This window comes from Corvus moneduloides, chromosome Z (assembly GCF_009650955.1).
Source record: "Corvus moneduloides isolate bCorMon1 chromosome Z, bCorMon1.pri, whole genome shotgun sequence".
Taxonomy (NCBI): domain Eukaryota; kingdom Metazoa; phylum Chordata; class Aves; order Passeriformes; family Corvidae; genus Corvus; species Corvus moneduloides.
The window spans coordinates 53524093-53596181 of NC_045511.1; the positions used below are offsets into that span (position 1 = coordinate 53524093).

At 39.3% G+C, this 72089-nt stretch overlaps 2 protein-coding genes across 3 annotated transcripts; one reads left to right on the forward strand and one right to left on the reverse strand.

The window, feature by feature from the left end:
- Window positions 1-228: 228 nt before the first annotated feature.
- On the reverse strand, window positions 229-9161 carry NMRK1 (nicotinamide riboside kinase 1). 2 transcript variants are annotated; one of them, XM_032097597.1, is made up of 9 exons: window positions 9079-9161; window positions 6936-6995; window positions 6420-6510; window positions 5731-5779; window positions 4139-4301; window positions 3989-4060; window positions 2905-3014; window positions 1862-1951; window positions 229-911 (listed from the first exon to the last, which is right to left on the reverse strand). In XM_032097597.1, exons 2-9 carry the CDS (start codon window positions 6962-6964, stop codon window positions 883-885), a joined length of 633 nt encoding a protein of 210 aa, XP_031953488.1. In that variant the 5' UTR covers window positions 6965-6995; window positions 9079-9161; the 3' UTR covers window positions 229-882. The 2 variants fall into 2 exon arrangements, with proteins under 2 accessions (XP_031953488.1, XP_031953490.1); XM_032097599.1 differs by having other exon boundaries at window positions 229-1497.
- A 402-nt stretch (window positions 9162-9563) lies between these two features.
- Window positions 9564-30113, forward strand: OSTF1 (osteoclast stimulating factor 1). The gene is made up of 10 exons (XM_032097596.1): window positions 9564-9771; window positions 21191-21237; window positions 21858-21908; window positions 21992-22055; window positions 23248-23301; window positions 23728-23835; window positions 24287-24336; window positions 24452-24530; window positions 25002-25100; window positions 27216-30113. Exons 1-10 carry the CDS (start codon window positions 9738-9740, stop codon window positions 27272-27274), a joined length of 645 nt encoding a protein of 214 aa, XP_031953487.1. The 5' UTR covers window positions 9564-9737; the 3' UTR covers window positions 27275-30113.
- The last annotated feature ends 41976 nt before the right edge of the window (window positions 30114-72089 follow it).

The window sequence follows — 72089 nt, forward strand, 5'->3', positions numbered from 1 at the left end:
ATAACCGCTGAGTGATTTCCCTGTCCTTATCTTGATGCATGAGTCATTCATCGTATTTTTCCCCTTCCCAGAGAAGGGCGAAGCAATAGAGCAGTTTTGGTGGCTAGCCAAGGTCAGCCCACCACAACCAGCCCATGCATTAGCTAATCTCTTGCAGTTGTACTCTTTCCAAAGGATAATGAAAACAAAAATACAGTTTGAAGTCAGACGGTCCATCATAGCAAATGATCAAATGAAACATGAAATCTTTTTAGTGCAAAATAATAATACAAAATTATATTTGGAAGCACTTTGTTTTAAGCACAGCTAAACACAGCTGTAACCTGATAACATCTTTTTTCTTACATATAGATTTAGTACTTTTACAATGAAGTATTACATTTCAATCACTGACCAGCTCAGCTGTCACCTATCAAGTAATATAATCCATCCTTTGCTTTCCATGTCTGTAGCCTTATTTTTATTCTGGCTGATAAAAATGTAACCTGTTGTCTAGAAAATATAAAGAGTTTAGACATTACTTATTCAGCAACAAAATCTATCCAATTTCCCAATTTCCTAGTTTGTGTAAATATATATACACTAATTCTATAACAAAGCTTTCACATTTGTGTAGCATTCCTGCTTTCTGAACATTTTCATTGACAACATTTCATTCACGTTTCATTTTCATTTCACTTTCAGCTTGAGCTATGAATATTAACAACAATTACTTCTTCCTTCCTCCTGCTTGAAGCATGGATTTATTGTCTAGTAGTCTATGTCATCCCAGTCAACCTCTGAACAATATAGGTACTGTATCTTGTTAATGATGCATCTCCATTCTCTACATCTTATTTCCCCATCTTTTTCCAACAATCGGAGTTCTCTTCGGGTTTGTTTTCATTTTTTAGCATCTATTCCCAACTGCTCTAAACAATAAACAACATAAAAATTACTGTGCAAACACCAAAAATGTATTTAGCAAGTCTAAATAAGTTTAGCTGTGACATATTAATTCAGTTACTGAATAAGCAGCATAACAACTTACATAAATTTACACAGATAGTTCCTCTAAGCAGGTTTATCAGTGATAATAAGCTCCTAAAAATATTAGATTGTCATTTCTAGATGGTCATTTCAAATTGCAATCATCCATGTTCAGACATGCTTATTAATCCAACAGAACCGCATTTTTATAGTTTAGTTTTGTACACAAAAATCTTCATGCTCTTTAAAATGCACACATTCAATCAGATTTAAAGCTCAGCCAAAGCAGGACTGATTAAAGGAATTTTAAAGAACGCACTGTTCATAGTCCTAAACAGTCTCTGTCTCCATACCTGAGACAGAATTAATAATTACTACAAAATTTCTTCTGTTATATGAAGTAGCATCATGGTCACACACAGAGCATTTGCTCAGTTGGTTGGCTTGCCATGTATGACAGTCTTGGTGTTTTCAACTCATAACAAATGAACCTAGGCTTTCTACGTTATCATGCTGTGACCTGCTGATCTAAAATAAAAAGTACATATCTAATCTGTAGTGTTTGCAAGTGACATCACTGTATATTAGAAATTAATTCCACCAACACATTTGTTTTCACTGATGTTTTATCCCATATTCCTTCTGTTTCCCCTTTATTATAATTATTTTATCATTAAGTAACAGTGGATGCAACTATGATCTTAGAACATCCAATTTCAAGGAACTCACAGTTTTAACTTAGATTGACTCAGAGTAATGAGCAAACATGGTACGGTAGCTCATAAAGAAATATAGATCTATATAATTCTTGTAGTATTTTCAAATTGAAGTATTAGCTTCTTGTTAACATAAAATGGGATACATAGATTCGATTTCCAGTAACATTACTTACTTTCTTCCCTCAACTTGTTTAATTCCTGTATTATATCACTATACACATAGGATAAAAGCTCCTCTTGGGATTTTGTTCCATCCAAATAATCTGAGGAAGAAAAAGGAAAAGGTGTTAATGAGTTCTATGCCAGCTGTCTGTAACAGCAACTGGCAAAGTTTTCAGTATTCCTATAGATGCCATCAGAAGAGATGAAAAAAATTAAAACCAAGAACAGCAACTCCCTTTTTCTTCTTCCCCAAACTCGTTTTACATGTTAAAAACCAATGTAATGGCAAAGTATTCTAGTTAATAATTAATTTACAATTTTTTGTGGTATAAAAATCTTCATAAGGGTAATGGTAATTATGTGAGGACAGTGGAGCAATGGAATAATTTGGCAAAAATGTTTCTGTGCAGTAGAACATTTCAGATTCCTCAGTTTCAGCCTTTGAGCAAGTCACAGAAGAGCACTGCACTTCTTATTCTTACTGCACAGCAACAAGCAGTGTGCTAACGATGAAGGAGCCACCCTTCCCTCTGGCCCCCACTCCAGAAGCAGGTAGTCCAAGAGCCGTACAGCTTCGAACATCACACAAACTTGTGGCAGTGCCCCAACAGCTGGCCCAGCTTTGACACTTCTCATGCAAAACTGATGACCTAGTGTGGACAGCCAGCACCTAGAGCATCTTCAGCTTATTACAAGACTTAACCAGGATTTCAGTTTTGTTCTGAAGAACTCTGCCAGTCCATCAGCTATCGTCTCAGAAGCTTCCTATTTAGACATACGCACATTATCTTACGAAGTTATCTTGTTAAGTGGACTTAATTAGTGATCAGAACATTTCTATTTTTTAACTTCCTAATTTTCATTTTTAAATAACAAAACCAAAACCCTATAGGCTTGAAGTATAAACCAATAGCAAGGTCAAAACCTACTGTCTAAGAGCTACAAAAACATTTGAAGAAGATTTTGTCCCATTTAAAAAAACACCCAATTTAACAAAAGCTGCACAAGTGCCACAGTTATAAATTTTTTAAGTTTAAAATTAAAAATACCATACCAACTTGCATACTTGCATTCTCTTCCAATTCATTTTTATATTTCAGATACATAGGCCACACGTGTCCATCGAAGTATCCCGGTGTATCTGCTGGCTGATAGACTCTGGTCCTACACAAAAATACATACATCTCCCCATGTATGTTTTATATTTTCCCCTAGTGTCAGCTGGTTAAATAACAGCTTTTATCCAAAATAAAAAAAGTAAGGCTGGCTGTATTTTTGCTGGAGCAAAGGAGGCTCCTTTGCTCTAATTCAATCTGTGATATGAGCTTTTGCTGTCTTTTGCTATCTTACCTAGTTCTGCCAATCAAATCACATTTAAGACTAGGTAAAAGTTTGGGGGATTTTAATTATAAAAGGTATTACAGATAAATTAAACTGTATTGACACTATTATCAAAATAAGCTACTTTTTCCTCTTGGGTATACAGATTTCTCAAGCTTTAAATGATTAGTTGTTTAGTCTAGTCTCTTCCATTCAGGACACTAAAGTCTCAGCTGAGTTTACTGAGAAACCAAGAAAGTGGTATCAACCAAAGCCAACTGAATATAGGATTTCTTCACTCAGCTAGCAGATTCTGACTTTGTGTACATATATATTACTCCAATCACACAGTATTGCTCCAAATTTGGAGGCAAGTCAGACACCAGCTCAATAATCTAGATCAGATCCACAGTAAAATTAATGGACAGTCTGAACAAAACTGTACTAAACCCACACATGAACATCATTACTCTAAGAATAATCATCGATTAACTGTATTTAACCAAGAATAAGACTGCTTAGTATTTTTTTAACCATTTCTCATTTTAAACATGGTTTTACTCAAATATGCAATCAGTAATCTAAATAATTTATCAGGACAACAAATTCTCCTTTTAGTGTTTGTAAAGCACTTAATACTTCAATAACCATGCGCTCTAAAATAAAAACCAAATCCAACAAACCTAAAACAAACAAAGAGAGAAGAGATGATCTTAAAAGCTTACATTCTGCAAACACTGAAGAAAAGCTAGTACAAAAGAACCGCTTCAGTTTAGGGGCTAGTGACTTTTTTTTAAGCAATAAGTCAATAATCTTACCTCCTTCTCCTTTTGCACTCTTCATAAGGAAGGGTCAAAAAATATCTTCTATTCCATAGTTCATTAAGTGGCCTAAGATAATAACATATTTAGTTCCCTCTTCCATTTTAGGGTAGCTTTTAATTTACCAGGTTACATATTACTGCTTACTCATAATTGTAAAGGAGAAAGCCTTCAACAATCAAAATATAAACATTTTTCACATTGTCACATGTATTCTGTGGCTCTTCTGTCACAACACCTGAGCTTGCTGGGCTTTTAATCCAATTGCGAATACTGGTCACCATTTCATCCATATAGAGGGCATCAAGTACTAGATGAAAATAGAAAGTTAAACATCCCTTAAAACCAAAGAATAAAAGAAAAAAAAAAGAACCCTTAAGTACCCCTATGTTAATCAGTAAGAATCAAATAATCTACATACAAATTTAAATGAAGGGGAACAGGATTATCCCCAAGATTTTATCAGTAGTTCTGTGTCTGCAACTGATGATTTCCTGAAACCAAAGTTTGCACCAGTATTGGGGTATTTCTATCGGGTGTAGTCTCTCTGGACTTTATGGCACCTAAAATTGCCTAAATTCACAGCTTTTAACTTCTTGACAGAAACTGCTCTCCGCTTCCACAAAACTTGTAAAAACTTACTAATCCTGCTCTCCGCTTCCACAAAACTTGTAAAAATTTACTAATCCTGAGACCTACACCCTTCTGTCAACTGTCAAAGGTGGGGAGTGGATGCTCAACATTTTTTGCTTTGGGTTTTTATAAGGTTCAGTGGGTGGGCATAGAGAGGGTTAAAGGAGCATGCCATACAAAGCAAAACAGCACAATGTAACACCTGGTTTTGTCTGTAGACACACAAGAATATACTGAGGAAGTACTGAAAGGTAGAAAGAAGGCGGCTTTTGGATACCGTAACAGCAAACACATTTTTAAAGAGCTTTTAAGAGCAGCATTAAATCCAGGTATTTGAATAGGGATGTCCAGTTTATCCCTCCAGTTTCACATTCCATTTACATGAAGTCTGGAAGTTGAGCCAAAGACTGCATAGCTGGTAATCACACGTTTTCAGGTACAACTGAATGGTCTGACCAATCTTCTCAGTAATACATTTTGTGATCAGAAAGTATCAACAGATATTAGCTACTAACTAAGCAACTGTTTACCAGTAGGTATGACCTGACACAAAACACTGGCCTAAAGTGGACCTGGATCTAGACATCTCTAAGAATAAACTGAACCAGCATTAATCATTAACTTAAAAACAGATGTCCTTTATATGAGAACTGACATGAAATAAAGGTGTCAGGATAGACCCAAGTCTTGACTGATTTAGAAAACTCAGTAGTGACATCCCATGAGTTCACTAGCCAAAGTGAAATAAAAAAGGCCACCATTACATAGGAAGCGATGAGGTTAAGCTTATGCCAGTACTGCAAGCCAAGACTTTTAACTGAACATTACCATTTGCTACCAGGCCAGACACAAGTGAAGAAAAAGAGAAAAAGATTCAAAAGAGAAAAGGAAAGGTCAAGCATTAGCTTGAGGTATTTAGTAGTTAGGCGAGTTTTCTTATGTATCTCAGTGAACTGAAAGAAACTGAGCAAAGGATTGCTCTCAACCACTTGTTTACTGCCTTGCTCAGAAGGGAAGAGAGCAAGGGGATGGGGTAGAAGAAGTGCTGAAGCTGAGCACAACAATTTCAGTACAATGTTCAAAAACAGTGCATCAGAGTTACTGACCATCATACAGCTTAAATCCACGTTCATCTGTTTCTACTTCAGACTCTGGCTGAAGGGGAAAAAAATTTAATTTTTTCAAGGTTGCTTTTATGACCATGCTGAGAGATACATATTCTTTGGTTATAAACGTAAGGGTTATACAACTTTGTATCAAATTAATTAAATTTATCTTCAACATTAAACTGATGTAAACAACTGTTAAAACATGCCACAAAAACTTTATTTAATCTACAAACAAACACTCGATGTGAATTAAGTTCATTATAGCTTTACCTAAGAAATAAGAGCTCCTTCACCCTCCTTAACAAACACCCCCAACATCAACACATGTTTTGACTTGGGAGACAAAGAACTACTTATTGCTGTATGGGTGTAGGCTTAAGACAGTATCATTAAACTCATTAGCACAAAGGATCTTGAAAAATGCATCCATCATACACCCATTCCTTATTTTAAAAGGGTTTAAAAGGGTGGCAAAGAAGACAGTAAATTTCTTTTTGCTGAGTATATTCAGTGGTTTGGCCACTTAAATTTCAATTACTCCAGTGGTCATTTCATAGTTCTTATGAAATTAACAATATTTTAAGCAGCACCAATTTTAAAAGTTCATCAATAGGAAAACTGAAAAAAGACTTGAAATCTACTCAGGCCTACTTTTACCTATCAGGTTTTTCCATTAAAACTGTTACCTTAAAGAAGTCATCTTGAGAGATTATATCACAGTTGGGAAGCATATTCTTAAGTTTTTCTGCTAGTGTTGTTTTCCCTCCATTTGTTACACTGTTAGAAAACATTGTAAAAAGTTCACCAAGGCAAAAACTAATCTTTTAAACATATGTACATGCTCACACATACATTTCCATATAGTTATATGCAAAGAAACAATAAAACTCCTCCCCAAATTTTAGTCACATCAAATACTTTCTACCTCTAGAAATTTTCTGGCACATTCCAACAGTTTTCAACAATCAGTACAGCAGATTAAGCAATGCCAAGAAAGATGCTAGAGATACCTGCTCCTGAGGTCTCCAACAGACATAGAACAATTTCTTAAGAGTTACAAGCAATAAAATTATACAATTATATGTTGCATTTGTAATCCAGTTTCCAAAAAATATGTATTCAGAAATAGAAATTATATCACTTCATTCTAAGAAGAAGACTAGTCTTAAGCTGCAGAGGAAATTTAATTTTCTATAACTTACCCTCCAAGGCCAATAACCAGTACTTTCATAGCTTGTTTTCCCCTCAGTTCTTCCTTTTTACTGTCAAAAACAATAGCCAGTGAAAAATCTTAATCCAGCAACAAGAAATGAACCATTGCATTAAGAAATACCAATTATAAAGATGATTTTTTTTTCTCTCCTGTTGTCCATAATTTTTCTTTTTGCAAAGGTACAGTCAGAACCTCAGCTGCTTGTTCTAATGCTAACAAAAAAACTGCAATACATATGCCCCATCATAAATTCCAATGTACTTTATTTTTGACAGTATTTAATCATTTGAAAGGAACTCTTATTCAGTTCTAACGATATTAATACACAAGTTCCTAAAGAAAAGCACAATCACTAGCTCAAGCATTAACAATATAAAATAGACTAGGTAAACAGAAGCTGTGGTGGCAAAACAAACAAAATCATTAAGAAAGAAACAAGTGGCATGCTAAGGAGAAAGATGTTTTAAAATTTCATGAAAACTTGTAACCAAGAGTACGTTCAAAAACTGTTTTATGGCCCTGGTCTTGGCAGCGGAATATGCACTGTGTAATTCACCACTCCCTTTCTGAGGGCATTAACAGCACAGACCATACAAATCCTCCTCCTCTGCTCCACCAACATTAATTAATCTGGAAGCATTAGAACTACTGTAAGGGCAGTTTAAGCCATCCTAGCTGACTTAGTACTGAGGACTAGGTAGCACTTGATTTGCTTCAGAAAAGATCGAAGAGTAAACTCTAAAGGTTAATTTGTCCACCATATCCCTGTTGCTGCCACCATATCCCACCAACCCTAAGTGCTTGAACACCTTCAGTAGTCAGAACTGCCAGGAAACACACTTCTGTCTTGCCCCAGCTCCTTCCCCTGAACTTTCTTCTGGAACAGGTGTTTGCAGAGTACATAGTGAACTATCCTGGAAAAATATTGCAGCTGAAAAACTGTTCTGCAAAGACAGAGGGGAAACAATGTTTGTTTTCAGCTGAACAAGCTCCCTCCAGTTCACTATCCGGTTACCCGTGCCTGCAAAGGTCTGATGTAGCAGGACAGGTTGTAATAAGGCTGCTTCTGTTGGCAGCAGCCCTGATCTAGTTTTTTAAGCCAGTCTGTTTGTCAAACATCGTTTTCCATGAGCACACATCAATTTATAACTATTTAACCACATGCAAACACCTTTTTTTTCACCTGCTCCGTCCTTCTAGGTCACCCTTATGGAGGGGTAAGGCCTATGACACCTAAGACCTGAAAGGACTGAGCAGGCAAAACTCGCCCTGCCTCCAACAAACATGCATCTGTACTATACTTGTAGGAAGACTTACAGGGCATCAGTAAGAAAGCAAAACCACACCGTTTCTGTGAAAGTAAGCTTTAGACACATGTGGAGTCTCAAATAATAATATCATTTTGTATTTAGTGCCATGACTGGAAGTTCAGTTGTTTCACAGGTCTGTAATATGATCTTTGCATACTTTCCAATGCATGGTTATGTTAAAAAAAAAAAAAAAAAACCAAAAAACAAACCAACAGCAACAAAAGACATACCAACTAGCTCAAGTCATCACCCATATGATAGCCATCGCTTTCTAGTGGTGCTGCTTATCTACAGTAGTCAGCATTCGCGAGTTTTTTAAGTTAGTACACATTAGTTTTCTAAGAAAATTAAAATTTGCAAGTTCAATGATGCATTGCATGCTTATAGTACGGGTATCAACGCAGAGAGAAGACAGATGATCTGTTCTTAGGAAGTGATGATACTCAGGCTACTTAAAATAAGAAAAAGCTCTTTTCCAAAAATCATTAGTTAGGTTTGTGCTGCAGAGGATTACCCTTTGTCCCACAAAAGATGTTATGCAACAAACCGGGCAAACACGTTCAGCTTTGGATTTTAATATTATGTCACTGTCTATATGAAAATTACTCCCAGTCTACGGCAAAAAACAGCATTATAAAAAACCACACCAACTCTTCTGCCCCGCTGAATAATGTTTAAAACAAATTTCAAAAGCAAATTTGTCATAAATGCTTCAACACAGAAATCCTAAACCATCTTGGGTCAATTTGGCTCTTCAAACAGAGCACAAACCCATAACACCGCTAGCACAGCATTCCTGCCACCCCATGTTTAAGGGCATACCGCGGCAAGGCTCCCACGCGCGGGGACACCCGCAGGTGCACCACACCCGGACCGGGAATGTCTCTCACGGGTATCGAGCCCACACAGCAGGGCTGGCCGAGGTTCCCGGCGATGCGCGCCGCTCGCCACAGACGGCCGCACTTCCACCAGTTGCAGCTGCAGCACTTCACCGCCTCCGGAGTTCGCACTTAATTTCAACCACGCCGAGAGGGTGCTCAGAGCGCATCCGTCCGGCAGCAGGGCTCCGCACAGGCGGAGCGCCCGCCTCCCACGTCCTGTGACGGGGCTGTCCGGGTCGCGCCCACCTCCGAGCCGGGGAGGACCCGCGCACAGAACACCCGAGCGGCGCTCCCGGCAGCCCCGGCCCCGCGGCCTCGGCGGCTCCCCCACCCCGCCGACAGGGAAGCGGCGGGGCCTCATCCCACGGCTCGCGCGCTGATTGGCCGCGTGCCGCCCGGGGCCGGGGCCGCGGCCGCGGCCGCTGGGGGCGGGAGAGACCCGCCCTTCGTCCCGGCCCCTGCGCCTCGGCTCTTCCGCCGCCGCCGCGCCGTCCCTGGGCCTACCGGGGGCTCGCACCACCGCGTCTCACCGCGGGCCTGCGCCAGGCAGCCGATCGCCGTCGCGCCGCTCCCTCGTCCGTGCTTAGATCGGCTCCAGCCATGTCCAAGCCGCCACCTAAACCGGCCAAGCCAGGTGAGGGAAGGACGGAGCGGCCTGGCCCGTCGTCCCCGTGCGGGGCGCCACGCAGCCCGCTGCCCGCTGACACGTGAATGGCTTGGGTTTCGGGTCTGCGCTCCCGGGCAGAGCCTGGGCGAGGGTGGGAGTGGCGCACAGCCGTCTTTCCTTTCCGGACCGCACCCTGCCGCCATGAACCTCAACACCGCAAGCTTGGTGCCGGCAAGGAGGGCTGTCCTTCCCGTGGCTGGAAAGCACCGTGGGGCTGTGCTCGGGCATCGTGTCTGGGCCGGACCCCGCGCCCGATCTAGCTCGGGGGCAGGTTGGCGAGTGCACCCAAATCGGAGCCATCGCCTGGGGACAAGGTCCCTGTCGCTGGGCTTGTGCGGAGCCCTCTCGCCCGGCCTTCCTCGTCTGCAGCAGGGAGCCGCAGTGCCCAGGGATGGCACTGGCGTCGTGGCGCGCCCGGCCGGCAGCAGCCGTAGAGGAGCGGCTTGCGTAGCCTGAAACGCACAGGAAGCTGTTCACCCTTTTAAGAAACAACACTGAAATACTCTGAGGTTTGCCTCGTGATTGCACGGATTAGCAATGTATTAACGCATAAAAATTAGTTTTATAGTATAGTCGCGTGCAACATTCTTCATCTTCAAGGATGGCATCTACTGTTTTCCCTTATAGGACTCCTGACAGCCAAACTCTTTGTGCTCTTTGAAATTCAGGCGTCAATGTGCACATCGCCCTTTCTAGTGCATTTAGTCATCGATGTGTACGGTTTTGCTCCTGTGGTTTTTTTCAGAAAAATTTACTGCAAAGCTGATTTTTAAAAGAAATTAGTAGCAACCAGTTAATAGTTTTTTCGAAAAATATATTGCGAAGCCATTGGAAGTTGCACAGTTTTAAATCTTAGAATAGAAGTGGCATCTTTCAGGTAAATATACATTCTTCTGTAAAAAATTTAACCATTAGCTTTAGAGCTTTGCGTTCTTTAAAGTAAAGAATTGATCTGGAAAATTTAATGGCTATTTATCATGTTTGTGTGTCATCTCTCAGTGTAATAATTTAAATTGTTACTTAAAAATTAAAAATTCACTGTGATTCTAATTAAATAGGTAAGACTAGTTGGTGTCTCCCAAAACAGGATTATCTGATCCCTAAATACATCTGAATTTCAATTTTCTTTTGCACTTGGAATACTATTTGAAATGCTGATGTAAAAAAATAATTAAATTCATAACCTAATTGAGTATTTTAACTAGAGAGCTTACAAAACAAGCTTTTAATTTGAAGTCAAGTAAGTGTAGAAGTTTGGACCATTTAAACCATCAGTCTCAACCTGCCTGCAGAAGCAAAATCTCTCTGGATGTAGTTCCATCCTCAGAAGTTCCTCTGCCCTGCAATTTGCTCAGCTTCTTTGAAAACAGCTTACTTTAAATGAAAAAGACAGTAATAAAAGCAGTGCTGTTGTGGAGCCTTATTGAAATAATCAGTACTGGGGAAATCTGCAGGCTTCTGAAAGGATGTGGTGTTTCACAGCTAAATATATGCGTGAAGAGTGGGATTTTCCCATGAAGTTGATAACTCAGTTTTCTGTTTTTCAATACGATGAGTTAAATTTAATGTAAGATTCTTAAGGAGTTAAAGACTTGCCCTGCCTAACTTGCAGGAGCTCTCAGATTGACTCAGACAAGTTCCGTCTAATACTAGGTGTCTCTCCCTAGTTTGATGGAGTCCAGTTTGCGGTGTGCTTGATCTGATAAAATGCGGACTGTCATCAAAAGGACAGCTTCCCTACCCCCACCATCCCTTTCCGTTCCGTTCAGTTACGTGACAAGCTGGTGGTGCTCTGACTTTTTTATGTAAGGTTATTTTTATGTCTAGTGAACTTGCTGAGCTGGTTTACCAGCAGGAGTGCTTGACACAGCAAAAGGAAATTTGTAGGAGAAGGAAGACAAAGAAAACAAGATTGTCTTGCTGATGACTTTCAGAGCTGATTAAGGGTAATAGAATTAATTTTTCCAAATCCCTAATTTTTGAAGAGAGAAAATTTTATGGCATCTGTTGTGTCAGCTTTTTCGAAGTAATTTTCTGAAAGAGATTGTCTTCTAGCATACTTCAAAATATCTCTGTAGTTGCATGTCTGACTGACTTCTGTATGATAACAGTTATGCCTTTGATACTTCAATTGAATTTCTTAGGGTTATAGATAGTTGTTATTTAAAGACATAAATATAGGAACTGCATGTGGTGAAATAGTTTCTACAGCAGTGGAAGGCTGTCTCTTTTGGTGGCATTTAGACTGCATTTGCTAGAATGTCTTGGTGCCTTTGGTCAAGCTGTGTTAATTTTTCTTCACTGATCATTATTAGGTATCAAGTCTATAAGCTCTGTCAGGAATAGCAAGCCTGCTTGCATTGCTGGTGGATCACTACAGTTCAGGACAAAGAGAAGAGAAAACAAGACATTGGTTGCTGTAGTCCAATCTTATGTATTTGGGAAATAAGAAGTGCAGATTGGACAGAGAAGGAAGGAAATATTTTGATGGTGGGGAAGTGAAAATACATCTTGAAATAAATATCCTTTTTAAAGCAGTGAGTCTTCACTGCTCAACTCAGGGATTTTGGACATTGCAGTTGGACAGTGCTTTAAAAATGTGGGAAAAAAGATGTGAAGGGGGAAAAACCAACTAGCTGTGGCACTGTCATCTTCTTCAGTACATGAGAGCATTTTTTCTGACAGATTGCTTTTCTGTAAATCCTGTTGCATGCACAGCACATAAAGATTTCAGTTACAAAGAGATGGTTTTGACATCGACATATGTGAGACAACTGTGTTTGTCAACACTTGAGCTACTGTTTTGGGTGTGTAGCCAGCCCTTGGGTAAGGGGACAAGATTGTTTATAGAGGCTTTATAAGTGTTTTAAGTTCTAGTGTTTTGAGGCTTTTTTTTTTTTGAAAGAAGTGCTTTGCTTTCCTCTTGTAACTCTGTATTGTTACTATTTTCTAGCTGTATTTTTTTATTTAGACTCTCTATCAAAAATAAAAGGGAATGGAGTGGATGTTGAAAATAGCAGAAACATACTTTTCTGTCAGCATTATGCAAGAGTAGGGTTTCCCCTCCATCTTTTAAGAAATGTATTGTTGTCTCAAACTACATTATTCTTTGCAGAGTTCATATCATGTTGGATATTAATGCTATTTACAAAAGTTACTTATTAAGTCCTTTGAATTTGACGATTAATGGCTTCTGCTTAGTTGTCTGCTAGTTAAGCACTCTCTCCTTGAAGAGTGCTAAGTGATGACATCTTTTTGATTAGAGCCTTATATAGTGTGCAGCAAAAGCTTTTCAGGAGATGAAAAGGGTATATTGATATTTTTAAAAAGCCTTACTTACTTTCATGTTCACCAGATGCAGTAAGGTTTGTTGATCCTGGCCTAGAGTTGACACAACATTTATATTTTATAGAGAAAGACCAGTCTTTGTACCAAGGAAATTAATTGCACCATTTTAAATTGCACCATTTGAGAGGGAGGCCGGAGGAAACATAAGGATGTAGCATAAAGGGTTGCTACCTCAAAGCAGGTTTGTTGACTTTGCTCCCACTAGTAGCTGTCAGAGTTAAAAGTAGGATTCTGGACATAAATATTTAGTTTGAATCACAAACAAGTTCACCTCAATTCTAAGGTAAAGTAGGAGCTGTGACAGCATTCACAGGAGCAGAACACTTGCATTGAGTCACATGCCTAAGGCCTTGGCAGTAGGCTTAAATTTGATGTAAGTGGTGGTGGTTTGGATTTCTTCTGTACTTACAGAAAGGTTTCTGTCAGCTAGGAAGATGTGAGCATGTGAATGTGGGGCGTTACACTGTAGTCATCAGGTCTGAGGGGAGAAAAACATCAGAGAAACAATTAAACAGTTCCCAGTCTGCTTTCAGTATGAATTATAAACTTTCATTTCTGACCTCAAACCCTCTCATTACTGCAAGTTGCTGGGACCTCAGACAAGCTTTCTACAAGTGAAGGCATGCTGGTATTCACAAAAAAAAGTCAATAAGAAATAGAAGATTTCAGCATCAAGCTGTGCCAGTGACATTGTGTTCACTTATATCTTCTGTGAGAACATTTTTACTTCTGATTTTCTGTAAGAAAATGACGCTTGTTCCTTCCATTCCAGATACTGGTTAGTGCAGTCCATGATTGTTCCTGGATACCCCAGTTTGTCATCTATGCTGGCACCAGTCTGTACTTTGCATTCTTTTTAATGTGTTCCTAAACAAATTACTAGGCTTGCTTGCTTGTTTGTTTAATAGAGTCTTCCTCCCTCCCCCCCAACATGTATTCTCTGTGTTCACTTCCCCTTTCTAGTAAGCATTACTTAGAAGTTGAAGATGGTTCTCTAAACACTGGAGACTCCACCTTTTTTTTGTCTCAGTTGTCACAATCCTTAAATGCTATGTTGAACTCTGCTGGGTCTGTGAGCAGAATGCCAAAGTACAAACTATACTCCTGTAAAAAGTATTTCTAATACTTCTATACCTGTTTGGAGGCCTGTGTGCAAAGCACCTCGTTTTCTAATTCCCAGTGCTACGGGCTTGGGACAGAGTGGCTGGAAAGCTTCATGGAGGTGACCTGGGAGTGCTGGTTGACAGCTAACTGAACATGACCCAGCCCAGGTAGCCAAGAAGGCCAGTGGCATCCTGGTCTGCATGAAAAGTAGTGTAGCCAGCAGACAGTGACTGTCCCCCTGTACTGGGTACTGGTGAGGCTGCACCTCAAGTCTTATGTCCAGTTCTGGGCCCCTCACTACAAAAAAGACATTGAGGTGCTGGAGAGAGTCCAGAGAAGGGCAACAGAGCTGGTGAAGGGTCTAGAGAGTAGTTGGTGTGAGGAGTAGCTGAGGCAGCTGGGGATGTTTAGCCTGGAGAAAAGGAGGCTCAGGGAGATCTTACTGCTTTGTACAACTATCTGAAAGGAGCTTGTAGCAAGTTGGGTGCTTGTTTCTTGTCCCAAGTGACAAGTGATAGGACAAGAGAAAATGGCCTCAAGTTGTGCCAGGGAAGTTTAGGTTGGCTATTATGGAAAATTGCTTCACTGAGGGTGTTTGTCAGGTATTGGAACAGGCTTTCCAGGGAAAGGAATGAGTCCCTGCAGGTATGTAAAGGGACATGTGGATGTGGCACTTAGGGACACAGTTCAGTGGATTGGCAGTGGTAGGTTAATGGTTGGGCTTGATGATCTCAGAGATGTTTTGCAACCTAAGTGATTCTGTGAGAAACCAGGAAAAAAGTTTCAGTTTGGCCATAATGTCCTACTAATAAAATTGCACATCTCCTCAGAAACATGGAGATCATAAGATAAACATGTTTTCTCTTACTAAAACAAACTGCAAGTGTATCACAGATTATTCTAATCTGCATCTTACCTTTGGTATTTCCCCCTTGGCCAAAAGGTTGTGACTTAATGTGCTGGTATACATTACCAGATCATGTAATTCCTTTGTAGGTTCTTAGGCCAACACTGAGAAAACAAAGACTGCTCCATTACTACCACACTTTTTCTGTAAGATGCCTTTCACTTCCTTGAAAGAAATTAATCTGAATATATATCAAAATTCCTATTCCCAGTTATAAATGTTCTGGAAGGAGATCAAAACTAGCATATGCCCTGGAGCATGCAAGCTGTCCTTCTTCTTGCCCACATACCATATCCTTTGCGTATTTTCTCCTTTTGGGCCATCTGTTACAGGTAGGGGTTCAAATTAGTTGTTTTCAATCAAGTTGGTGCTAGAGTACCTGATTCTGAACTGTTTCTGTGCAGCATTATGGGAGCAAAGAGAAAGATGGCTGATGACAACCCAGGATTAGCTTGAACCCTTGAAGACATTGATAGACTTGCAGTTTTTTAACTAACTGTTGATTACCATAGTCTGTTCTGATTTTCTACAGCATAGAGATTATCCTTCTCTGTACTGTAGGCACTGACAGTGCTTTGTGACACACAGTGAGTCGGTTCATCTTAAGTTAGTTATTCTGATTTTTATGGTAGTCTTGAGCTGCTTAGTCTTAATAGCAGTAATGAAAAGATGCTGCATCAGGATTAATATCTGATTTGTAGCATCTTGCTTGAGTCAATGAGATGTGATTATGGTTCTCTATGGCAGATGCTAACAAAAGACTCCTGTCAGTGGGGCCAAGCCTTGGTAGCTCCTGTGAACACTGACTTACTGCCATCATTATTTTGTTTACAATATGCATGTTTTGAACCAAGGACTGTGTTAGGGTGTTTTTTCGTTTGAGGAAGTAATATTAATTGACGGCTAATGAAATTGCATTTTCTCCCTGTTGGTGCTGAAATTTCAGCCTAACACAAATACCTGAGTAGGTAGTGCCATGCAGTTACAGGTTGTTTTTTTGGGTTTTTTCTTTTTTAGAATTTCATTGGGGGGGGTTGAAAGCAAGTGAGAGAAAGTGGAGAATGTTTTGGTAATAGTGAGGATTTTAATGCTAATGGCTGTGGTAGTTTAGAGAAGCTGGAGTGAAAGAGCAGAAAGGAAGTAGGGGAAAAAAAGTCACTGTGAGAGAAACAGTAGCTCCTTGTTGCTGTACTCCTTACTTAGCACTTCTTTGGAAGCAATCATCTGTTAATGGTACTGCAATTGATGAAAAATAAATCTCGAAGTTGTAAGAAGAAAACAAAAATCTTACAGTCTTTTTAGAAAATGGTGGTTTTATCTTTTTATTACTTAGCATTATGAAGCACAGCAGCTATCTCTCTTCAGTTCAGTGCCTATCGGAAGCTGCATTTTTAAGCTTTTGCTACTGTTCAGTTTCTCCATTTCCTTGCTTTTATGTGCTTAGTGGGGAAAGGATCATCTTAGAATTATGAGTTGCATGTTTCCCTCCCTCAAAAAAGCTGGAGAAGTTTATAGGTAAGTTATTCAAAATAAATTAAAGGTTGTGGGGTCAGTCCAACCTGACAAAGTCATTAGTTTTGTGTTGCTGGTTACAGAGAATGGTTAGTTTGACTCCTTTACCATGTTGTGTTTCTGCAGGAGGGTTTGACAAGTTGTGTGACTTGGGAGGTTTGTATGCTAAGAGTAATTGTATCTATTAAGTATGTATAATAAGTTAGCTTTTTTATTTGTCAGGTAGTTGTTTTGCAGATGTTTAATGCAAATTCTGCAAGAAGGGAGAAGACAGTCTTATGACTAAAGTGTGGGATTTTTGAGACTGAAGTATTACTGGTTTACGTCTCAAATTTGCAAAAGCAGAGTGTGCTTTGCTGATGATGTGCAAGATAACAGCCCAAGTGGAGAGCGTGTGAGCACCAGAGGATGACCACAACAAACCAGCCTGTGTTTAGCAAGAAGCTGGGGTTTGAGCCAGATAAGAAAAGAGGCCTATAAGTAGTGTTTTCTCATGTCTTCCCTTACTCAACTGGCTCAGGTGTGAAAGCTCCCCTCCACGGGGAAGGTGGTGGGACATTCACACTAAGCCTGAAGGTATTCATCCCTTCTGGTGGGGTATAACTTGCTCAACTATGCTGACTTGAGAGGCAACTATCATGTCTTAGAATGTGCCATAAACCATCCAAAACCCCAACCCCAGACCAATTTCTGAGGCCTTCCACCAGAGGACTGCAGGTGATCCACAGTGGTATATCAGTGAGTGTTAATTTCCCCCTGCCGCTGCACCCTGCTACTCCCTAGGAGGTACCTAGGTATTCCCACCTGAGCATATGTTAATACATTTAACTTCATGCTTCATGGGTTTTTCACTATGGATCAAGGTTGGGACCATCATTTTGACTGTGATTGTCAAAGTTGCAACAGTCTTGTCACTGGGTCAATGGGTGGTGATATCTTTCTACTCTTATCCTTTCTTTCTTTCTTCTCCTAACTACTTCTTCTTAAAATATATTGTAAACCAGACAAAAAAATTCCAGTCAATGCCTTAGTAAGTGCCCTGTGTCTGGTTAAGTTAAAGTTGGCTAAGTTATTGTTTGTGAGGTGCCTTAGTTTGTCTGGATTTTGCTTTAAAATTTGCCAAGTACCTAATTCTACCTTAATGTTCTAAAAGTGTGCAATTAAGAGTTTGTTATTGAAGATTTTTGTTGTTTCTCTGTGCTAAATGAATCAAACAACCTTCCCTAAACCCACCAAGCAGGGCATAACAGGATTGAAAAGAAGAACCCTTTAAATCCCTGTGCTTAGAAGAAGGTCTGTTGTGGGACTTATCACTGCCCTGTGCCTCCATGTACTTTGCTTTTGAAAGGGATACTCCTCTCATTAAATCATGTTGAGAATAAACTCATTTATGTGTGCCCGGTGCCTTGAAATCTTAAAAAGGTACATATGTGTTCTGTATTCTCATTACTTTGTCCTCTAAAAGCATGTGGTGGGCAGGTGCAGTCAGTCAACTTTCATAAATTCAAATGAGTGCTAATTACTGGTTCACCATCCCACAGGAATCTAGAAACATGTAGTAGTAAGTGGGGGCAGAGGAAGACTTCGGGTGCTTTCTATCTTTTTGCATATTCCAAAGCAAGCTCTAAGTCTGTCTGCATGCCTAGGGATAGGTACTGCTAGATAAAAGTATTTCCAGTGATTATAGATACCCATGCACCTAATAAAATATGATTTCTCTGTGTCTGCAGAACTGGGATTCAAGTCTAATGTCCACTTTGTGTGCTAACATTTTTTTATTTTAGTCTCCTAGACTGAATTTTTGTGTTAGAATTTGGTACAAAAAAATCTATTACAAATGCTAAAGTCCCCTTGTTCTAAGATCTTAAATGCAGCAAACAGCCTTAATGTCTCTTTATAAAAAAATTTTTTAAAGATTGGTGCCACTAATGGGTAGTGTTTAACTTCAATATAAAGTACTGTGAAATTAACATTAACCAGACCTGTAGTTCTATACATGCAAATTTGTACTTTGTATTTCATCACAGGAGAATGTTTTAGCATGTGTTGGTCTGTGACATGACAGTTGGACGTTTGGGGAAGTAACTCTGAGGCTTATAGAATTAAAAAAAACCGCCACAAACGAACAATGAATTGCCTTTTGTTTAAACAGTGTGTCAGCTGTACTGTAATCAGCTGACACACTGTATCAGTGTTTCCAGTCTTCTTTGTCTCCACAGGTGTGATAACTTTAGAAAATCTGTTGGCACATATGCAGTACGTTATTACGAAAGACATGCAACACGCAAATGCGTATTTCCTCCTTTTCCCTGTCTTCTGCCATCTTCTCATTTCCCCTTTTAATATTTCTTATTCTTCCCTTTTGTTGTCCGTTTCTTCCCCTTACTTAAATTAAATGCTGAAAATTGGTGGATGATGGTTGTAGTCTCCATAGTTGTCAGTGTGCAGTTTTGTGTTGTGTTTTTGTGTCTTCTGTGGGAGAAAGCCAAGGAGAAGGGGCAGTACTCCTGTCTTCCATCCTGTTTTGTCATCTCATTCTTTTTTGTTTTCTTTTTTTCTTCATTTATTTTTCATTGTTGTGGCTTGACTTCTCCCCAGCTGCAGTTCACATGCTTCATGCTGAAGCACTTTGGTCCAGGATGCATTACTGTCTACTGTCCTTGTTCATCACTTCTATATAGGTAGTAAACATAACTCAGGTTTCATTCTTTTTAGCAGTTGCCACAGTTGGAAGTATTTAGTTTCTGGGGTGAAGGTTTGAGAAGTTTTGGACCTTTTGTGTCTAGGAGATGGGTGCTGTGTGAGAAAGAACCAACCAATAAAGCCAAATTGAACTTCTGTTGTGTTACTAAAAATTAAGTACTGTGAGGAGCAGTTACAGATTATAAAAAAAAGATATGTACATTATCTGTATGCACTTGACAATGTGTTTATACAGATTCATTTTATGTTTATAGTTTTACATACACTTAGTCACACGAAAGCCTGAGAATAGAGGGCTACGGAAATGTTTTGCTTAGTAGTTATGCCTTTACAAGTATGCCTTGGCATTGCTCTTGCTAGGGAATATCCAGAGGCACTTGAAAATACAATTTAAGAACCACCCCAAGGGGTTCTGCAAAATGGCAGTTGGGTACCATCCTCCTTTCTCAAGGTGGTCAGCATATTCACCTTCAGAATGTTATTTTTAAAGCTCTTAAGTTAACTTCCTAAACTGATCACTGTTGTGAGTAGGATTTTAGATACTGGGGTAATAAAGACTACATCTAGCAAAAAAAAGGAGACAAAAACAATTCCAGAGATGATGGTTCTTAATAAAAAAGGTAAAGGCTTTTTCTTGAAACCTACTCTGTCTGTACTTGCTTAGCTCCATTTAATAAACTATGCAAAACATTGCATGTGTACACTTTATTGTAGAGTACAGCCTTTGGCAGTAGGTTCATCAGTTTCTCTGAGTACACAAAATAGCCTGGACCTGTTGTCCTGATGGATCAGACACTGCTTCAGTCACAAGATAATCTGTATAAACATATATAGTGTAAGAACCTGTGTGTAACCTACACCTCCAAGTTCAACACATTTAAAAGTAAATAAACCTACATGCTTAAGACTTAAGATAGCTAAAAGTAAACAATACAGAACAGTCTGCATAATATATTTCTCCATTGAGTCCAATGGACTCCAGCAGTTAGCTAATTATATAATATGCATGTTTCTTCTGTACTTGTACATTCTGTTCATGGTATTGAAATGTACTTTTTGAATTTTTTTAAAAACATTTGTCGGGAAGCTTCTTTTGCAGTTTATGCAATTAAATTTGTACCTCTCTGCATTAAGGTTATCTTTTCTTGGCTTGAATGCTGCTGACAGTCTCTTCCAAATTGGCCTTTTAAAATAAATGTTTCCCATTTACTGGAATTGCACACCCTATAGCTTATTTTAAGCATCTAAATAGAACAGCACATCAGTACATTAAATAGGACTGTGTGACCATTTGTCATTTTTCTTTAATGAGTTCTGTGCTACTGCATTATTTTCCTAATAATGACTGCAAGTAAGTATAAGAACATGTTGCTGACATTGGTCATTGGTTTGTTTCTTTCTTCTTTGTTTGTCATGTGACAGATTTGATGTTAGTAATACTAGTATGTACAGCATGTATGAGTGTGTGAGGGTATATATGAATGAAACTACACTTTTCCTCAGAAATCAATGACAACACTTTTGTTGTGCAGTGAGCTATAAAAGAGCATGTTAGGTGTGCAGAAGAGGGTACTTACACGTAACTGATCAGTCCAGTTTCCTTCATAACCCATGTTCCTGGATTTTTTAACTCAGGCTGCTGAGCCTTTTCATCATGATTTTCTTTGATAGAAGTGTAGCACAAATTCATTCAGCAACTGGCATTAAGCTTGAAGGAAAGGAATGTATTTGGATTTAAGGGCTGCATTTAAAGGCATGATACTGGTACTGATTTTTTTTTTTAATTGGGGTTTTTCTGGGTTTTTTTTTTAGGGCAGGTGAAAGTATTCAGGGCCCTGTATACATTTGAGCCCAGAACGGTAAGTACATCTAGACTTCAGTGGTTTGAAAATATTAGTTTTAGCCTTGTCTATAATATTTCTTTAGTTCTGCTAGTACTGGCATGTTAGACTTAACTGTACCAAAATTTTAATGATAAAGCTTGTTGATGGATAGTCATTCTTAATGTGAATAAAACTGTCTGATTCATCATCAGTCTCTTTTAAGAACAGCTCTTTTTAAAAGTAGCATGCTTTCTTCTGTAGTATCAGTTACCAACAATCAAAGATCAGAAATGTTAAATAATTTGTTTTTTCTTCTAAAGGCAACAATGATAGTTGAGACTAAGAGATCTGGTGAACTGGGACCAACCAAAAAGGGGATGAAGTTAACAAACAAAAGATGTATTTCACTGCTTCTGTTGCACAGCTCTTCATTGGAAAGGCCACAGTCTTTGTGTTGTTAGGAAAGTTACAGATCCAGAAACTTAGCTGTAAGCAAGCCAAGCTAGAGACTGTCAGGCTGTTGTGTAGGTGATAGAGAAATTGAGTCATCATTGTTTTGAATGAAGAGGTGAATGTATTCTGACTTATCCAGGTATTTGTTTTTCTTGCATACACATATTAAGCTACTGTTTACTCTTCTTAATTTTTTTTTAAAGCCAGATGAACTGTACTTTGAAGAAGGAGATATCATTTACATCTCTGACATGGTGAGTCTAAGGCATCCCACACAGACTGAATACTTCTGAGATGCAAATTATCCCATCTAAAATATTTTCCCTTTTCTCCGCAGAGTGATACAAATTGGTGGAAAGGAACTTGCAAAGGGAGAACTGGACTAATTCCAAGCAACTATGGTAAAGTCTAGAATATTTTTATTTGGTAAGATCATTCGCAATCAAAGGAAATAGCTGTCTTTTCAAAATCAGATCACAGTATTGGTACTTAACAGTACTCTACCATGTGTTTCAGAATACATCCATCTGCAGTATCAGTTACCACTGTACATCAGCAGTGGACAGGTTGTCTTGTGTTTTTATAACCTAGAGGCAGCTTGAGTTTGCTGAGTGTTCATGTTTCTGGTTATGCAGGTAACAGATACTGAGATACTCTCAGTTTTGAGGGGAAGAACACTTGTATCTGAAGGATGGGGTCTTGTTTGCCTTTTGTTGTTTTTTTAGTGAATATATTCAGCCACAGAAAACATTGGTTTTTTTGGGGATTGCACCGCGTTAAATATCCCATATGTGTCTGGGCTGAATAGAAACTGCTTTTTCAGATTCAACTAAAATCACTTTTAAAAGCAACGAATACACAATTCTTCCAAGTCCTGCCAGGAATTGTAGGCAGAGTAGCAGTGTCTCATGACAGGTTGCGTCACAGTTGCCAATATGACCGAAGTTGCTTCCTGCAGTAGGAAACATTACGGTAGCAATGCTGTTTTCCCTGCCCTGTAGTTAGTAGAAATACATTAATAGAAATCTATGGCGTAGTCATTGAGACCACCATGGCATCAAATTTCACTTTAGTTTGTGATTTCCAAACTGATTCTACTCATGCTATCTGCCAGAGATCAGAGGTCATGCACTGTTAATATGCAAGACTAGTTGATACATGCAACATATCTGCATTCAAATTTCTTTTGAATATTGAAGTGTGTTATATTTAAAATAACCCAAACAACCTGTTAATTCATGTTCCCACTGAGATTATCTGTAAAGCTTCAATTTTAGACCAGGGTAGGGGTGGTGTCTCTGCACATTTGCAAAATTTGCATGCATAAGCAGAACAGAAGCTTTTGCAGACCGTAAGAACAGAGTACTAGGATCATGTCTTCTGATTTAGATAGATTGTGCAATTTGATGCTGTTGTTTGAAGTTTTCACAAGCTTTTCTCTGTATTAGCTTCCCATACACAGGAAATCAAAGTGCATCTCATTAGTCTGTCACTCACAAATCTCTTTTCATGTTAGAATCAAATATGTTTTATTTCCACACAGGTGTCAAGTACATGTTTCAGAAGTAGTTAGAATTTACTCTTTCATTTCAGTGGCAGAGCAAGCAGAGTCTATTGATAATCCGCTGCATGAAGCTGCCAAACGAGGTATGTTTGGTGTTTTAGTTGTGTAATGCTAAAGGATTATTTACTTGTTTTCTGCTATAGTAATAATAATATATTTAGAATATGTTCTGCCTGTTTTGGTTGTCTTATTTCTTGAGCAAGTTATCTGCTAAGTTTTACAGCTTTGAAAAAGTGAGATACAGCCTGGTAGAATTGCCACTCTGTGTATACACAGAAAAAGTGTGGTACCATCCATTTAACTACATAGGGATATAAAGGTCTTCTGGGAATGGAAGAAAAGACATTTGGTATGACTTGGTATGATTTTTGGTATGGCTGGTTGTTCAATGAATTATAAATGTTGCTGCTAGTCACTTTCAGAAAGGACTATTTCCTTTAAAGAACCTTTAATGGTTTTTTAACTTTTCAAAGGAAAAAAAGGTAATCAAAACTGATTTTGTCTTTCAGGCAACCTAAGCTGGTTGAGAGAGTGTTTGGATAATCGAGTTGGTGTCAATGGCTTAGACAAAGCTGGAAACACAGCTCTGTATTGGGCATGCCATGGAGGACATAAAGGTATCAGAGAATTAATTTGAAATTACTGTTCTCTGGTTTTCTTGATATGCTTGTTAGGCTGACTGATAAAATTGCAGCACTAAATAATGAAGCTGGGTTTTTTTCAATGTTACTCTATTTTTTTGTAAATAAAAATCAGGCTAGAAGGGAGGTTCAGCTCCATCAAATGCTGTGTTTTGGTTTTGCTGTTGAAGCAGGCATGCTAATTAGTGTAACTTATAAGCAGAGTGGAAGAAGGACAGATCAAAAAGAACTCTGGTATTATTTTGGGTATTGTATGCAGTAGCATGTTTTGTGACTAATGGTTGGTTGCCCAATGCAGTCTGACTTACAGATTTTCATTAGCTGATTTGATTGGTCTTTCATTGAATCTTAACTACAACGAATGCAAAAAAAAGCATATATGTTTCCACTACATTTTTCTCTTAACATCTCTCCCTGTTTTCTGCAGATGTAGTAGATGTTCTGCTTACCCAGGCAAACTTGGAGTTAAACCAACAGGTAGGTTAAACCAATAGACGCTTACAGTAGAGGCGTGGTGTTACTCACCCGTGGTAGAAGCTGAAAGTTTTTTTGCTGCATTTTAATCCTGTTGTTTTTCCCTCTAACTCCACAGAACAAATTGGGAGACACAGCTTTGCATGCTGCTGCATGGAAAGGTTATGCAGATATTGTAGAGATGCTGCTGGAAAAGGGTAAAGATCTTCACCAAGGTTTCAACAATCTGTGTGCAGACTAGATTCCTGAAGGTTTTTTAATTTATATTTCTTAAGTGTTTCCATATAACTCAGGTACAGTCATTAGCCATCAGTCACCTGCCTGACTTGCAGGAAAAGTCTTGCAGAAAAATCTGGCAGCTGTTTGGAAGGTAGACATCTCACTTGCTCAAGATAATTTCATCCTGCTTTACAGACAAAATTAGGCACTTAAACCCCAGAACAGCAATGACATCTGCTTCTTAAAAAGGAAGAGCAGCCAGCAAGTTCCCTAATGAACTGTAGCTTATGGAAGAGCATCCATAGCTTTTGGTCTGCTTCAGAGCAGTCAGTAGGTCAGATTCCCTTGTCCTTTATTGTTCTACCCACATTAGTGAAATTCATATCATAATGACATTGGTTGATAAATAACTGGGATAGTGATTCATGATGAAAATTTTCTTCACGAAGGGGCAAGAACAGATCTGAAAAACAATGAGAAGAAACTGGCTTTAGATATGGCAACAAACGCAGCTTGTGCTTCCTTGCTTAAGAAGAAACAGAGTGCAGGTATTTCTGATTTTGTTTGATAATTTTACTTTTGGAGGACACTTAATATTTTAACCAAATACCGATATATTGATAGCCATAAAAACCATTTGGGAATTACATGGGCTAAGAGTTGTGTTTGGAAGGGCTCACTTGAGAGGGTTAGTTTAGAGCTATGATATGAACATGGTTTATCTTATGCAGTGCTGCTGACTCCACACAAAATGCCACCTTGTGTCAGCAAGAGGCAACAGAGTTCAGAATATGTGAAAATGGTAAAGAAAGGGAAGGAAATAGAAGACAGGCCCTTCAGGCAGAATGAAAGCAAGGATGGAAACTATTTTAGAAGTAGCATACCATAAGGGACAGGTTACAAGAATAAAACAGTGTGCTGTCTTGCCGCATATGCTTGTTTGTTCCTCCAAACTTAAGCCAAACAAGCACCAACAGACGATCCTCTTTTTCTTACTGCTAGATTTTTTACTTTATAATTTCTATGTGTCTCTGAGTGACTTTTCTAAGGAAAGAATGCTTTCAGGTGTTGATCAAAATAGTCTCACTGCCTCCCATTGTGTTCATCTGTCCCAATAGCATAGTGTCCAAGTCCAAAAGAGTTAAAGAAGCTATTTTAAAAAGCTGAAAAAAGACTGAATTGTTCAGTATTGTGTAACTGCTATTACCTATACCTTTCAGGAGGCTGAAGTTAGGGTGGAAACTCTAAGTGAAACAAGAAATTACTTAAAAACACATGCAGAGTTACAGTTGGTTTTGATGGGGTATTGCAGTATAGCAATTGCATCATCACAGGACTAGTGAGAACAGAGGAAATGCTAACCTGTAGGAGCCTAGAGGTTATGGTAATTAAAATGGAGGAATAGCTGACTGCAACTTGAGAAGGCCAGGAAGAGCAGTTGCAGGAAAGATATTGTCCTGCTCTTTGGTAGAGGTAAAATCAAAATTTCCCGGAAAACTGGCAAATTATTTCTCCCAATCTTGGTTCTTAAGAAAGCAGTTGTAAAAAATGGCAGAAGTCTTTCTCTATGTGTGTTTGTGTGTGTACATACATACATATATATGCATACATACATATATGTGTGTATATATATATAATACATAATTTTTTCCTAAACTTAGTTACTCCCTATTAAAAGCACTTTGTTCATCTTTGCATGTCTATTGTAGGCACCTGGTACAGGTGTTTTCTCTGTTCTGATGTCCCAGTAATTATACTAATGTTCTATTTCCTGGTGCTAAGTAACTAATGTACTTCTTCACTCCCTTTAAATTAATTTTGGTTCAATGACTGACAGATTTTTCATCCTTGGTCACCTCATCTATCACCAGTCTCTGGTAATTTCACACCCTGTCTTTTTTTGCTTGCCTTGATATAACAGCCGATAATCTCAGTTTTTTGGTTTTTTGTCTCAGCCTCGCCTTTTGTAATATCTCTGACACCACTGATCTGTATACTTTCCTTGTATTTTGTATTTTCTTGGTTATTTTCACTAATTTCATTTTTCTGTCTCTTGAGTCTGCATTTAAGTACTTCCAGTGTCTGGAAGTGAAACATTGTTCTTTTTCAGAGATTCAGTTCTGTATAATCAGTCTTCCTCTCCCTTGTTCCTAATTACATATGGCTTCTATCATAGTCCATATCTAAAACTGTTTCATTGGAGGAAGCTTACTTTGTCTCCCTCTCTTTGTTCAGATTTATGTTTCACATGTACAGACAGATATTCAAAATCAGTTGCTGAAGTATATTCTAAAAAATTTAAATTATTAAAATCATGTCATAGAAACAAAAAGGTTGTGTTAATTGTGCTGCTAAACACAGCAGAAGGAGTAGAAGAACTGTAATTTGTACTTTTCTTAAAGTATGGCCCCTTGAGCACAGGGCCCTGCAATTTCTTTTCTTCCCATTCTCCCTTTGCTGCTTCTCCTAAAATAGAGAAACATGATTTTTTTCCCTTAGATTTCTTTTCACAAAACAGTTGAGCAGGTTAGGTTTAAACTTAATCATTTTCTTCTTCCAGAAATCTAGGATAACAATGGTTGTCGCTTTTGTGAATTATGTCAGTCTTGTTGCCTCTGTGCCTGGTATTTTTAGTACTTTGATTTAATTTTGTTTCTTTCCAGGTACAGTCCGAACATTGAGTAATGCAGAGGAATACCTTGATGATGAAGATTCCGATTAGCTTTTTTAACTTGTATGAAAAACTATAACTTGCATTGTCTATGTCATTTTCAAAACATATCTTTTCAACTGTAGAAGCATCTCACTTAGACTATTGCAGTACAGCATATAAATGAGAGGGTGAAATCAGGCTTTGCAAAGGAATAATCTTCACATACCCAGAAGATGTCACATTTTAAATCAGAGCTCCTTTTTGGAATTATCACAGGGGAAGTATGGCACACCTTCATCACTGAATGGGCAGAGGACCATCTTCTAAACTCACAGGTTTCATCTCAGGCCTTCCCAGCAAGTGCCTTGTATCTCTGGAATACTGAAAGGTCCTTCTGGGACAGCAGGACACCACTGCTAACATTTCCCCAAATTTCCCTGGGTGTATGTTCCTTCATGCAGTTAATACTGAGAGTCAGTACTGGCTGACAGGCATAAATGGAGATGCTGCTGTAGAGAGGGACCATTATTTGCCCATATGGAGCCAGCATGACAAGGTTTGATTTTTAATTTTGGTAAAATTTTGACCCTTCCTTCCTCTGTTCCTCTATGTAAGGTGCAGAATGACCTGAGACAACCCGCCTCAGGAAAGCTTTGTCTTCTCTATTGCTGTGGGGCCCAATCCCTGACATGTTAGCACAGGTGAAATGCTTGCTTAAATAAGGTTTGCTTTGGAAATTCACTTGGACTTTGTGCCCTGATTATTTTGCTTTTTCAAGTGTATTATGCTGAAACTATTTGTAGTGAAAGGAAGACAGAATATTTTTCTATTTATCCTGCCTAAAATTTTTAATACTGATCTCTTGCTTTTATTTTTTGAAAGTGCTCTTACGTTTTGTCCTAAATTACCTCAAAGGTTAAGTGTGTTCGATGTAATGAGGGAAGATGTGCATCAAATATACCACAGGTATCTTTAGAAGACATACCTGAAGCTGAATAAACAGTTTTAAAATATATTGCTGCTTCCTGTGAATTAAAGAAAAAGAAAGTAAATTCAGCCACTTTCAAGCTTCCCTGCAGGGTTAAAAAATAGTACTTCTGATGCCTTGAAGTGGCTACCTGAAAACAGAGGCCAGACAAGAATAAGAGAATAAAAGTAGGTATTTATTTGAAAGGCCTTCAAACATAGACCTTGGGAGTGTAAAGCCTACAAAGGATTGCACCCAGGATGGACGCTGGGTCATGGGTTCTTCACATTTTTATAAGTTTGGTCCATTTGCATATCAGGGTTAATTCTCCAATTATAATTTCAGTTAATGATGTAATTACCCCAAGTTTGCCCCTCCTCTCAAAGGCTTTTATTTTACACGTTTTGGGGCCAGGGACAGCAAGGTGTCCTTGAAGTGCAAACCTAGAGAGGCTTTGTTATGTCTAACCGGCATGAGAGAGCAGTAGTTAACAGGCCACACGAAACTTCAGAATTACACATTAGGCAGTACAGGATTTGAGAAATAGACAAGTTAAAACCTAAGGCATCACTTCCTTCAGATCGCTCAAATAGCTGCGGCCGAATATTGCACATTATTGAGAGATACTTTCTTACTGTGATGGTAAGTAAATGTTACAAGTATTTGAGATACAATCTCATTTTTAATTTTTTGTTGCTAACTTCTGTAAGAGAGACTTCTAACAAATCCATTCTAACACAGCAGTCTATGAAACTAAAAAAAAAACAAAACAAAAAAAAAAGGAAAAAAAGCTCTTGTGAAAGACTGGGGATAAATGAAAAGCTCTTGCGAAACTCTGGGGATAAATGAAAATCACACTAAGTATTTAAGAGATTTTTAAAAGTTTGGAGCACTCTTAATTTCCCATTTTTAAAAATACATTGAGCCAGATTTTTATTTTTATCATCCTTGAAAGAACTAGATGCCAGTAAAGCTTGTTAAGCTCTTACCAAAGAAGGCAGTGTTTGATTGACCAGAACTGTTTAAGATGGGGACATTGCACAAGTAGTTATCTGCAGATGTAATTCTAGACTGTTCAAATGTTAAAACCATAGAACAAATGTTTTAGCATTGTGCTAAATACAATTGTGCAATACTGTGGTTAAATGAACAGTGATGTTTTATTTTGTGTGAACTCAAAGATCCTAGAGGGGAAGAAAAAAAACCAAAACCACCAATTTTTTCTCTCTAGCATTCATTCAACAGTTGTTGAACATAACTCATAATATTTAAGATTGTTCTGCTTCACATTTAATCAACCAGCTTTTTTACTAGCTCAGCCTTTTACCATAGTCAGCCATATGTTATGCCGCATACTGCTGATCAAAATGATTCAGTTTCAAAGTGCAAGCTTCAAAGTCCTGTAATGAGAGGCGAGAAGGCTCAGGTATCTGTTACATGAGTCTTTCTCATGCATAAACAAAGCTCACAGGCTTAAAATTCTTCAGTGTCAGAGGACATGGAGAGAATGGCTCAAGTCACTGTTTTTTCAGTCGAGCTTTGGAGGCAGAGTTTGTATTCATAAATAACTCTTAATGTAATGTCTTCTGCTGCCATGGGTTCAGCAGCCTACAAGGAAGATGTTGTGTTCATGTCTGTGGAATTAACAGCTGCCAGAAGAGACCCTGTGTTCTTCTGCAGACAGATCTAAGTGCTGCACAGGAATGATGACAGAAGCACGAGTTGAGCCTAAGGATTGCATCCAAAGTTCTCGTTGGAGTGTCCTGAAGGAAGCACATTTACGTAGGAAGGCACCTAGAAGTGCTGTCATTTGTTTCTAGGACAGAAATTACTGGTTTTGGGTTTTTTTCCACAACTTTGTTTTTCTTTATGAAACTGTTCTAATCATCTTGTGAAATATAAATCACTGTGAAGGCTTTCAGGCAATAAACTACTTTTTGTCTAACTCCAGCAGTGAAGTTTTGATTAAAAAAAACCAAAAAACAAAATAACACAACAGAATAAACAAACAAAAATAACACCCGCCAACAAACAAAAAACTCCAAAACAAATGTCCTACAGCTAGGAGAAAATACAGCTGGAGTAAGCTGATCCAGCATCTTACTAGTTATGCAAACCCACTTGCTCTCCCTACTTTTCTTCAGTGTTTGTGCCTCTACAGACTCATTTAAATTTAAGACTTTTTCCAAGGACAGCTACATTCAGGTGTGTAACAAGAAGAAAAATAGGGTTTTTAAGTGCAGCAACAGGAACGTTTTCAAGCTCAAGGTGTCTTAGAACTCAGCATTGAAGGATATTCTGTCTTGCATACTTCTGGTTGAATTAATGTGTGTGCCTTTCTATTGAAAATCAGCTGTGTTCCAGTAAGAAATTTTGTGCTGTTAGGGAATAGAAATTGTTTTGATTGCTTTGAGGCTCTTTCAAACTAAATTAGTAAATTTTCTGTTGGCTTCACCAAAGGAATCAAATGCTTGATCCCTGTTTTGTAGAAAGAAAAATGGGACATTTCTTGCACTTTGTTTAGTATAGTTCTTGGATTCTTGATAATTTTCAAGTTAGTATACTGTTTTACTGAAACAAAGCCCATCTTACTGAATTTCACTCTTACTTATCCCATCACCTGAAATGTAATATTCCTAAAACAGTTAGAAGTCACACACTAAATGTTTAGACTGAGTGGCCCATTTTCTAACAAAATCTCCCACTTTAGAACCCTGACTTCTAATTTCTGAAGATGCTATTGTGTTTCTTGTGTTTGTGTTTTATGTCAAGCGCCAAAGATTGCTGAAAGTAAATTAGTCTGACCTTGTGGTCATTTCAGTTACATGCTAGAAAGTCAGATGTTTGAGCATGCAGCACACATCAAAATCAAAAATTTGTTTGCAACCATTGCCACCTTCTAATGAAACCATTGAAACACACCACTGAGCTGAGTAACAAATAATGGGCCATCAGTCATTTGCTTCATGAGACAGATAAAAGCTGAAGTTACTAAAAGTGTTTTAGGACAATATTAGTCAACTGTATTTTGATCTTATCAGGAGACAGAAAAGAAGCAGAAATGGTGTTGAAGAACTTGGAACAGAAATCTTCATAAGAAATTAATTTGATATCCTAATTTGCTAAATAAATAAGGCAACAGCTGGGTTTGGTTTGGGGTTTTTTTTTTTGTTGTTGTTTTTTGGGGATTTTTTTGAAGCTACACATCAAAAAACCAACAAAAGCTAAAAATAAGACAATACTACAAAAGCAATTCAGAATAAAAGTGACTTTACGTCACAATTTCTGGAACAGAATTTGGACTGGTGGTAGTGTCTGCCTATGGCAGAAAAAGTCTACCAAGTACCTATTTACCTGATGCCTGTTGTTTCCCAGCTGAAAGTTGAAGCTGAAGATGATGTGTCCCATCTGCAGCCTTTTCTAAAAAGCCACGTCATTATTTAATCCTTCTACCAAGCTTAGTGGTCTTCCTTTGGGGTCTGTAGAGCAGTCCATAGAACACCAGAGAATTCTCGTGGAAGAGATTCTTCTCTGACATTGTGATATTGCTAACCTATGAGCAATGTCACTGGGAAAAATAGTGTGGTCCAGCTAATGTTCACCCTCCCAGTTACAAAAGCAGGGTTGTTCCCTGTGGTTAGGAGCAACTCCTAAGATCAGAGGCTGAAGGAATCCCTTGCAGAGAGAATGGTAATTTAGGGGAGCTTTTTTAAGTAAATGTGGAGCAGCACAGAACTTGGCAGGGTACCAGCACTCAGCTGTTACATGTGTCAGGTTTATGCATCCAGGAAAGCGTCTGCAACTTGCGCTGTTCCTTTGTGAGTTACTCCTTTCCCCAAAATTCTGAAGCACACATTAGAGCAACTCTCTGTTCCATTCCTTTGTCCTTTCTATCCAGAGACAGGCTCCTAACTCTAAGAAAATTTAGTGAGTTTAAATGTAAAACCAGTGTGAAGACACAAAGTGCCACATGCAAAGTGGACATACGGAAGTTTGTTATAGTCATATTTCTGGTGTGAAATCTCAAGCAAGGCTCTGGAATCCAGTGAAGATCCATGGGCAGTGGAAGACCTCTGTTTTTAAGCTCTGCACAAACCTGTATTTGTTTTCTTGATTTGTGTTGCTTAATAGAGTATATTTTTGCTCACAGCTTTGCTGCAGTCACATTGCCAATTGACTTCATGTCTACAGGGACATAGTGAAATTAATCCTTAACCATCTTAAGACATGCTCAACATAAAATTAGAGTTAAATCCTCAAAATTTATATTCAATTTTAATGTTCCTTTCCTGTTCAGCTGACTTGTACAGCACAAGTAGTTTCATAGTGTTAGTAAATTACTGAGACTTTCTTAATTGAAGGCTCTAATTTTATCTTTCCATATAATTTCCCTTTTATGATAAGACACAGTACATTTCATATAATCTGAAGTTCATTAAAAAGTAGTATATATTCTTCTCAGTCTATCAATTTTTACTTCTCTTTTATGCTTTTCCCTAACATTTCTGGTTTAGCCATTTTGCTAGAAAATTCCAGCTGCATAGTTATGAGTTTGAAATGGAAGAAGAATGAAGAAATAAAAAATACACCTGGCCTACATGCATTTACACTGAAAAGCAAGAGCAATAAACATTTTGTTGACCGAAGAGTTGTGGTAGAGGTAGACTGAGTAGCAGGCATTGTAATTAAGAGAAATAGATTGATTAGAGCCCTGAGCTAGCATTTACTGAAGCTTTAAAAACTCCCATCTAATCAGAGAATGGGGCCAATTCAGTTACAATTCTCTGAGTACTTTTCAAAAAAACAGTTTCCACATGGAGTTACAGCAGTGGAAAGTCATGGTGTTGTACAGTTTTGACCAAATTTTATTCTGCTAAAATATAGAGTGCTCTCTAGTCAGACAAGAATAATTCAAAAGTTCAAATCACTTCAGAGGCTTAACCACTGCAAATATTTTCTCATCAGTAGGACAGTGCAGAAGATTAAGAGTTTGCTTAGGCTTCTTCCAACTAGTGCTGAAAGTGTTTGAGTTACTTTCAGTAGGTGTGACAAGATCATTCAAACTAAATGAGTTTGAAATGAAAAGCCATTATTACACAGGAGAAAATAGGTTGAAAGGGTCTGGTGGTGCTCATGTTTAACTAGGAGTCGTTTCCACTCAGTTTTAACCAAAGCCAGCCTACACCAGACACAGCTTCAGCAGTTTTCTAACCACTTAAAGATTCCGGGTTTGTTCATGTTATTTTAGGAAAACTCCAGTTTAGTTGTATGTTTCCATTTTATGGGCTGTTTGCTGTTAATTAACTGAGCTCTGGCTTTGCACTTTTCCTGGTTACACCAGTTGCTGCAGCTTATAAGCTATTATTCTTTCCATTTCAGGCTAGTACTTAGAAAGTTTAAATGAAATTTAATATACTTGTGCCAGGCTTAGCTTTCCATTTGTTCAAAATGGGTGGCTGACTGAAGTGCACTGTAGCCATATCCTTACCTTAGTTAAAGAAAAGGGAAAATAAATTAAAAACTTAAGCCTAAAGCATGGAGACTTGCGTGTCAGATGTGAAAAGGAGAAAGTACAATATGGAATCTCTTTGGAAATACAATAGAAAGGTCAACTATTTAAGTATCTATGCACCAACATAATAGCATTATTTTTGTGTAAATCCATACGTACAGCCTGAAATTTTTCTTACCCAATTGTGTAATTAAAGTACGCACATATCTATTTTGGCTTTCTTAAATTTAGTTGCATTTAGTTTCTTAAATTACCATTTGTCTGAAGTTACTTTGTGATTTTCAGGATGCATTTGCCTTGGCCTTAAGTTAGAAGAAACTATTTCAGTCTCACATGAGATAAGTAAAAAATATTTTTCACATATCTGTGGTTTTGCATGCCTGTAACTTAATGCTTGGAGACATGAGTTGAAAAAAAATCTGCTTTGTACTTCATGTATTAAGACACAAGTTGAAAAATTCTGCTTCTTACAAAGTAACTAAGAGCTGTTGAGCATTAATTGAGTCTAATGTGCTTCCTGCTTGTGTGAAAAGTTTGATCCAAACTCTTGTATGTTAATATATTACTGATTTTTGTTCCTAAATATCAGAGCTTTATTATTTAATCAATCATTTTCATTTTATTTTAAGTAAAGTTATGTAAACTAGTGACTTCTTGCATGCTGTGGTCTGAAAATTGATCACACATCTGAACTTGATCCATCCAAATGTGTCACTTCCACTACCTTTTGAAGTGGACTTTGCTAATAAGCTAAGTGATTCTCCTATTTGGGTTTAAAGAGCAAAGCCGAATTCTTTTGCTTTCCGTATCAAGTCTGCAGACCTCATTACATCCTCTATGCAATTCTGTTTTCTGTGTTGACCAGGCCCTAATCACTGTGCTGTACAGACAAACTTATGTCTGTGCACAGTGGCTGCACAGAAAGGCTTTGCAAAGGACACTGAAGCTAAACAACAGTGCCCAGTCTCTCAATTTCTGGTTAGGGCCGACATAGCTTTCTTCATGTAAAAATAGGTACATACTAGACAGCAAAGCCTGATTTGTAGAACAATGTCCTGATTGGTTCTCCTAATAAAAATATATGTATCATTTTCCTGTACTGAGCAGTTCTAATAAATATAAACACTTCAGTTTACATGAATGTTCACCCTGTGATTACAGTAAAATGTGTTAATTTTGATTTAAAAAAAGACCCAGGCACTTTGTAAAGATCTGTTAAACATCCTTCAGTAGTTTACTTTCATTTCACTAGATAAATATGTCTTTGCCTAGTTAAATGGTATTCTCTTGATCTAAACTTGTGAATGCAGAGCAGGATGTGTAATTAAGTGTAACCAGTAACAAGATTTCCAGACTCAAAGCAGAAGCCCAGACAAGATCTGAAGTCAATCATATTGTTTCTACTACTCTTCCAAAACAGCTTTTTTTCTTTGAAGTATATAATGTTATATGTAAATACCCTTCTGTTTAGCCTAGGGAATGAAGAAGGAAATAGAAAAGAGAGGTAAGAACCATGACTTGCTTAGGTTTGTGGTTAATCCTTTTCCTGCTCCTCTATGCCTTAAGTTACCTTTCTCCTTAAAACAAGATAAAAACATTTTTTCTACTAATGTAGTTTCCAAGCTGAATACCAATTACTTAGGAAGATGACTTGGTTCTTAATTTTAAAGGCAGAACAGACACAGTTTGGAGGCAAGACAAGTCACTGCCTTCTCAATTAGCTTGATCTTATTGACATACCAAACCATTTGACACAGTCCTAATGCAGCAGACAGTTACTGTGTTGAGTTCTGCACTAGAGTGGGTGATTCTAATGGGACTAAGAAGGAGGGTTTGGCTGGTTTTTGTGAAGCATCAAAAATCTGATAAGATTTAACATGGTCTTCTGCTCACCCACCGCCAGGACCATGCACACACGCATCCCCTTTGCATGATGTAATGTGCAGCTTGGCTTTACTACACGTCTAGAAAAAACACTGTTTTCTGCTGCACTTACCTTAAGTCCATGTTAATATTTGTGTTCTCATCCAGAGGCCTTTTGAGAAAGACAGTAGACTATGACCAATATGAATTGTTGTAAGGAATCATGTCAAGGTTGGCTGTCTTAAGAGTTAAGCACAACACAAGATGCTGAAGAACCAAGAGAGCTACTCAAGGAAAAATTGTAATATGAACACTCTAATTCATTAATTTTAGAAGCCATTATGAAGTATTTTCCAGTTCCTTAATGTGAAAGGCTATAAACTCTCTTAAGGGTGAGTATTTGAAGCTTGAACATAATCCTGAACACTAGAAAATCCCAGGCAGATAGAAGTAAACTAATGTGTCCATACATAGGAAACAAAAGCAGCACAGCTGCAGTAGGGCGGCAGAAATTTGACATGGTGGAATTTTCCAGTAAAGGTCTGGATGTCTCATCAAATTGATGGTACTATTTGTGAAGAGGACCCATTTTCAGAAACAGCATATCTATTTTCATACTACATATAACTTAATGTTGCATGATACTCAAATATAATTACAGTGCAAGGTATGTCTCACATCTCAGAAAAAGGTCTATTTCGGCGAACATCTTTTAAATCCTGATAACTTCATGAAAATAGCGTTCTTGGAATTTACAATCGCTGTTGACCAGATCAGTGGCTGTAATAGCAAACTTGTGAAGTAGTAATAATGATGCCATTTCTTATTAATAAAGATATGTTCAAATGAAGCGTTTTTTAAGAAAGCAGGATGCAAAGTTATGGACCTAGGAAGGAGGAACAAAGAGAATACCACAAGAGAACAGCAAACTGTGATTTTGCTCAGTCTCCCTTATCCTCTGAGGAAGAATCTCTGTTCTTTTCCCAGTTGTAACCAATCCTTGCTGTATTTGAAAGTCAGTCATCCCAGGTATCTTTGAGCACACAGCAACTGAGCATGACAAATTTGTTGTGGATTTGGGTGTTTTGTGGTTTTTTGGTTTGGGGGAGAGGTTTTGTGCCAGCGTGGATGAGATTTTATTCTGTTTTCACTGAATTATTGATTTGTAGCAGAAAAAAAACCAAGTATGTAATATCACTGCAAAGCCAGCACTCACTTTATACAGTCTTTCCCCACAAATCCTAGAGAATCTGTAGCAATCCAAGCAATCAGACTGTGGTAGCATTTGGCTGATCTGCTGCAGAAGAATTCAGAAGTGAAATGAAAAAGATGTGGATGTCCGATTTAAAAACAAACAAACAAACAAAAATATCCCCAAGCTTTCTGATTCCCTTTTACTGGTATGTAATTCTGCAAGACTGTCATACTTTATACATGGCTGTAGTCACATTTCATAGACTACATTCTTACATGTGAGTGTATTGTACCAGTTCAATGAAACATTTTCATGCTAATGTAAAAATAAATTGTAAGGGTCAAAACTGCTGTTTCTAGTACCATTTTACTATGAGACGGCATTTTTCTATGATTGCGTATTACTGCTCTTGCAAGCCCATTTTTCTGCTAATTTTTAACTGGGTGTTTTTGCCCTCCTACACTCTGACTGCATATTTCCACTGCATATTTCCACTGCAGTAATTTTTTTAAAGCTGAAACCAGTTCCAAGCTAAGAACCTTCTTGAAGATATAAAAGCCCACTTAAATACACTGTAGGAGTTCTCTTTATCTTTTTTTATTTTTTCTTGATCACATCTTTCCTCTGTAAAAGATTGAAAGCTTCTACACTCTTGAAAAAATTCAGATCAATTTCCTTCCCTCTGTAGATGCCCATGGGACACCATCCTCAAGCAAGCTAGTTCACACCTGGAGGTTAATAGTTGAGATAGTTTTTTATGTCTCACCATACAGAAACTCCTAAATGACTCAACAAACTTTCTGTAGCCCTCTAGAGGAATACCATCATGGCAGCTTGCTGTCTATTTTTGATGTGAGCAGCAGATCCCCAAAGCCAATGGATTTGAAAACAGATGCCTCCAACAGCTCTTTTGTGAAACCCAGCAACACAAAGTGTTATTTTTGTACCATTTAGTGTATTTGCAACACACATCCTTGGGCCTTTAGACAGCATACTCTGAAATCACCTAGATTTTCTAGAATCCTGGACCAAATTTCCCCATTCCATTTTCAGATGACACCTACAGCTGCCACACAGAATATTACATGGCTGTGTGACTTCCAGTATCAACTTTGTTTTTATCTGTTGCTCTACTTTGGGGTTCAGCTGTTCTGCTAAGCAGCATCAGTAACATGATGGGTGATACCAGTCCTTCCTGACTTAGCCTCCAATCTTTAACAGCACTTTTCGCAACTTTGCATGAAAGATATTTTTCCATTTATCTGACAGATCAATGTCATCACTCGTTGACCTGACTTGCCTAACAATATAAATGTTATTTACCATTTTGTAAAAGATGACAGAAACCACACAAACTCGCCCAATGTGTTGCAAGGCTCATTTCTCTGCTGAATCACCTAATTTACCTCACATCTAGATTCTCTGTAGTGAAGTGAGGTAGGAAATATCTGCAGGCTTTCCCCTCCTCTTAATCCATGATGTTGAAAGAATCTAAAGTTTGTTCCTCTTGGGTTGTGTTAGTGATCTAGTGGAAGGTGTCCCTGACCATGGCAGGTAAGTTAGAGCTAGATGATCATTAAGCTCCGTTCCTAACCAAACTATCCTGTGTTTCTATGATTTGAAACCTGGCTTTCAAATTCCCGAGGAAGTTTTCATCCTTGCTGGTAGGAGACCTCTGGCCATCAGAAGACTTCCTTTTTCTAAGGCGGCTGGTATATATAAGAGTGACATGAAAACCTTAGAAAACAAAATAGTTTTATTTCCAAACTTGGCCTGGACAATTAAAAGTCCTTTCGCGCTCCTGGCCTCACAGTTCCTTCTTCCTCGTTCTCCCCCCTACACTGCTCCATCCCCTGAAAAGCAAATACTGATCCATGGGGAAGCTGTTTACTGTCTGATTTGAGAGACTCTCTTGCCTTACTATGCTTTCATTTTCCTGTATCACGCTGTTCCTCTACCTCCGAAAGGTTCTATCAATGTATAGCTTTATTAAGAAGAAACTAAGAAAAAGTTAAAAATACAATCTGGCTAAGTACACTTCAAGTCTAGACCAGTTCAAGTCTGGCTAATGGCAATGCAGAAAGAACAGTGCCCTGTGAACTTCACTGTCTACTGTCTTTGCCCTCAAGTCCACACATGAAATGGTGTTATGACTTTGATTGTAGAGATAACTTCCCATCCAAGAAGAAAACACAGTTGTTGGGTTGCGCGCTAGCTCAAAGAGAAGCCCAGAGGTCTAGCTACACACCGACTGATTTACAGTGGCACACACAAAAGGCAGAAGGGGTGAGCTCTTCACCTGAAGGAGCTGCCTCTGAGCAGGGTGTGAAGGCACCCAGGTGGAGGCAAAGAAGCAGAGAGAAGGGACTCCTCGTATAAAATCCATGCACAGGTTTATTCACATGAAGGGATAGTGACAAAGAGCCCCAAATGTGATGGTTTCCAGGGGTCTTATAGTGGGGATGGGAAAGGCAGGGATAAGGGATACAGCCAATAGGATATGGGCTCGGAGACGCGGTTGAGAGCAAGGAAACCGATGGAAATAACACATAGGAGGGATTTAGGGCAGGAATCAATGGGGTGTCGAGTAACATAGAACTTTCCAGAACTAATACATATTAACTTAAGGGAAATGAACATACATGACATTATACATAAAATAGGGAGGGGATAACATTAACCAAGCATACTAAAGTATGCAAACCACTTAACTGGGGAATTGTGGGTTCTCACCCTAACTGCAGAGTGAGACTCTAAACTCTGTGTGCCTGACCACCACAGCTTGGGGGTTGTTGAATCCTCAGGGGTCAGGGTGGCTGCAGGCACGTGCTCTGCCACACACAGTCTAGAAATGGTTATTTTACTGGAGCAAGAACTCGTGGTAATAGTTGTTATTGAGTTTGCTGTATATTCCTTGAAGAGATTTTTTGGGAATTTGTCATGAAGAAGAGCTTGCCAAAGAGACGCAGTTCTATTGTGATCCTTTGGATCATATTTCCTGAAACTTCTTTGTAAAGAAATTTGAAAGGAAAAGCACAGGAAAGCACAAGGTGCTTTGAATAGCTACAGCAGAGTGCCACTGAATTTTCGAAAAGCCTGAACACAGTTGAAAGATTGAAAATTGGTGAGCGACAGGGTATGAAAGATTTGCTAACTGTGCAAATGCTTCACAACCCTTATGTTAGGAAAATAGTCTGTTTTAAAAAATTGAAAAAGAAACAATTTAAAGATAAGGTGTGTGGAAACTATTACATCATTCTTCTGTCACTGCAGAAGAGGAAATAGTATTTCCCTTCTGTAAACCAGACCTGAACAGAGCATGGAGACTAGCACATATGGATTATGCTAAGGCTGAGCTTCAAAATGTAAGTCAGTCTCTATTGGCCATTATGGAATCACATAGGGAATCTGAAGAAGAAAGCAAGGAAAGATTTAAGTGTTACAAATAGCTTTTATAGTCTCATCAGTCAGTGTAGAAGGTAATAATTTAAAAAAGAAGAAAACTCAGTAACAGATTTCATGGTGAGAGGCAGTAGAAATTCAGGCTTAGAAGGAAAAGCAGAGTATATGCTGAATGGAATAGAAACACTCTGGAAGTCTCTCTGAAAGAGTCTTTGATTCCTTCATGTGCCTTAAGATTGTTCTCATTTTTAAATGAGCTTTGTCTGAGTGTATTTCACCACAAGCTGGTCTTTATTGTCATTGGCTATGCATTATCCTCTCCTTCCCTCCTTGTCCTACAACAATTTCATTACACCATTTTTTGAATCTAAAAATGCACTGTTTGAATATTTGACATTTTATACCAACTAATTTCTAGTCCTACCTCTTTGTCATGCTCCTGCTCACTAATTATCAGAAATTTTATTGTTAGGGAAGAGTTTCAGGTACGTACTGTTATCTCTGTTGAAAGATTGGGAAAAGGAAACAGCAGAGAAATTTCCCAGCTGCCTAATTTTTTTCATTGTAAAAGCCAGAAGGAAATTCCCCTTCCTAAAAGCACCAAGTAATCTTTAAGGAACTCCTTAGAACAAATTCCTTTTGCAATGCAGAGATTTGTAGGAAACAGTAGGTGCTGTTTGTTGCCCATACTTCGTTAGGACTCGACTGTGTAATCCTTAGCCATATTTTTAACTTTTCTTTGCAATTAAGTCTGGCAAAATCTAAAAAAGCAAGTATGAACTGTGAGATGAGCTCTATAAATGATAAACTGTTGTGTTGTTATGCAGCATCTGAAGCATGTCTCAGTTTATCTGTAGGTGTGTTTGGATGCATTATACTCTGCCTGGAGCTCTTTTGCTACTGCATCAGCCCCTTTTTAGCATCATTCTGATGCCATGATGATTTTTTGCTTTTTCTTTTATACCCCTTTTATATACCTTTTTAAAGCTTTTTGTATTCTTAGTGTTTTTTAGCCTATGTTCTTAGACTTATTTTGTTAAGCTAGGAGACTAAACATCTTAGAAGCCTCGTAGTTAGGGATCAGTGTGCCCCAGACCCCAAGGTCCTCTCCAGAACACATTTTGTGAACTGATAGGACCATCCAGTGGAAGGTTCCCTGGGGAGGGGGGCTCACGAGCCTCTCACTGGGGAATCTTTGATAGATATGCTAATTAGTAAGACCTATAATGTTATACGAGATCTGTTGTGTGTGTGCATTGTGGTGTGCATTTCGGCGTGTTCCACCGAACGTGGTGCACCTAAGGATCCTTAAAATAAATCTGAGATTAAACCCCTTTTTCCCTTCTAACCATGTTTGATTCTTTATTTTAAGACCAGGAAAAGGCATCAATTTCACCAACACAATCCTAAGTGTTTCTTCAAAGTAGAAGAACCATGCTTTGCAATGATTATAAAAGCTGCAGAGAATTGAGATGAAGGGAGGAGATTCTTTCTACTTTCCTTCCTCCTCTTCTCACAGCTACTATTTTTCCCTGACATGGAAACATCACAAGTTGTCTCAGAAACACCTTCACTGAGCAGCAAGCTCTCTAGTGCAGCCATTTTGCATGGACATGATAACTGTACACAACAGTGATGCAATGTTGATGAAAATTAGTAGTTGAAAGTTTGTTTGCTTAGAACAAAAAAACCAGCTTATACAGCTTCTGAAAAACAGGATTAGAAAACTATTTCTACTATAAATTGCTTTTCTACATCTATTGCACAAATTCACACTTTTAAATAGAAAACAGTTTATTTTTCTATAGACTTCTGGATTAGTTGCATTAATTAAATGGATCTTTCCACTAATAAAATTAGTCTTTATCCTGTAAACAATTTTTAAATCCCACTGTTAAATGTTTTCCTGTCCAAATGATATGCAATCCTAGCAATATTCTTGTGGGAAGCCACTGAACTTTTATTATAACATGGTTATGATCCACATTGTACAAAGACAATGGAATTATCTGGTGCTTATACCACTGTCTTCTCATAACACCTCAACTATAGCAGCACCTTAAAAAGCACGAAGATCCTCTTGATGAAAATCTTCTGTTCCTCATTTTTCCATTTTGTTTTTGCATTTTTACTCTGGGATTCATTCAAATATACAAATGCTTTGTCAGTTTACACAGTCCCAAGCCCCATACATGCAATTGTATTCAAAAGCCAGATAAGATGAACACAATGAGTGGTTTGAATGCTCAGGTAGGAAACCACATGAAGCGTAAATCCACTATTTGGGGATTATTTTGGTCATTAGGGATAATCTGATCTCCTTTGCAAGGCGTAGTCTCTGACCCAGTGGAACCAGCCAAAAGTAGCACTAATGGTTCTACTAGGTGATCCGTCAGTCATTTTACAGAAAATCGGATTTGGCCACTGCCAAAAGTACAGTAGTGTGCTGGAAGGATGAATTACTTGATCTGTTGTTTCTATTCTAATTCTAGCATAGTTCACACATCTCCGTTTTTAAATGTATTTAGCACAACCCATTTTGCCACAAAGTACACTTAAATAGCTCTCATATATACAAAAATCCCAAAATAATTCCAAATTTCATTTTCCCTACACAAAAGAAAAAATATCTATAGAATGGTCCTGATGTTCTTTTGTATATAATCATCCTTTTTAAAAGCAAGAACACCATATGCTGCAACATATGACACAACTCAGACTGGATGTATATTTACTGCACATGTATAAACCACAATTTTATTGGAAGAGTTCATCTGGCAAAATAATAAGAGCAATGAGTGTGTTCATTTTCTAAAATACTATATTAAAAAAACATAAATCAAAATCAGTTTGAGATAGTTTGAGATAGCTGTATTTTATGGTGAAGCAACTCACAATATAGTCAGCACAGTATCTGTGTTTTGGGGACAGGAAAATAGTTTTGCATCCAGTTAAAGTGGTGATATTCATTAATATGCAAAAATCTAGTATTCTGAATTCTGAGAAGTTGCAATATGTGGACATGGCAGATAATTTCCTATCAATAATAAGATATATTTCAATCTATATGTCGTAATTCTACCATAGGGCACAAAGTGCCTCTCCTTCCCCTGCAGGTGTCTACAATATTGAAATTCATGGAGGTGCTTCAGATGCAAAAGCATTAGTGATCCAATAGGCAATCCAACCGGTTAGAACTATGCTGACTTAAAAAATACCAGCATGATCTACAATAACATTTACACCTTAACTAAGATTAGGTTAGGTTAAAAACAATCTTATCCATAATACAGTGTTATACTAGTGTCTGTTAAATTTAATGCTAAAAACATTGCAATCAGAACATCTATGTTGGAACATCTTCCAAAATCTGGATATGTGACTGTATAGACTCTTCCCTACCACATAGCCAGAATTCACCATTGATGGATTAAAATACAGGTTTGTAAATCCCAGGTATTCAGCATTATTCCTTGGAAGTCTTCAGCACATATTTAGTCCTGTCCTGTGTCACAGCATCTTGCTTCAGTGCCCAGCCAGCCCGTTTGAATCGGACAACCAAGAATCAATGCTTGCAGGCCAATCTTGGGTGTACAGAGTTTTACACCACTGATGATGATTAGCTGGGGTAGAAGGAAGTATTACTTTTATTGATTTTTTAATGAGCATTTGTAAGGTTCCTTAGGTAAGGCTAACCAAGAATTTTCCAGGGTCCATCATTACAGTTTCTCCATCTTTGCAATCTGGGAATTTGGCAGTACCCATGAGTTCAGACTTCTGACAGTTGTTGGAAATAGTGTCACATCAGTTGTTGCCTGTACACAAGCAAACTGTCGGTAAAATGCTGTCACTTTATTCCCAGTTGATGATGCTCCCAAATCTTTTACATCCCCTTTGGCTGAGGATTGGTTTATGCTCCCCTGGAAGCCAGCCAACTGTCCAGGCAAGGTGAGTACAGAGAGATTTAGCAGCTTTAGTTTTGTGAGAATATTTTATTCTTATGTGGTATGAGATGACTGATTCATACTTCCACTGTAGTTCTGAAGTTTGTGGAGGTTTAGCATAAGAGCAGTGGGTGTACAGGGCACTGTTCCTACAGAGGTTTCTAGCAGTGTTTCTGCCTTGCTCAGAGTCAGGTACAGCTTTCTTTTTGTGCTTGCAGAGGATACCTCTCCTGTCTTAGTTAGGACAGTCAAGTAAATTAATTTAAGATTTTTAATACTTCCAAAAGCAGGTTTAAATCATCACCAGCAAGCCATATGACATCAATCATGCATTCAATTGTAAAACAAAAGGCAACACAGCCCAAGTCTGATCAGAGTTACCTGAACCAGAATTTGCCACCAGGAACTAACAATGCGGAATGGAAAACCTTGGAAAAGCAAGCAGCTGATAGCTAACCATGAACTGAATCCAACATTTAGCCAACATCTACATCTCTTACAAAGGACAGCTCTCATTCTTGAGTCTGGTAATACCATTGTTCTCAACAGAGCACAAAAGCAGACCCTGGGTCAAAAACCTAAATAAAGTTCAAGATAATAGAAAAGCTGCTTAGGTTGAAGGCAGTGTCTGAATGTAACAGGGGGATCAAGAGGAACTGAAAGAAATCTGGAAAAAGTAAGAAGTATAATTTGATAAATTGTTTTAATTCCCTTCTCATCACACAGCAAGGAGCCAAATGAAATCTTCTTGCATTAGAGGATGTGATGACACCAACAGGGCTTGGTCTTGTTAATTGTATCATTACCAAAATTTCTATTTCTAGGAAAATATCTCATTCATTTAAGATGACTAAAGCATTAATCTTCAAGGAAAGGAATCAGCAGTCATTTCTTTCGTGAAAAAATTGGAAAGTGGAATTGAAGTTTTTTATCAGGAGAAACACTGACTATCCTTAAATCCTTCCTAAAAAAATCCTTTAGGCAATCTTCATCTTTACAGACAAAAAAGAAAAGGGGGAAAAAAATCTGCTTTCAGCATAACACATTTATAGAAGTAGATAAGAAGCACAAGTTCTCCCATACATTATTTTCTGCATAATATTACAACAGCTGTGATTACATTTACGGTAATTGATAAGGTTCTTACCTGAAAAAGATTAGAGGTCAGCAGTTTAAAGGCTACGGTGGAACTTATTTCCACACAAAACAAAACCAAAGCAACAAAAAACCCACAAGGAGTGGATTTCAAGGTACATCCTGGCTTCTTGTGCTCTACAGTTTCCAGGCCAGGGGTTTCTTTGTGTTTAATTCTGTGTTTAATCATGCCATATCTTGTATTTTGTCCTTTTTTTTTCTTCCTAGATCTCTTTATTTCTTTCATCTTACAACACACTTCTTTGAAAGAGTTAAGTTCACAGATGGGAGATAATGACCTATAAAGAATTGTAGCTAAAAGTATAGAAAAACCAGAAAGATTCAAAGATGACACAATTTATTACATTGCCAGCTATCATGATTTTAATGCAAGTTCTGTGATATTTGCCATTCTTCCTTTCAAGCCTGGGATATGATAAGTCAAAATCTTTTATAAGAACCTCAGTGCACTTTTTTATTAAAAGTTCAGACATTTCTATTCCTCATAACTGAAAAAAAAAAAACCCAACAAAAAACCCCACAAACCTCAAAAGAGCAGAAGAAGTACTAAAGGCTAGAAAGAAATGAAAAAAAAAATTATTTTCCTGCCAAACTTTTTTAAACAAGAGAACTTGAAAGCAGTTTTATAATTCACAAAATACTGACCAATAAAAAAAAAAGAAACCCTTCAAACAACTACTGCTATCCTCACATTGCCACTGAATAAAAGAATCCATTGTTTAAAATATTTTCTATTTTCTAAACAAATTATGAATAAGCCCAGTGCACACATTAAAATAAAAATTAAGACACGTTTCCCAGCTGTATAGCTTGAAGACTTGCACAGAACAATGCCTATTGTCCATGGCAAAATGTAATCTCATGGCAGAGGCACTTTGATTTTCACTTGGTCGCCCAGCACCCACAGGTAAATCTCAGTGGTCAGGTTCCTGCCCTCACTCACAGAATGGTGTTGACATTTCTCTGTTGTACAAACACAAGTCTGACCTGAGCATCAGCCCTGGATTCCTACACAAGATGTCTGATTAACTATGAGCCCTCATGTGGGCTCATTGTTAATCAGGCATTTTGAAGATGTCAGCCTGGGAACTTTGCCTGTGGCCCATTCCTTGTCCATCTAATCACAGAGGGTGAGTTAACTGCCGGAATATTTTCTACATACTTATATGTGCTTATGTCATTCATGTCGCTGTCCTTCTAAAATGAGTTATGTCTCTAAATTTATCATAATGTTTTGAGAGAATTTGTCTGGACACAGCCATAGCAAATGGCACAGGGAAGCTGACTCTTGCTATTTCCTTGTACATCGGAAGGAATCTTCATCATTGTTTTCAGAAGGAGCACATATACAGACATATATATATATCCACATAAGCTCTTACCTATTAGTGCACAGTTCATATACAAGACCAAACCCAGATCATTGTGTCACTCCATGATTAGAAAGTTAAACTTTCTATTTCTAGGCTTAGGAAGGCATGTTAATGTTTATTGAGAGATACTGCATATTTGTCTCAATCTGTAGCAATTTACCTCTGTAAAATGTTGCTATTTGTACTTTTTGCTTAGCGTTTAAATTCTGCCTACTTTTGTGATCTCACCTTCTTTTCAGGTAATTTTGTTATTCATGCAGAATATGGAGCAAAGAGATGATGTCTTTCTGAAAAGCCCCTTTAATGGCAGAAGATGTTGATTTCTAAACCCCCAGGATAGTACTTCACCATGTCTGCAAAGGCTGCAGTCAGTATCAAACTTGACCCTTTTGTGAAAGAATTGGTTTGCAGAACAACTCACAGAAGAGCCATTAATTGGTTTCTCCATGTTCTTGCAGAGTATTCACAGAGCTGTCAGAGGTGAGTAGGCCTGCAAGTCCCCAGGATAATTACTTTGCTGGCATTTGTGTCACACCAGTTTGCAGAAGGGGTTCAGAAGGGTCAGAATTAGTCACAAACAAACCTGGTGGGTGACCCCTTAAATACTGGCAAAGTTTTATTTCTCACTATATCCTTTGTGTTTCTAATTTTGCTTCTACCAAAGCAGTTTCTAAATATCACACCTCTTTCTCAGCTATTTTTTTTACCAAAATCTAAACTGAACATGCTCTAGATTTGGATAGAGACTTGTATATCTTGCAGAGTATCTGTGGCACAGCACTTAGAAAGCTGATTGGAGTCTCATATTGTGTTATGCAACTGCCTTCATATTGAGGAGTTTTTTGCAATCTTTGTTCTCTACCGATCATGTGAAGCTAGGAAAAGGGGAACAAAAGACCTTGGAGTTCCTTAAGCATCTGAGCTTCTGCAGTGACCTGCTTACCTTTAGGGATGTGTTCCCACCAGAGACTTGAAAGTTCAACTACCTGCATGAATTCAGAGCAATAAAATCTGTGCTCAAACACACACACATACACACACACATTTATCAATGAGAGATTATCCCGAGGAGGACCTGCTGGAAATTATACAACTTCTAAAATTCTTTTAACTAACTTTAGTCATGGATTTTTCTGCCTTTGCCCAGGGGGAGGGGAATTGAAGTTTTTCCTCAAAAGAATCTGTTAACCGAGGGTTTGAAGTTCCCTGAGTGAGGCCTGATGGGCTTCAATCAACAAAAAGAAGATTCCTAGACTCTGAGAGTTTAACATCTACAGGTTGAGGCTAGCCAGAAGATACACAGGAGATAAACAGACATCAGCAAACATTACCCCCTGGCGCAGCTGGAGACACCTGGTCTGGGAAAAGATTGATAAGAGAACCAAAGAATGAGGACCAAATTAGCATCAAAAGCAAAGAGATCAATAACCAATAGGAGATGGAATACTAAGAGTTTTGTAATGTAGAACCAATAAACGAGAATTCCTTTGAGGTTTTTGTATAATAATATGTGAAAATTCTGGTAAAGAATTATGTGTGATGGAATGATTTCTACTGCACATCCTGGCATGTGTGGATGGAAGGATTTCCATTGCACATCCTAGCCAGAATAAAGTAATGCCTAATTCTCTAACTTAAAAGATGTTGTTGGAGAGTTTCTTTTATGCCTGCAGTTTCAGTGACAGATCTACGCTGCTGTAATTCTACCAGCACTTTTTTTCTAGGTGGACAAACCCTAGCAATGTGATAATCCATTGTTTACACCAGGTCTTCATTAAAAGCTGTTGGCCCTTCATCCAATTACACCCTGTGGATGATAGAATCTCTAGAGAACTCATATTAACCAAGTACTGAAATCCGTACTCCCTTTCTTACAGTTGCATACCTTTTAGAAGCTATACAGTTTTCTATCAGTAGATGGCCATGTCGTTTTACAGCTATTATTCCCTTCTGGTTATTTGGATGAAATGTTAAAAAGACAAAACATCAAGCTGGCCCAATGTGATCTCTTTAGGCTGAAAATTTTTAGAGGTAAAGGAGTTCTAACTGTAGGACATGGAGCTTGTTAAAGCCCTTGCAGATGTGCTTCGTAAGAGAACAAGTGAGAAAAGTTAAAACTCTCCCTACGAACAGTTCCTACCTCTCCAACTGCAAGCCACTACATGCACCTTCATTGGGTTAAAATTGTCGTGCTGTATGAAGTCTGAAGTAGGATCCTTAAACTAAAAATGGAAGGACTAACCCATTAATCATAGTCTTTCCATCACAAGGTCTTCTTTCTTTTAAAGATTAGTCACATTAAGCTTTTCTGTGTGCATTCAATAAGTGTTAAATATTAACTGTAACATTTCTTATGGATAAGGTTATAGCTAAATAGTCATAAGAAAAATCATGGTCAGGCATCAGTGCAAGAGGATTACTAGCTACTTTCAGATTCTGGAGTTTTATCAGAAATACATCTGAAAACAAAGAAAACTCAGGATTCGCCTTTAGCATTTATTTTGCTCTGAACTGTGCTGGCAAAAAGATAGAAAACTACTCCTCAGACAAGTAAAATATCTGGTTGGTAATGTAGTCAGCTGCAATAGAGAAACTTCTGATCTGAAGCCTTTGGCTGCTGGTGATGACAGATTCTATCCCAGGTCCGGAAAACCTCCTTAGGACAACACCAAATCTAGGAAGCATTTAAATTAAAATATCTGGATATATTGCCTTTCTTACAAAATATTTTGTTAGAAGTTCCTGGTTAGTGTCACGACCCATTGGTACATGGTGTGATGTTTGATGTAAATTCTTGTCAGGCTGAACAGAAGCATCAGACACATGTCAGAGGACTCTTGTGTTTTTATTGTATATTGTCATAACTCTGGCAGCCAGCTCACTATTTAGACCAAAAGGTGTTGGCTAACAAGCCCTGAAAGTCTTACAGTACATTTTCTCAGAAGCAGTGGCTCACAAGCCCTTAGTTTTGTATAGTACACTTCAATAAGTTCTCAGCTCCCTCAACAAACTTCTCAAAGGTGTTGGCTACCAAGCCACAACATGCAACCAAAGATGCTGGCTCACAATACACCACTTCTTAAAGGTGCTGGTTAACACCAGCTCCCCACTCTCACAACAAGCTGCAGTATCAAGTATGGGGAAAGACATGACAGCCATGCTCTGCCCAGACAAAGCAAGGAAGGAGAGAAATAAAGGTGAGAAAGAGAACCAAGAATGAGTCCGTAGTTATCACATTGATCCTGCTGTGTGGAGGGACCAGAGCTGGGGTAGACAAGGAATGTGAAAGAGAAAGAAAGGAAAAAGAGAGCAAGGGGTCCTGATCTGCTTCATTTTGTGCATGCCCTGACCTGGTGCATGCCCCTTATGCAAACTACATTTTTTGTGCTGTTTTGTCCATGCATGCACAGCCAGCCCCTTGAGCCCTCCCCCAGGGAGCGAGTCAAGGAGGAGGATTAAGCCCAAGTCTCCAGGTGGAGCAGGAAGTTGGCTCAGAACAAGTGCTGCTCCACCTCTGCAGGACCCTGTCTTCAAATCAAGTATTTCCTGTTGTACAGTCAGAATCAAAATAGAGTTAATTTCTTCTCGGTGGATAGTACAGCTCTGTGTTTTGGATTCAGAATGGGAGTAGTATTGATACCACACTGATGGTTTGGATTTTGCTAGGTTGTGTTTATCCATATCAAGGACTGGTTTTTTGTGTCTCATGCTGTGCCAGTGAGTAGGTACAAAACAGGAAAACTGTGATGGAGCACAGGCAGGACTGGTGATCCAAACTGACCAAAGGGATATTCTACACCATACAATGTCATGCCCAGTACATAAACTGGGGGATTTACTTGGTGACAGGGCTGATCTGGGCTTGTGAACAGGGTCCGGCATCAATCAGGGAGTTACGAGGAATTATGTCGTGCATCACTTGATTGGTTTTTTCTTTCCCCTTTAATTATCATTGTAAATTATTATTATTATGTTTTACTTTGTTTTCAAATATTAAACTGTTCTTATCTCAACCTACAAATTTTTACTGTTTCTCCTCCCCATTCACTGGGGTGGGGAGTGAGAGAGGAAGGATGGAAAGAGTGGCTACATGGTGCTCAATTGCCAGTTCAGCTTAAACAATGACAAGGAGGTAATTCCCTTGGTAGATTTTTCTAAGATTTGCTGAATTACTACAAATAGCCACTGACAGATGTAACTTCTATTACAGACCTCTTTGGCAACCTAGCCCTATTTTCCACTCAGCTGTGACAGCCGCTTTCTGTCTCTGTAGGTTCTAAGGAACTCCACCAGAGCAGAGACCTCACTTTGCATTGACCCTTTCACCCCTTACATCATTTGCTGGAAATGACCCCAAAGTTTCTTTGTAGAGATGGAGGAGGGGAAAAAAGTGCCAGTCAAAATTGCATTGACTAGATGATAGTGCTGTACCTTAAAAGATCCTGTACAGACAAATCTTAACATTTGTGACTGACAACAAGATCCTACTGAAGCAAGCATTAGCACACAGACAAATGAGTCACACGAAACACTGTACATGAATCCCTTCAAATGTTGAGTAAAAGTGGAATGTCCTGCACTGAAATAATCCAAACTATTTTTAAAGTATAATTTTGCAGAAATCCAAACCCCTCATTTGTCCTTTTTATAGCCACTTGCTGTCTGCATAGCATCACATCAGCTGCAAGAAGGTGAAGTGCCATGCCCATTGTGCAACAACCATTTGTTTCAGGAAAAAACTCCAACCTGTTGATCCTGTTTGGATTCACTACAGTCATAAATTATGTTTCTGCCTGCTAAATTTGCATGTGAGGCTGATTATTTACCTGATGTTAGACAGTGTTGGCCTTTCCTTGAAAGTCTCCTCATGTCATGTTTCTGTGGGAAATGCCACATCTATTAGCGGTGACAGGTGAAGCAAATTTCTGTTGGTCAGGTAGCAACACCAAGGTCTTTTGTCATCCCCATCCCATGGGTGCCTGACTGAGCACAGGCTGTTCCATGCCACAATGGCCCACAGAGGAGGAACAGCAGTGCAGCAAACCCTACCAACACACACTGCATTGCTCTGTAGTCTTTTGTTAGAGGTCCTTCCGTGATTGCTTAAAGGAAGGTTAACTTCAATAGGAGTTTGCCCACCTTCCTTCCTTCCTTCCTTCCGAATTCCGAATTCCTTCCGAATTCCTTCCTTCCTTCCGAATTCCTTCCTTCCGAATTCCTTCCTTCCGAATTCCGAATTCCTTCCGAATTCCTTTCTTCCTTCCGAATTCCTTCCGAATTCCTTCCTTCCTTCCGAATTCCGAATTCCGAATTCCTTCCTTCCTCTCTTTCCCTCTCTCCTAACTTATTTCTGTAGGGAATACAACAGAGACAGCCAAACAAAGCTAGATGTCATTAGTTTCCTAAATTGGTGTCTTTTGTGATGAAGCAAATATGTTGTGTTCTGATGCAATGTTTTATTTCCACTCTGCCAATGAGTTGAGTATGGTTAAGTCTGAAAAATTTATGAGCCACTTGAACTTGAAACCAGGCATTTAACTTCTGAAACAATGTTTGTTATTTTTGACATGTTTGTTATTTTTTTTGCTGGGTACCCATGAGCTGCCTTTCAGCTTCAGCTGTGGAATGGGCAGCCCACAAACTCTGGAAGTGGTTCTGCTTACATAAGCAACAAGTTCTCTTAGCATACAGGCCAGCCTGTAACTGAAGCTCTTGATGTTTCCTCTGAGGAGCTGTTGTCAGGGGTGATTTGGAAGATGCTGTTTAGTCTGGAGTTTGAGCTACCAAAGGAAGTACATGCAGATTTTTCTTAAGACAGATAGAGAAGCTCTCACACTTCATGCCCACTAGAGGAGAAATGTGGTTATGGTCTATACTGTACACATACATGCAAACCACTTTGCCTCAACAAACACAGCTTCATACAGGACAAGGGAAATAAACAGAGCAATTACTGGACACTAGTTTGGCCTCTCTCCTTTCTGAAGAGAACCCATAAACTTTAATTACCAAGATATTTCTTCTGGCTCCGTGTCCCTTCCAAAAAAGCCAAAAACCAAAAGTACCAAAAAGCACCTCAAAAGTACAAAAAAAACCACCAAAGCCCCCCCCAAACCAACCAACCAAAAAAACCACCCAGAAAAAACTCATTTCCTCCAAGGAAAGACAGTCATTAGGTGTAAGTTTCATACATCCTCCTATTCATTCCATATGTCTTCTCTCTCCTGCTGACACAGAAAAGGGGACCCGTAACCTGTGATAAGATGAAAATTTAATGGAGATGACCTGATGCAATTTTTGTTCACAGAAGAAAATGTAGAACAATGAGGAAACTCTTTCTCTAGTGGGTCCAGAAAGGATTTTAAATACAAGTAAGAAAGAGGAGAAAGGTGCAACATACATCAAAAGACTAATCCTACCTTAGGACCCAATATTAAATTGCAATTAACAGTTTAAGAAGGTTATCTGTCTTACAGAGGACTGTATTAAAAATTAATGTGAGGTTTATCATGCACATTTAGATTTCAACTTATGGTTGTAAAGCTAGAGCTGGAAAAATTAACTTAGAACCATCAATCTTGCTAAAAATCCATATGAAAATGAAAGTCATTAACGGAAAATTTTCAGATCAAGAAAAGATATCTTGTAATTTTTGATGGCTTATCATATCACTGAAAAAATAAAATTATTTGCTAAAACAGTCTCAGTAGCCCAGTATGGCAATTCTGTTAATGGCAAAGCATCCAAAATAATGGATCTAGCATCCGTGGTTTCAGCCAGCACGCTGTTATTCAATACTACTTCAAGTCATTGACAGGGGTGCAGGGAACAAATTCTCTCTCTCCCTTTCAAGGAGAAGGGCATTCCTTCCAGTGGAGCAAGCGTGGCAGAGGGAGCAGTGAGGCCACACTTGTCCCAAGCTGGAGGGAACAGTCTGGGTGACATGGCTGCAGTCACTCATGCCTGCAGTTGAGCTCTGCACTCTCTCTTTTGTACACTTTCGTTACTAATATTGTTGCTGTTACTGTTCGTTTTCCCATCTCATTGCTGTTTCCAGTAAACTGTTCTAATCTCAGCCCACGAGCTTTGCCTTCTGTGCCTCCAATTCTCCTCTCCAATCTGCTGCAGAGTGGAGGGGAGAAAAGGAGGGGGGGAAGCAAGTGAGCAGCATGTGGTTTTGGAGTCTCAGTGGGGGAGGGCACTAAACTAAACCATTTCTAAACCACAACAATGGAGAGGATGTTCCAGCCCGCAGTACCTCTAGGAATACTCAGAAAAGCAGAGGAATCACTTTCCAGCTTAATGTTGGAATTATCATCCAACACAAACCAAAAATACATCTACTGCTTGATCCAGAAATGCACTGCAAATCTAAGTTAAATAGCAACAGCAATAACTGTTTTCCCACCCAGTCACGTATAAAGCATAGCTCGTAAGTTCTCTGTAGCAAGATATACAGTTCAACAGCAAAATACCATGAAAATTAGAGTGCCAAGGACTTTTTATATATGGCCTTGAATATAAGTCTGTTCAGGGAGAGTTGTATCCCATGCTAACAAAATCCAGCTCATTGCTGAGGGGTCAACAGCATGACTCCAAAGATGCAGGAAGAACAAGTGCCTGAAAGAGCCAGAAACCAAAGTAGAGACTGGTATTCCAAAGCTCACACACAAGACTGGCACAGAACCATTGAACTTCTGATACCAAAATTGGCCAGATAGAAAGTTTATAACACAGTTTTGAGTACTAGAAGTCAGGCATTCTTTATTGCAGTGCACTGGTCAGTCAGAGGATCCTTCCTCTAATTGAGTGTGCTGAGTGTTGGGTAAACAGACTTTGCCATACACACTGGTTACATATTCATTAACCATTCATTAACTATCCCAGCTTACTTAAATTATAAGTATTGCTTTATTTTACATAGTCACACCCCTTATCAGAAGCCCTTATCTGATCTTTTGGTGTCTTCTTCAGTGGTCGTCAATGTCCAGTGTCCCAAAATTTTTAAATGGGTGTTCCTTGAGCCGAGTTTCTGAGAAAGTATAAATTTCCTCCTCATTTCTCAGCTCAGCTGTAATCAGAGTTTTAGCCAGGGAAGATTCCTCTGGTCTCCCTCAGTCATTATCGGTGATGGCCACATGAGTGGGGTTTTATGTTTCAGCTGCAGAAAATCCCTTTTCCAATGCCCATCTTTATTACAGCTTGCACATTGATTAATACCGAGTCTCCCAGGGGAATTTGAGGTAGGTTGTCCATGCCCTCATCCCCTTCTTTTCCCCAGGGGCACAATTCCTCTGAAAATTCCTTTCATAACTGCAACTACTTTTTGTTTAGTTATTTCTTGCTGGTTTTCTCTATTCTGATAAACTCCCCAAGCAACATCTAACAACTTCCCTAAATCATACTGCTCTTGTTCCTGAGCCTTTTGTAGTTTCCTTCTAATATCATCTGGTTATTGCCCCACATATATAGGGGCTAATTGAATTTTTCCCTCCTCTTCTCCAGGATTGATATTAGTATATTTTTGAGCCATTTCCTCCAGACAACTTAAAAATTTGGTAGGTGATTCCTTGCAATCCTGCTAAATTTCAAATAATTTTTACATATTGATAGCCTTTGGCATGGCATGTCTAATTTCATGTAGTATCCATTGTTGATATCTATTTAATGTCTCTCTAAACATGGACACATTAGGGTCCCACTTGTGATCTGCAGTGGGAAAATTATGTCCAATGTACCCAGCAAATTACCTGTCATAATTTGCTCTTCCACAAACCTCCTACTGGTTTTAACAACTCTCTTTCCGTACCATCAAATAACATATCTAACATGATATCTATATCCTTCCAGTCCAGATCCTGAGTTTTAATCATAGTTTCAAAAGCTTTTGCCATTTTGTCTGGGTCAGCTCAGTAGGTGCCAGCCATTAACTCCCAATTATTAAGGTCTGTTATTGAAAACATCGCTTTTACTGTGATTAAACTGTCTGTACCTACTGCCTGACAGCGGCAGCTACTGTCACATACTTGTGTTTAGTTCTAGTTCTCCCTGCAACCAGACTAAAACCCTCTGCTCCTTGATACATCCTTTCCATTTCCAGCTTCTAACTCTGCTCCTTGATACACTGGTGTCTTGGGGTGGGGAAAGAAAGGCTTCCTATGCGCTGAAAAAAATGACAATCTGAGTAATTGTGGTGTTCAATTATGGATTATGTATGTATTTACAGATTAATAGTATGGAGAGAGAGAAAAAATACTTACCTATTAATAATTTCTTTACTGTAGAAGTGAGGAAAGAAAAAACATTTTTATTTTCACTAAAATTCAGCATGCACCAAAGTTCAAAAATAGAGCATACTTCTTCAATGCTGGAAGTGAAGAGAAATTGATGATTTTAGAATACTGCTGTGTGCAGCAAGGAACCAGGCTAGGTAACATATTTTCCTGACATAAAGAAACACACCTGAAGACAGCTAACAGGACTGTTATGAGACCATTTTGAAACAAGATCACGATGAACAAGACAGGAAACATTTAAATACCCTTTCACTGCAAAGGAGACATCTTCACTGTTCTGCAGCATGTAAGCTTTATTTCTCTTTAACTGATGGGACTTTTGTCTTCATCTCTACCTTGAAAATTGTTGTTGTTCTATGAATGTAATTACCAAATGCCTGGGGGAAAAAAAAGTAATTTTTAAGAATATTTGGAACAGAAAGACCAAGTCATCTTGGAGTACTTGAAACTCAAAAGTCTAACTTTTTCACATCATGTTCCCATGATTGTAGATGGAAAAAACTATTATGCAAGCTTTGTCATCATGGTACATATTAAATATCCAAAGACAGGTTTAAGTAAAAGATGAGTACATGCATGTACTCTGATGGCATTTACCATCAGAACATTTTTACCTGAAAGGCCATTTTCTTTGATTATACTGCATGAAGATCTGGATATTATACTCACAGTGCTTAAATTCAAATATTTGTTCTTTTATGACTACCTCATGCTAAATCTGTGTTATGGGTGGTTTTTCCCACCAGTGAAAACTTGTTGACCAAGAGCATACTTTAGGAGTGTAAGCAACACTGAAATAGAATATGTTTTTATGGAAACACAGAATAAATCCATAGAAGTCAATATTTGATTCCAGAATTCCAGCAGAGTAAACCAAAGCAGTTTACTCCAGAGTCCAACACCCCTTTTTCTTTTAACTGTGGGGTTATCCACAAGGATCTGATGCAGATTAGAAGAGGATCAAGACACTCACGACAATAGACCACACAATGCACAAAGACATCATTGCAGGCATTTTAAATTGATGAAAGTAGATATCAGTTTGGGCATAATCATTATTTCTGTAGTGGTTTGGTCTAAAATACTCATTACTGTTTACCTTCTGTGAGATAAGAATTAGGAGAAAAGCAAAGCAGGCACCAACCTTGAAAGAATATAAAGAAGTTTATTAACAGACCTAAAAGAAGGAAAAAAAAAAATAAAATCATACCACACCTTCAGAACACTTCTCCTTCCCCCCACCTTCCTCCCTTCTCCCACTGACAATGTTAAAAGACAACCCTTGAGATGTTCAGTCTGTTTACCACTTCCATAACCTTGTTCAGACCATTTAGGAAGAGGAGTCTCTCTTGCCCCTGCTATGAAAACATTATCACAATGAGCCAGCCGCCCGGGTTGGTTCTCTGCTCGCATGCGAGTCCCTTCCCCCTGACTTGCAGCTTTTCCCACAACTGCTTTCGAGGGTCCACTCTTGAAGGTTTTGGGGTACAATTTTAAGGTTGAGCCGTTCAGAAACAAAAGTTCTCTTCACCCATCTCTGGGAGCATTTCATCTCTAAGAACAGAGGCCCTTCTCCTTCCCTGGGAGCAAGGGTCCTTCTCATCTTCATTTCTAGGATTACCTCTGGGAGCATCTCTAGGAACAGAGGTCTTCCCCTTTCCATGTGGAGTAAGAGTCCTCATGGCTTCCATCTCTCCCTGTTCAAACTTCTCATGAAATTACAGCTGCGTCAGCATCTGCCTATCTCAGCGCAGGTGCTTTTGCTCACAAGTACAAGTTGAATGCTCCACCCCCCATGCCTTCATGAAATTACAACGGGATGCTCTGATATATCATAGCTTCACAACAGAATTTCAGCTTTAAGCATCTCCTCTTTCTCCTCCCTCAGGTTTTCAGCTCTTCACAGCACTAAAAGGGTTAATCTCACCTAGGCCTTGCAGCTGGAATGTGGCTTATTGCAGTGGAGAGGGGGGAGAGCTGAGCGCACAGCAGGGCTGGGGGGGTTCTGCAGGTGGAACAGGGCCCATCGGCTCCAGGATGGAGCCAGCAGGGCCTGGCCGGGCCCGCCAGTCCCCACACAGGGCCCGCAGCCACCTGTCCCAGCACCAGAAACGAGAGAGAGCTCTGCCCGAGGTTTGTCTATTCTTAAGTGTGGATCACAGAGACGGTCACAACTTCAAGTGGCTTAAAGAATTGTCCCTATTCAAACTGGCCAGCTGATAGGTTCTATCAGGTCATGGGGAAAACTGTAAGCACTCCTTTGCGGGAACATCACTTCCGAGACTATGCTTTGTTAACCCATGACACTAGCTAATAACTTCTTCCTCAGACTTCAAAGCTTTTTCTTGCTGTCCATGAACTTTGATTCTAATTTAACCTTCGGGCCAGTGCTTCATCTCAGTTTATCAGAGACATCAGTCTTCATAACTGCATTTTGTGAAGAAGATATTTTTTCCTGCAAAGTCAGGGTTTTCCAGCCTGCATCTCCCCAACAGTATTGAATCTTTTTCCCTTACTAGCAGCTGAGAAAAATTAGTATTTTTCTTCTCTTAGGGATCTCATTCACTAATAAGGTGCTTTTGATTAGAGCAAAAGACAGAACTGCACTGATAAACATAGAGATAATTGAAAATTCAGCACTTTCCTTTCCCCTTTAATGCACAGAATCTTCAGTTTAAACTTTTTCCTCCTTGTTTATCCTCTCCATAAGCCGGTGTGGTGTACTCACAGGCTTCACTACCATGAAAAATTTAATGTAAGAAATTTTAAGTGCATTTTCTTTGCACCTCCTTGCCCTCATGTTACCTTTAAAATTCGCTGAAATAAGACATATTTCCTGGAATGGCAAACAGTTCTCCCTGCAAAAGAAAGTTATTGTTTTGTTTTAAACATTATTAACATCTTTATCTTTCTTTAACTGAGGGACAGAGTGTCATTTTCTGTGCAAATAATATGTTTGTTTGCATCAATAATTCAGGACTGACTTTGAGTTGACCCTATATTGTATCCCTCAATGGAGATCTATGAAGGGATATTCATAATATCTGTGGACATCTTGCATTACACCAGTGGGATTTTTCATCATCAGTAGATGAATACCAGAAATGTGGACAGAATGAAACATGGCAGATGTATCCAAAAGACAGGTTGAGCCTGATTTATTTAGTAGTCTTTTATTTATTATAGTCATCCTTGGTCTTTCTCTTGGGTATGAGGAATGGAATTATTTCCTGTAACTGTAAAACTAAACTGGAAAAAGGAGGACACAAAATAAAATAATGAAGAGCAGGACTCTTCCTTTTATCACTATGATAAAGAAGAGATTTTTCCCCCCTTTGCATTCACTGAAATCAAGGGGGATTGTGAAGAATTGGTAGAGATAACATCTGGTTGGAAAATCAGAAGAGAGTAAAGGAGGAGAAAAGGTACAACCAATAGTTTAATAAATCTGCCATTTATTTTAAAATATTAGATTTTTGCATTTAGGCACAAAACTTTTAAAATTTGGGTCCTCCAAAAGGAATTATTAGGGCAAAATTTTAGCAGTGGCAGCCCTAACAATGAATGGGATTATACTTGTCTTCTCAGAGTCCAGACCAGAGATCACCATGCACACCCAGATAAGAAAATACTCTCGTGTAAAATCCATTCCTGGTCTGTAAGAGAGGGGAAATACCTGTGCCTTCCCAGACCACTTCTTCCCTGTCAGTCTTCAAGTAACTGACATTTTACTTCAAGAACTGGACTAGTATATGGGACAGGGTTTCCAAAGCCACCTTTTGCCTGAAAGGTAAGTACTGAGTATGCAGTGCTATATGCTGCTACCATTACTCTGTTTTGTTCCTCCTGGATACCTTTTCTCTAACCTATATATATATTATTCCCTTTTTCTTCTGCTGAAGTACCGCAGGGTTTATTGAGCAGATGATTTTCAGAAAGTTAATCACCTGAGGTGATGTTTAGCCTGATTCATCTTAATTTAAGCTGATAGTGAAGTCCTGCCCAGCAGCAAATCATTTTCTCAACAGCTGAAACCCCCAATTATTATGACTAAGTTTAGTATGTTTTCTTGGCCTAGACAAGTATAAAAGACTCTGCTACATTAAGTTTCTCACGGTATCATTGATCAGCCAGAAAAATGGAAAGTAATTGAAATAAGAAAGAACTCAATGGGACATTTCATTATCTTGATACGGAAGATTACAGTACTGGTCCATTGCTTATTTCGAAAAGAGTCATCTGGAGTTCAGTTATAACTATCCAAGCATGTTTTAAAACAGAAGTTATCTGGTATTAATAGAATCATGAGAGGCTAAATGAATAAACCCAACCCTTTAGACACTTAGTTTAAAACTGGAGAGAAATGCTGTGCAGATACAAGCCAAATTCAAGACATTTTCCAGACTGAAAAGGAGTATGAAATGACAGCCACTCTTAGCAGTGCAGAGTCACCATTACAATTGGGTTAAACTGAAAACCAGCCCCAAGGTGCAGTGAAACAATGTAGAAGTCCAAACATGCATTTCTCCAAGTTATATTATGAAGGCCTCACATTCATTCATTATTAAAGAGATACACTGTTTGGGCAGAGATTTGTCTGGGTTTTCTTTCCCTTTTCTTGCTTAGTTATTTCTTTTGGAAAATATCCTCCCTGCAGACACATTTAGAAGGCAACATACTTCTCAAAATCACACCACCTCCTTGCTTTCACAGAAGAGAGTCACCAAGGGAGTCCTGTTAGCTCCATCTCTTGGGAATCAGGGGACAACTCATGAATGTCTCATGAGAAGGGCAGGTCTGACTTCTGTGACTTTGGGAGGAGAGCAAGGTCTCTATTGTGGTGGCCAACAGCTGGCCTGAAGGCCTCAAAACAATAATTAATACCCATTTTATAACTGGAAGGTAACTAATTATATAAGTACCTTGATTATATAACCTTGACCAGTGTGGGCTGTTGGGGAGAAGGCCTAGGCCGCTGAGGAAGTGAGCAGCCATTGGCTGATTGGCCAGGTGGCAACTGGTTCGGCCAGCAGGGATAGACCACGCAGACCTTCAGATCTACATAAGGGGAAGAAGACTCAATAAAAGTTGGCTGCTGTGCATGAGCCCAGTGTGTCTTGTCGCTTGTCTGTCTCCGAAAGTGCGACTCTGCCTAATATTGTTAGGGAGCACACATGATCTTAGGTTGACCTGATGCATTGGTATGAATCACTGACTGACAGGCACAGGCAAGGAGTCAGAAACCGGAGCCAAAAATCTCGTGAGATATTGGTAAGATGCAAAAAGTGGAGAAAAGCAATAGTATTTTGTTCTCTGCTGAAAACCATAAAATTTTCAAGTAAAACACACTTGAAGAAGCATAGCTTTAAAAGAAGACTACATGCAGAAGATACAGACACATTTTTCTATATATTATTATACAGTATATAAAATCCTGGCAATACGGCAATCCTGTATATTATTATATATACTATTTTCCTGTATCTTATCTCCTGAGAATCATTTGGCTAACTGGCTCTCCTGAGCTACATTTAGCCAATTATTCTCTCACTGCTTACTGATGTTTAATTCCCAGCACTTCCAATTTATTTTTCAATAAAACTTTTGTAAACTAGTCATGATAATAAATTTCATCTTCTCCTTTTGTTTAGGAGAAACAGTCCCCTAAGGAGCAGACTGAGGATAAAGAAGTTGTTAACAGTTAATAAAAAAGTCTCCTAGAAACTATGTTCCAAAAATACTTTCAACTAATGTCAAAGCAGTTAAAAATATTATCTTTCGTTCACAAACTTCTGCTTTGGTGATGCAAGAGAAACCAATGAGGTTCATGTCTGCAATACTCTTCCTGAGCTCACAGTGCAAAAACAGGAGCTTTGTGAAAAGCTTTCTCAAAAGAAACAAATAAAGGGAAGATTCCCTTCTGAATGTGTTAGATGATTCTCTGTTTGAACACAGACACTACTGTACTATTAGCCAAAAGAAGGCCCACTTTGGGAAGTGGGGGTGATGAGAAGGAATAAAAGAGAGAAATCAATAAAATGGAATCTAGAATTCTGTGTAGATTAATGTTGTATGAGAACTCATTTTAGGATGGGCTCAATGTATGCTAAACAAATATTGGTCACAGAAAAAAAGAATTCCTAAATACAGTCTGCCATGTTGCAAGCCAAACCTGATTTTGCTGACATATGTCTCCAAGTCTGAGGTTATTATTTAAATTACGGGTGATACAGTGAAGACTCTGTTCAGCCTTTAACTAGTGAAGTGATTGTAAATGATGCTATAACTTATGCATTGGTACTGATGCTAACTAAGTAATAGCAGAGATTTTCTTCAAATTTCTGTAGTATAATCAGTTCTCTTGTGTTCAATAAATGCCACAGCTACATTGTTTGGTGTTAATTTGTCCCTACAGTGGGAAATGGTGATTATTGCCAAATGTAATCATAATTCACAGCCAATTTTGATTATTACAGTCAGGTTCAGTGTGCAGAGAAATTACTTACTCCATAATAACTTTTGAAAGTTGCAACCAGGCTTTTAAAAATTATGACTTTTCCACCTCTGCTGCAATACATGTGTTTCCTGTTCTTGAGCTGCAAGTGATCCAGAGGTAATATTAGGTACTTAACTTGCTATTCCAAAAAGAATTGAATGTGACTTGGTTTTCTTGCATTTTTCAGGTATAGGAAATCAGATTAAGGTGCACTGTTGTAATAACAAACACAGGGCAAGCTCCCATTTGTGGTAGAGGCTCACATGGAGTCAGTGTTGTCTGGATTTTCCCAAAGCAGAACACTTCTAGAGGAGAAGTACACAGGTGCTCTCCTCCCTTTCTCTGCTCATTGCTGATGCCAGGCAGACAGTTCTCATGGCCAGGTTTAGTGTTGAGTCTATATTGGCCATTGTAAATGGAGACGTTTTTCATTTTTAGAATGAATATATGTAGGCATTCAAATTATCTTCTGGAATCCTATTAAAAATGACCACAGTCCACTCCCTTTTCATAAAATAATCTTCTTTGATTTAGAATGAACTCAGAACTGCACGTCATGGATGTTGTCTGGGTCATTAATATACACAGCTTCACTTTTCAACAGGTTTCTGTCATAACAACCACCCTAGGTACTAAATAATTGAGTCCCAGGTCATATCCTATTTCCTGCAGCACTATTTGTACTTTACTGTAGATGAAACAATGGTCACTCCTGACTGAGCAGACCTCTTGGTTAAGCACCCTCAGATTTCTTTGCAAGCATGTGCTCTTTCCTGTGCAGACCCACAGGTGGGATTTTCATCTCCATGAACCCACAATTGCTCATTGATCATCACCTTCTCATCCACTTTACAGAAAACTAACCTATCACAACATTTTTTCCAAATATTTGACTTTAAAAAGAAAGCAAAAAAGCCCAAGAGCACTCATGTTTGGTAAGTAAATGGTAGATCAGGTTTTTTTATTACAGTTTCCATGTACTAGCAAGAAAAATCTATTGATATTAAACTTTGGAAACCCTATCAAGATCTTTGTCAAGAAAAGAGCTAGAAGGTTCACAGTGAAAGTACATGTTCTAGTGAGGTAAAGACCAGGGAGTAGAGCTATGTGTTCACATAAATGCATTACATTAATCCAGCCTCACATTCTCTGAATCATTACAGTAGCCACCAGCTGGGACTTGCAGTGTGTTCTAGACAGCCAGACTCTGTGTATATTCATCTTTGCATAAGCACAGCTATTTGACAGGCCTTTAGCATTTCTGCTGTGTTTTATCACATGGCTTTAATTCAGCTTGCCAACGCTTTCACTTCTCATATTTGTAAAATATATTGGGTTTTCCCCAGTATAATTCTAACCACAGAACAGGGGGTTCTACTCCCTCCTGGTGTTCGCAAGTAAAATCAGCTCATGGCAGATATCTCTGCAGGTGATGGACAGCAGTGATCCAGGAAGACTATAATTTTATGGCATAATTCCCTGCCATGTGGAGATATTTCCTTCCCCCACATAGAATTAACCAATGCATTTAACAAAATATAGATACACGTGGAAGATAAACTATAATTCAATTAGTGGGTTTGCCAAATGTCGTAATTCACAACAATAATAGAAGAATGAAAATGTATTTGCAATAAAATTTTATTACATCAAATGGTATTAGTGATTTTCCAAAAATGCCTCAAAAATACCTTATTTAGCATTGCTGAGGACAAATTTTAATTTAAAAGACACAGTAGAATAGAGCTTCCTAAAGATACTTGATATTTCAATGTATAAATTTTTTTTTCAGAGAGAAACAATTGAGAGAGACTTATTAAGTTCAGTGCAATGTCCTCTGCTGTGTAGTCTTTATAGGAATAAAGGCAGCAGTCCAGCTGAGGGGCATGTCTGATGAAGTCATCCTTTGGCCTTCTCTTTGATTTTCCCCTCTTAAATATTTTAGCCTGTCAACTAATTCTTCTACATAAGTGGAAATAGGTACCTCAAGTACCGTCTGGGACACCTCTGAGCTTCACCATCAGTAGAAATCTGCCCCAAAACCATTTACTGACTGATAGGAAAAGGTTTCTCGATACTATTCAGAAAGACAGTATTTGAAGTGACCGATACTTGATAAAAGCGACAGGAAAGACCCACTTTAAGTAAAGTCAATGAAGAAGGAAACACTGAAAATATCACGGAGCAAAATTATGTGTTAGAGAACAACCAGACTTTTTTTCTGAAAGAAGCTGTCAGCATTTGATTTGGTTTGGTTTGGTTCATTTTGGTTGGTTGGTTTGTTTGTTGGGGGTTTTTGGTCATTATTTTAGTTTTAAACTTATTTGAATCTGCTGATGTAAATGGAATAACAGCATAAGATTTTTCCAGAAAGCCTTACAAAGTGAATTGACCTTGTTCACTTACAGTCATGTGGTATCAAATCCAGCAACTGCACGTACTGTGATGGAAGTTGCACATATGGTATGTGCAGATTAAACCACTTTACCACTTATTTAGATTTTTTTTTTTTTTTGATACAGGAATGAACTAGGTTTGCAAAACAAGAAATTCACTGTATGGGAAGAGGGGTTGCAGCTAAAAAGTATTCATGAGAACCTTGTAAAATGACACTGTCTACAGAACTAGAAAATTGTTCTTAGTTGTTTTTATTTTTGCATGCAATACACATATTTATGCTGGAAAAATGATGAATTTTTCTGAACAGAGAGACTCAAGGTGTTTTGTGCTCTTTCATTTTTCACTAGATTTAGGCGGTTTCTGTCTTCTTTTTGAATTGGGCCAGGTGAATTTATTTGAATTGCTTCTTCCCATATTAGCCAAAACATTAGTGTCTGATGTCTTCTGAAAACAGAAGTGTGTTGCTCAGGGAAATATATGTAAAATTATGAATGAGAAACATCATAACAGCACTCAGGAGAAGATAGTGGAGGTGGATGAAAATCCTGACAATGGCCTTTCCCCTTACAAGACTCTGCTAGTGCAAGAAAAGCAGATAAAGCAAGGGTTTCATGTCTCAATACCATGACTTCTTTCAGTAAAGACCACTCCCATCCATCAGTGTTGAATGGGGTCACATTACTGCAAGTAATTTAGTGATCCTCCCAGTGAAGAGAGAGTGACTATACTGGGGTGCTGCAGGAGAAGGTCAGTGCTGAAGCCTTTGCAGATCAAGTTTCACCGCAAAACCCACATGTGTTCTGGAGAAGTGGAATTCAGAATTGCAGGATATCTTGCCTGGAGTTCTTATTAAACAGATCACATGCATTAGCCATCATGGCCTTGTTTTGAAGAGAAAGAAATCCCTTGGTGAGAAAGGAAGTGAGGGTCAGTAATAAAATCTACCTCTAAAAATAACATCAGCTTTACAATAGTGCTTTTGCTTTTACACAGTTTATACAGGCAAATTACTTGGCAGAGTTATTTGACAGCAGAGAAGCAGCCTTAGTTTGCTATTTTTGAGCCACTTATTCATCACAAGAGCTTTATTGAAAAATATAATTTCCATTCTTCTGCAAACAAATCAAAAAGCTGGTCTCTGAAGATAACAGTGTCATTCATTTTTGAAGCTGGCAGCACTGACTTGAGAAGTTATGCATTATCTCTTTTTTTAGAGCAGACTTCCATTTTATTCACTGGAAATAATGAAATATTAACTGTTGTATTAAAAAATTAAGTGTTTTGAAGGGAAGAGAAAGAAGATCATACAATCTAACTCAAGATCACCACAGGGAGCTCTTCTGGTGCTGTGGAGAAGCCCAAGAGAGTGCTGTCAGCGCATATCCACAGGCTACCCCTCCTATTCAGACTCAACCCTAAAGAAAACAGTGTTTCTAGGGAGATAACTCTTATGCCCTACGAGCAGCGTGTAACAAACTACCAACACAGCAGTTCCTGGCTGGTTAGCATGTTACACGCAACAGCCATTCCCTCAGCCCTGTTCCACATTCAGAACAGATGCACCTCACATTTCCCCAGAAATCATCACCGGCCAGTTTCAGCTGGCTTGGCTCTGAGGTATAGCTCTTTCCTTTGCTGGCATAGCTCTGAGGCAGGAGAGCAGAAAACTTACCCCTTGATTTGGATGTTCTTGCTGTTTTGTTGAACACCACTGTCTCTGCATGGCACAACATTGCTTTCTACAGAAATGACACGAGTTTTCCAACAAGATTAGGTTTTTAACGAGGTTTCTTTTTTTTTCCCTTCATCATTTTGATGTTAAGGCTTAAATTTGACTCCGGAAACTAGATAATAGTAATAATTATGGACTCCAATGATCAGGGAAATACTAAAAAGACAGTTACAGCTATTTGAACAACTAGTACATTTCATTACCTTCAGGTGTACTAACACAACACCTCCATCAATACCTCAGACAGAGAGCACAGGAAACTCCAATTTTCTCTTTCTCCCCCAGCAAGTCAGGGTAACAAAAACACCTTGTTCAAATTCAATATAAAGAAAAAGCAAACTCAGAAAAACCCAGTGAAAGGTCTTGCTCCTTATCAGCAAGGAAAAAAGGTTTGATTCTACAAACTAGCTTCAAGTTTTTCTAACCTGAGGTACAGAAAACAAAATTTAAGATCCAATACTTTGACTGCCTTAACTGCAAACTACTGACTAATTTGAGGAGGACAAAGAGTCATTCCCAGCTGCCTGTTTAAAGGGACCAAAGTCTTATCCCAGCAATTCTTCTGGATAGCACATGGGTGTTACAGAGACAGATGATGAGGGGTAGTGAGACTGTGGGTGTCTCCCCTCCCAGCTGCAGGATGGCAGCCCTGCCTCTGCAAGTCTGCATGAAGGCAGGGACCCGTCCATGCCACAGCTGCTTGCAGAGCTCAGTCTTCCAGGCTCCATCACACTAGTTTACTGAATAAAGGCTCAGATTTATCTCTCTCACAACATCCATACTGGAAATACCAGACAGCAAGGCACAGATATTAATAGAAAACAAGTCTACACACTTGGAGCTCAAGCTCTGGTTTAAGTTGATAAACAGCTGTACTACAGGGTTGTAAGCACAATCAGAGAGGAAAGATTTGATTTACTAAAGCCTGGAAAATAGTGAGATGCTTTTCTGCTGCAAAAATGTAAATGCATGAAAGCATTGAGGCAACAGAAATTGCCCGAGCTTTGAAAGAATCATTAGAAAACTATGAGGCATATTGCTAACAGAATTTTTGCCACTACCTTTCCCATTGCAATGTTATCTCTGCTTCTAGAGATTTGTGATCTCTCTTTAGGCTCTCCATTGTAAGTGGCATTTAATGCCTGTAGCCTGCAAATAAAAATCTACATAGTAAGGCAAATTTCAAGGTTTATTTCCAAATGAGCTTTTCACATGTCCACATTTGCCTTCACAAAAATAATTTTTTCAAAGTTTGAAGTAAGTGCATTCTGATATGAATGTTAAATAATTGATATCAAAATGTCCATTTGGTATTAAAAAATCTCCAGTTTGTCATATAAATCATCATGTATATTTCTTATTCAACTGGATGAGCAGACCTTATACAGTTATTGGGGGGTTTGATAACTACTTTCACAAATTCATGGAATATTTTGAGGTGGAAGGGACCCACAAGGATCATTGAGTCCAGCTTCTAAGTGAATGGCCAAACAGGGATTGATCTCAGAACCTTGATGCTCCAAACAACTGAGCTTATCTCAGGGATGGGATCTGAGCCAAAATCTTATTTATTATTATTGATAGACTAGCAACTGAATGATCAATTTGTTGGATTCTGTTTTTCCAAGAACACTTTGAGTATTAAAAAATTAATTGCCCTGGTGTCTGCAGAAAACTAACATTTTTGTTCGAGGTTGTATCTTTTATACCATTAAAGACAGAACAAATCCATTGAGTTCTTGCCCAGCTTAGGTTTAAAGCAGGATGTTTTAAGTTGGTTGCAGATAACACGTTTATGTGAAGAGGTGAAATTGTACTGCAATGAGACTTCTTCCCTTCCCAAATTCATGGCAGAATGAGAGTACAGCTACTGCACTGGGTCTGATGAGAAGACCCAGATGTCTCGGTTTTGAAAGACAGGTGTCTGCTAAGGAAGGCAGAGGCCCCCCTTGAAGTGGCAGATATAACCCCTTTTCCCTCCAAGTTATTATATTTTGAAATCAAGAGCCTTTAGGCGAAGATGTGGGAAATAGGAATAACAGTTCTTTACTATATATATATATATGTATATAACCAGTCAAACAAAACAACAACAACTATGGCAGTAACAGCAATCACAAACCCAGTGCCAGCCTTCTCGGCTGTCGGGCCCTTTCCCCTCGGGTGCAGTTCCGCTCGCAGCCGGCAGGGGCGCTGGCGGCTCCCGGTGAGCAGGGCAGGTGCGATGGTTCCCCCGCGGCTGCAGGGGGCGCTCCGGAGCGAGCTCGGGACACACGCGGCACCGGTGCTCCGGGGATCCCGGGAAGGGATGGGACAAAGGCTTCACAAACCGCTGGGCAGCCGATCCCGGACTCTCAGGGACAGCAGGTTGGAACGGCAGGGACGAACGCAAATCCCGGGTGGCAGACGAGATGTATCCAGATGGGAAAAAACCACGGAGGCCCAGGCAGGCAGGGCGAGCAGGGCTACAGCGTAGCGAAAGCTCGAAGCAGCAGCGGAGCAGGGCAGCCACAGCTCGGTCTCCAGCAGGGCAGGGAAAGCGGCTTTTGGGGTCCCGGCGTTGTTTCCAGCGGGAAGAAAGAACGGCCAAAAAGAAAGAAGCAGCAGCTCCTTTCTCTGCAGCTTCTCTCCCCGGACGCTCAGAGCGAACTGCCCCCACACCCAGGTGTAGACAAAGGAGTAGCCAGGTCCGCCCCACTCCCCTTTTGTCTTTCTTAAGTACAGCTATTTGTCCCCTAGCAACATGCATATGGGAGAAAATTCCTTTAACAGAGAAAAAACAGACTAAACTAAAACCCCAACATTATCCACCCCGAATTTTTTCCCATACCAACATGTTACATGAAACTTAACTTTTTTTAACCATATAAATCTATGCATTACCCAAATTATATACAAATATACATGCTGATACTGATACAAGTACAGAGCCATGGGTAGTTCACCCTAAAACAAGGTCCCCTTGAGGTAAGCATCGGGTCTCTCCATCCTTTTGCATCACCCACCAGGTGCAACCTGGTCCCTGAGCAAAAACAACCCCACGGATGGGTTTGTCTTTGCTCAAGGCAGACTTTACCCAAACAGTTTTTCCAAGCATACCTCTCATGTGCACCACTGGAACCTTATCCCCGTCTGTTGTTTGTAGGGGTTCAGATTGGGCAGGGCCTGCTCGGCTGGTGGAACCTCGAGTGTTAACTAACCAGGTGGCTCTTGCTAAATGCATCTCCCAGTTTTTGAAAGTCCCCCCACCCAGTGCCTTCAAGGTGGTTTTAAGCAGTCCATTACACCGCTCAACCTTCCCAGCTGCTGGTGCATGGTAAGGGATGTGGTACACCCACTCTATGCCATGTTCTCTAGCCCAGGTGTTTATAAGGCTGTTCTTGAAATGAGTCCCATTGTCAGACTCGATTCTCTCAGGGGTGCCATGCCTCCAAAGGACTTGCTTTTCCAGGCCCAGGATGGTGTTCCGGGCAGTAGCATGAGGCACAGGGTAGGTCTCCAGCCATCCAGTGGTGGCTTCTACCATTGTGAGCACATAGCGCTTGCCTTGGCGGGTTTGAGGCAGTGTGATGTAATCAATCTGCCAGGCCTCCCCATACTTGTATTTGGACCATCGCCCACCATACCACAGAGGCTTCACCCGCTTGGCCTGCTTGATCGCAGCGCATGTCTCACAATCATGGATAACCTGGGAGATACTGTCCATGGTTAGATCCACCCCTCGGTCTCGTGCCCACTTATAGGTGGCATCTCTGCCCTGATGACCTGAGGCATCATGGGCCCATCGAGCTAGGAACAGTTCTCCTTTATGTTGCCAATCCAAGTCTATCTGGGACACCTCTATTTTCGCAGCCTGATCTACCTGTTTGTTGTTACGATGTTCTTCATTAGCCCGGCTCTTGGGGATGTGAGCATCTACATGACGGACCTTCACGGATAGCTTCTCTACCCGAGTGGCAATGTCTTTCCACTCTTCAGCAGCCCAGATTGGTTTTCCTCTGCGCTGCCAGTTTGCCTTATTCCACCTTTCCAGCCAACCCCACAGAGCATTGGCTACCATCCATGAATCAGTGTAGAGGTAGAGCTTTGGCCACTTCTCTCTTTCAGCTATGTCCAGAGCTAATTGGACAGCTTTGAGCTCAGCAAATTGGCTCGATCCACCTTCTCCTTCAGTAGCCTGTGCAACTTGTCGTGTGGGGCTCCATACAGCGGCTTTCCATTTCCGGCTAGCGCCTACAATTCGGCAGGAACCATCAGTGAAGAGGGCGTATTGTCTTTCACTCTCTGGTAGCTCGTTATATGGTGGGGCTTCTTCGGCACGTGTCACCTGCTCCTCTTCTTCTTCAGAAGATAACCCAAAAGTCTCACCTTCCGGCCAGTTCGTAATTATTTCCAAGATCCCAGGGCGACTTGGGTTTCCAATTCGGGCGCGCTGCGTGATGAGGGCAATCCATTTGCTCCAAGTAGCGTCGGTGGCGTGATGCGTGGAGGGAATCTTTCCTTTGAACATCCACCCCAGCACTGGTAGTCGGGGTGCCAGGAGGAGTTGTGCCTCTGTGCCGATTACTTCTGAGGCAGCCTGGACTCCTTCATAAGCTGCCAGGATTTCCTTCTCTGTGGGAGTGTAGTTGGCTTCAGATCCTCTGTAGCTTCGGCTCCAGAATCCCAGTGGTCGGCCCCGAGTCTCACCAGGCACCTTCTGCCAGAGGCTCCAGGACAGACCCTTGTTCCCGGCTGCAGAGTAGAGCACGTTCTTCACCTCTGGTCCTGTCCTGACTGGGCCAAGGGCTACGGCGTGAGCAATTTCCTGTTTGATCTGGGCGAAGGCCTGCTGCTGTTCAGGGCCCCAGTGGAAATCATTCTTCTTGCGGGTAACCAGGTAGAGAGGACTCACGATCTGGCTGTACTCGGGAATGTGCATCCTCCAGAAACCTATGGCACCTAGGAAAGCTTGTGTTTCCTTCTTGTTGGTCGGCGGAGACATTGCTGTGATCTTATTGATGACCTCAATGGGAATCTGACGTCGTCCATCTTGCCACTTTACTCCCAGGAACTGGATCTCTCGGGCAGGTCCCTTGACCTTGCTCTTCTTGATGGCAAAACCAGCTTGCAGGAGAATTTGAATTATTCTCTCTCCTTTCTCAAACACTTCGGTTGCGGTGTTCCCCCACACAATGATGTCATCAATGTACTGCAGATGTTCTGGAGCCTCACCCTTTTCTAGTGCAGTCTGGATCAGTCCATGACAGATGGTGGGACTGTGCTTCCACCCCTGGGGCAGTCGATTCCAGGTGTACTGCACGCCCCTCCAGGTGAAGGCAAACTGAGGCCTGCACTCTGCTGCCAGAGGAATGGAGAAAAATGCATTGGCAATGTCAATAGTGGCGTACCACTTTGCTGCTTTGGACTCCAGCTCGTACTGGAGCTCCAACATGTCCGGCACGGCAGCGCTCAGTGGTGGAGTCACTTCATTCAGGGCACGATAGTCCACAGTCAATCTCCATTCCCCGCCAGACTTGCGCACAGGCCAGATGGGGCTGTTGAAGGGT

Coding starts and splice junctions, on each gene's coding strand:
- OSTF1 (XM_032097596.1), top strand. CDS start 9,738: ATGTCCAAGCCGCCACCTAAACCGGCCAAGCCAG. Junction 22,056..23,247: donor ACTAATTCCAAGCAACTATG/GTAAAGTCTAGA, acceptor CTTTCATTTCAG/TGGCAGAGCAAGCAGAGTCT. Junction 24,531..25,001: donor AGAGATGCTGCTGGAAAAGG/GTAAAGATCTTC, acceptor TTCTTCACGAAG/GGGCAAGAACAGATCTGAAA.
- NMRK1 (XM_032097597.1), bottom strand. CDS start 6,964: ATGAAAGTACTGGTTATTGGCCTTGGAGG. Junction 1,952..2,904: donor GAATGCAAGTATGCAAGTTG/GTATGGTATTTT, acceptor TTTCTTCCTCAG/ATTATTTGGATGGAACAAAA. Junction 912..1,861: donor AAACAAGTTGAGGGAAGAAA/GTAAGTAATGTT, acceptor TTTATTGTTTAG/AGCAGTTGGGAATAGATGCT.